Source organism: Psammomys obesus, unplaced genomic scaffold (assembly GCF_907164565.1).
Source record: "Psammomys obesus unplaced genomic scaffold, mPsaObe1.curated_primary_1811, whole genome shotgun sequence".
Lineage (NCBI taxonomy): Eukaryota > Metazoa > Chordata > Mammalia > Rodentia > Muridae > Psammomys > Psammomys obesus.
The window spans coordinates 7,035,415-7,107,503 of NW_026585504.1; the positions used below are offsets into that span (position 1 = coordinate 7,035,415).

Genomic DNA, 72,089 nt, shown 5'->3' on the forward strand with positions numbered 1-72,089 from the left:
CGGCTGTGTCGATGTGAAGAGACCTGTATACTTCAAGGTTCTTCCCTCTGGGCCCTGGATTAGGCACACACCCAAATGTCAAGTTCCAAGCCCAAACCAAATGCAAAGATTTATTCAGCAAGGCAAAGGGACAAGATGGCTGTAGCAGCAAATAGCTTTGCAAGTGTTCATTTTAAGGGGGAAAAAAGTGGGGAGGTCTGTATTAGAATGAGCTAGGATGTATTGGTGAGTTCTGATTGGGTGTGTTCATTAGGTCGGTCAAAATAATGAATTTTGATTGCTGGACCTTGATGTTTTGGTAGTTAGGCCTTGCTGGTCAGTCTAAGAAATGAGACAGCGGCCAAATAAGGGACTAGACTTTGGTAGCCAGCTTTAGGAATGTAATCTAACAGTTTAGCAAGGCGGGCAGAAAAAGGTAAAAGGTAAAACCTGTTGGTGCCATGTTTGCCATGCTCTGGCCTGTGAGAGCCCTTCACTGAGAGCCTCTCAGTGTGTGTTAAAGAAACTGAGGGAAGGCTGGAACATGGGGGGAGGGGGTGACAGGAGTGGGGACTGGTAGGCTCCACACCTTTGATGCCTTGTGATTGGTTGGATGCCTAGCCCCTCTTGATTAAAAGGCTTAGTGATTCCTTAGTGAGCAAGTGGAGCTCAATCCACTCACCCAGCTAATGAGTGGCAGAGATGGCATTTGAACCCACATTTCCAGAGCTCACTTGTCATGCATAAAGGACTCCCATTTAATGCTTCCTAGCCCATTCTACCCAAAGGTAACAGCTGTCTGGCCAGAAGGTCCACTGACAATCAATTAGGACCGATGCATCTCATTCAAGGTCAGAGCTTTTGGGGACAATGTGAAATTCACTTTTAATTCACAACTCCCTAGTTGTATCCATTTATGTAAAAACTTTCATGTTATTTAAACCCGAACCCCCCTTGGACTTCAATGGAAGCTTTGAATCCATGTGGAAGGTCAAAAGCATTTCTTTGAAAGTGTGTAGGGACCTGGTAGAAATCATATTAGCATATTCATTATCATCAGGGTTCTTTGAATGTGGCTTCTAGCCGTTCTCTGAAAGTGATTGGAGAACTATGGCTCTTTTTTGTTCAAAAAGCCCTGGACTGAAGCAAGGCTGCCCACTGGGTGCTGCAGCATATCTTCCAAAAAGCAGCCATGAATCTGTGCTCCATAAGGCCGTGGTAAAGTGTCACCCATGAGGAATCTCCACAGTGACCAAACCTTGTTGGAATCTGGAAGACGGACCTCTCTCCATCATTAAGACTGATTTGTGGCAGGGCCCGGAAAGCAGTGCTCAGCTGACAAAAGATGACCTCCTATGGAAGTTAAACCCTGTTCACAGGAGGACCCTGGGTGAGGCCAAGAATTAGGGGTACACCTGCAGGGACAAAGTAGTAAGCGCCAAGAGTAGTTAAGGGAACATGGTAACCCTAATGCCCAGGACTCTTAGACTATTGAATCCAATTCTTAGTGATGAGTGGAAGAGATCATTTGCTATGAAAAGTTTTCAGTGTCCCGGGAGACCTTCTATGCACACAGAAACATGCCCCCAAGCATCAAGGTTCCAAAACAGGAGGTACCATTGGGTCATCCCAGCTGACATCTTGGCAGCTCAGAACATGGTAAGAAGTAGCTAGGCTTTCCATTGGGAATGTAGAGCCAATAGATCCCAATGGCCAAGGGAACACTGGAGAAGAAAGATTGGAGTGGGAGACAAGGAGGACAGATGGGGAAAGGAGACAGCTTCTAGGTACTGATCTCTAACACAACCACAGAATTATTGGTTTCCTGCAGAGAGCATCATGCTTGAGGCCTTAGCAGGAGTCAGTTTTGGACGGGTAAGATGTGACATGGATATGACACACAAGTGAAGTTGTTAAGTGGGCAGCTGGGCGTGTGTCTGTGACTTACCCCAATGGTGTGGGAAGACCATGAAGGGTACCAGCTGGAGGTAAGCATTCCAGGGACTGAGCCAGGATTCTGGTGACACAAAACTAGGCCAGGCTCTGTCTTCTGGTCCTCCTTGCTCACAGGCAATGACCTACTACTGTTGATGCTGCTTCCCAGTTCTAGTTACGCTACAGTCAAAGGAGGGGGCTGACTCAACCCCACTCACGAATAAAGGCTAGGCAACCTCTCAGCTGGTCCTGGTCACACAGGTTAGTGTAAAGCTGCAGAGATTCATGGGTGGGGATTCTGAGCAAGCGTCTCAGAACATAGTTGAGTCCTTGGGAAATTACGAAGGATCTCTTGCTCAGCTACATTGATGGCCCTCACTGGATTAGGACTGGTTTTCACCTCCTCCTTTTCCTTGTGCTCCCCTGAGCTTTTTGGCTAACTCTTTCCCCAGGCCTCCATTCCGCTTTAAATGATGTGATCTGCAGGGTCGTCCAGCTTTCATGATGTGATCTGCAAGGTTGTCCAGCTTTCATGGTCTGGTGTGACTTTTCCTGGAACAACGGTGCACTGGGAATGACCAAGGGGATTCCAGACGCAAGGCTGGAATTGGGGAAGCGGCTTTAGTTCATAAATGCAGCAGGCCTAGGCAACATCAATCCAAAAAATGAGCTTCAGTTGAGTTAAGCACCGCATTTTACACCACTTCTGTCCCCTTGCCTGCTTCCTCGCCCCCACATAGCAACCCGGAGTGACATATTTTGATTGGCTATAATAAGCTTGTTTAGTAGAGTTTGCTAAATTCCTCCATATGCAGAAGGTTTTCCTCAAGCAGAACAATTAGCTACAGACCATTTATAGCGTAGAGGGGAGAAGTGAGGACCGAGGCTGCAGATCAAACATGGTGCTACACCCCAGGGTGTGGCCCAGCCGGTTGCAGGTGTTTCCCGTCAGCTTCTTAGACCCTTCTACTATTTTAATCTCAAATCCCTTCTAGGGTCTATCTTACCCAGATTTTCTATTACTGTGAGTAAACACCATGACCAGGAGGGTTTACTTCACCTTACAGCTCTTGGGAAGTCAGGGCAGAAACCCGGAGGCAGAGACCATGGAACAGTGCTGCTTAGCAGCTTGCTTCCAGTGGTTCAGTCAGCCTGGTTTCCTATAGATGCCGGGACCACCAGCCCAGGGTGGCCCCACCCACAATGGGCCAGGCTCTCCTACCTCAATCACTAATTATGAAAATGTCCTTCAGGCTTTCCTACAACCCTAACTCACGGAGACATTTTCTCAATTGATTTCCTCCTTTCAGGTGACTTCAGATTGTCAAGCCGACATGGGACTACCCAGCACAAGGTCAAAGAGCATCATCTGTCATCCCAGGTGGTACCCAGATACTCTGAGAATATAATGGTTCCAACATGCCTGGACAGGGCTTCTAACACAAGGGGCTGTCACTTACTCAGCATGAGTCTCCAAATGTTGGAGGGCAGAATTCCTTGGTGTGTATGTCTCAGTGTGTGTGTGTATTTGGATACATCCGTGTTCTAAGGGAACGTTAGCACATTTTTTGTCAGATTCTGTTTTTAAGAACCTTATAGTTTTTACATACATCGAAAGATAAGTCTGGCTTAGGGAGCTCAGTCATTACCAATGAAAAAAAGATAAAAGAATGTTAACAGAATGTTAAAAATTATATGTATGTATATATGTACGTATATTTATATCTCTTTTTAAAAGTCTTCTAAAGAGAGCAATAAAAACTATTAGGAGAAGGAAAACAAAAACCAACATAACATTTTCCTAACTATCACTCATTTAAGACCCAACAGAAGGTTTTTGCCATGTTTCCAGTTGGGGCTGTGGCAGTGAGGCCACAATAAAGATTGGGACAAGTGTGGATAATGTCGAAGTGTGTGTAATGCATAAGGAAATGAAAAAAAGCCTACTTGTTCCTGTAGGTCGTCAAATCCCCGAGTTTCTGCTACGCACAGTCTGCTTAGCTCCCAGAGCAGCTAGAGCAATGACGCAGACATCTTGCCGTCCTCCAGTTTCTAGGCTTCCTGGCGTCAAGCAAGCATGTCCAACAGGGGTGCCCCTGGGGCTTTACACCCAGAACAAGGGATTCAGGCCCTCATCCTTACTAGTTAGGACTTGAATTTATGTTCTTACACAGTTGCCTTGGCTTTGTAACTGTCCTTCAGAAAATGCGTTCAAAATGCTATATAGCTAAAGAGCATAATGCAGCTCTGGAGAACAATATGCAAACTGAGCACATATTTTGATTTTTCGGAAGTGTTGACCCTGGAGGAATTTGACTTCTTGTTGAGTGGCTCTTAAATACTTTTTTTTTTTTTTTTTACAGTATATTAAATTTTTTTAACTAATATTTTCAGGGGTTTTTTTTGTTTGTTTGTTTTGTGATATTCATCAGAAACATATTGTGATAAGATTGATGAATTTTGGCAGTTATAGCTCTCGTAAGTAGTCATTGGATAAACCCTCATATGCATGGAGCCATATAACATCTAACTGTATTCATGACTCCTACGACCATAGCAAGGGAATCATCTTCCTTTTTTTTAGTCTTAAGCTCAGGGGGTCCTGCAGAGACTGCTGCACCAACCCAGGACCATGCATGGAGAGGACCTACACCTCTTGCCCAGATGCAGCTGATAGGCAGCTCAGTCTCCATGTGGGTTTCCAAGTAAGGGGAGCAGAGGCTGTCTCTGACATGGACTCTGTCGCCTACTCTTTGATCACTTGGCCCTGTTGATGCAGCCTTGCCAGGCCACAGAGAAAGAGGATCCAGGCAGTCCTGATGAGGCTTGACAAGCTATGCGCAGATGGCAGAGGAGGAGACTGTCAGTGGACTAGGGGAAGGGGATGACGGGAAGAGGCAGAGAGGGTAGGACTGGGAGGAGTTGAGGGAGGGGTCTTCAATCAGGATATACAATGAATAAATTGTAAAAACATTTTTAAAAAATCCTTCACAGGTGTCCCCAGCTGCTTAGGTTTTGGTTGATTCCAGATGTTGTCAACTTGAAAACCAAGATGATCCATGACACCAAGTATAATACAAATCTTTTTTCTTAGCATCATAATCAGGGTAACATCCCCCAAACCATTTGGCTTGTGGCATCCAGCTGACTAGACACTCCCAAAAGGTCATCCTGATATAATTGATAGACTTTTGTTGATTATTTTATATTTTTATTTATTGTTGATGGCAAAAATATAGTCTACTTGAATTTTGTAACTATTTGTTTATAGTCTTAAACACATTTGGAATTCCTCTGGGGACCCCTTTAGAGTCACTTAGATATCAAAGGACTCAGATATTGTCCTCCTACCCCTGGAATTAGCTTTGCTAAGAGGAGGAGAATAGAGGGCCAGGGTAAAGGGTACGGCCAGTGTGCAGGCCCCACCAACCTAGTGGTAGGCGTGGGTAAAAAAGTTCCCTTGTCCATAGCACCATCATATTTCAGCTTGTGAGATGAGTACCAAGCACTTCTCGTTGCTCCTTGTTTGTCTGAGATGTTCACAGTGTGGGTACAGGCTCCAAGATGCCACATTAGACAAGAGAACTTATCCCCCTGTTGTGTGAGACTTGGGAAGTAGCTCTCCTTCCCTGTGGTGAAGGAGGCATTTGGTGGCTTTGCCGGTGTAGTCCGGAGCAGGAGCAATAGATTCCCGCAAGCCTTGTTTCCCCACGTGTTCCTACTCTGCAGCATTCATCACCTGGCATGCAGCTACCCACATGGGATCTGTGTCCTGTCCAAGGGAAGGAGCACTATTTTAGCCTGAGGATGTCCTGATATGCAAGCATCATGTATTTTAAATTTAGTCCATTTGATCAAAGTATTTCAGTCTCTATCTCTAATTCTTAGAGACTTACTTAGAAAAAGGAAAACCAAAATGAATTCTATCTGCACTGTGTCCTTTCTCTAATAAAGTTTTGTATGATTTGCTGTGAGTGCTGGCCCTCTGTCTGACCCTGTAGTAATAGGAATTACAAACCTAGGAACCACTTCTCTTAGAAGCTGGGATACCTCACATGAGTAGAAAAAGACTTTTATCCAGCTGGAGAAGGTACAAAGATAAGCAAGTATCTGTAACCCCTGATTTGGGGAAGTTCTGTAAAGCCAACAACTTTTTTTTTTTTTAATTGGGCTTTTTCAAAATTCTGTACTTAGGGAGGGCCTAAGTCACTGTCATGGGTTATTCTGGGCACAGGGTCATATTGCTCACAAGTTCGCTGGGTGTTCTGGCGAGTCAGAAAACAGAGTTGTCAGTCTGACATCGTTTCCAGAGCTCTCTGGCTGACATGAGTTTTCTAAAGGAACTGTTTCACCGATGCAGGAGCAGTGGCCTCAGGGATGGGTATCTTTTCTCTTTAAATGCCCAATAGTCCCCCTTTTCAGAAATGGCCTGAAACAGCCATTTATTGTTGTAATTGGGGTCCTGTTTACTTAATTAGGCTGGGAATCGATGTGGCTTGTCCCAATGGCCAGTTCTTCCTCCACTCCACTCCCCTCCCCCCATTTTGGGGAAGTTGCTAGTTTTGTTTCCCAGTGGGCTCTGTGGTTGCCCCGGGCAGCAACAATGTTTCCCTTTTGCATGTAGCAGGAGAGAGATAAATTTACCCACATCAGCAGCAGTAGCAGCGGGGAGGGGGAAAGTCTTTTGTCTATTTGAAGAGCCAGGGCTCTGCCCTGTATGCATTTTAGTTTTTATAACCCCCTTTCAATGGTAAGTTACATTCCTCTCACATACTTGTTTAGCAATGGTGTAGAGTCCCATGTAACTATAACTGCTATATTGTATCACATGTAGCCTGAGGTCCCTGGGGACTTCCTTTCTTGTAGGATGCACTTTGGCTAGAGTTGAGTCTCTGTAGACCTAATGGCTTCTTTGATCAAAAGGAAAGCAACTTATCACAAGAGTCTCATTGTCCCTAGGATCCTGGTTCACCCTGGATTCTTTTTCTGGTTTTTGTTTTGTTTTGTTTTTGTTTTTTTGGTTTTTTTTTTTTTTCAGAAAAAAACTATGTGCACTACCAGGCCAGGCTTCCCCATGGATTTTAAGGGCCAAAATATTGGATTTCCCCTTTGACCCTCTGATTCCTTTTTGCGTAGGCTTTCAAGCTTTGCTGAATACTCAGAAGGACAGCATTATTGGCCATATGCTTTAAATCTATATAATCTAAATGAATTCTAAACAAAACATCCCAAAGAGTTTTAAATAAGTCTTGGCTTTGATTTGGCTCAGTTTCCCCAAGTGGCTAAAGTTTAACAAAGTTATCAAAAACTAAAGCGATTATCTAGATTAGATAACCTACTCCACCTTGTTTTTTTGAGTCATGGTTTCTCTGTGTAGCCCTAGCTGTCCTGGAATTTGCTGTGTAGACCAGGCCATCCTTGAGCTCACAGAGATCTGCCTGCTTCTGCTTCCCAAGGGCTGGCAGTGTACTTGGGCATGAGCTTCCATGCCTGACTCTAAGCACAATTTTTAGAGTTATTAAACATACTATCCTCAAGTCCTGTCTTAGTGTGGGTGTCTATGCTGTCATGAAACACCATGACCAAAGCAACTTGGTGAGGAAAGGATTTTCTTGGCTTATGCTTCCATATCACTGCTCATGCTTGAAAAATGTCAGGACAGGAACACAAACAGGGCAGGAACCTGGAGGCAGGAGCTGTGGAGGGGTGCTGCTCACTGGCTTTCTCTTCTTGGTTTGCTCAGCCTGCTTTCTCATAGAACCAGCATCTCAAGCCCAGGGTGGCCACACCCACACTGGGCTGGGCCCTCCAACATCAATCACCAATTAAGAAAAGTCCATATAGGCTTACAGCCAATCTTACAGAGGTATTTTATTGACTGGGGTTCCTTCCTCTTCAGTAGCCCTAGCTTGTGTGAAGCTGACATAAAATTAGCCAGCATAATAGAGCCTTTGTCAGCTTGACACACAAACAAATCACTGTTAAGCCACAACTTTTCCTTTCCTGTTCATCTCCACGATCACACATGTAAATCCCCATTACACTGTAAATGTCCCACAGTCTTCAAAACTTAAACACTTAAAAATTCAGTATTCTTAAAATAGTCAGTCTTTTTTAAAATTCAAAATCTTTTTAAAAGTTCAAAGTCAACGGTGGGCTCCTTTAAAATCACAATCCATGATAAAACAAATTTAAAACACAGCCCCAGGGGAGGTACCAGACAGAAAACTTCAACCTGAAGAGACTAATCACACCCCAGGAAACAGAAGAAATAAATAATATCAGACCAGCAAATCAAAGGAAGCAAGGGAAAATCGACACACCACCACAACAAAATAATGGAGTCAACAAACACTGCTCGCTAATAGCTGCACATCAATGGACTCACTTCCCAATAAAAAGACACAGGTTAACTGAAAAACCTCTGGCTGCATCCAAGAAACACACAGACATACATCAGGGTACAAGGATGGAAAAACATGGTCAAAGCTGACACACCTAAGAAGCAAGTCCTTGTAGCCACTTTAATATCTGACAGAAAAAAAAAAAAGACTTTAAAACAAAACCAATCAGAAGAGATAGGGAAGGACACTGCATATCCATCAAAAAGAAAAATCTACCAAGATGACATTGCAATTCTTAACATCTGTGCACTAAACAGAAGAACACTTTCATAAAAGGAACATCACTGGAGCTTAAGTCACACTTGACACTCAAATACTGATAGGGGGTGACTTCAATATCACATTCTTGGTAATAACAGGTTATCCAGATGAAAAAAAAATTAATGGAGAAATCTGGCACTAACTGATGTCAAAAATCAAATGGACCAAATAGATATGTACACACCATTTCACCCAAATAGAAAAGAATATATCTTCTCAGCAGCTCATGTAACATTCTCCAAAACTGACCACATACATGGACACTAAGCAATTCTCAACAGACATAAGAACATTGAAATAACACCCTGCATTCTATCTGACCACCACAGATTAAAGCTGGATATCAGCAAAGAAACAACAGCTTACAAACTCATGGAAGCTGAACAACTCAATGCTGAAAGAGAAAATGGAGCAAGGCAGAAGTTAGTAAAGAAAACAATTTTTTTAATTAAAAACTTTCTAGAAATGAATGAAAATGAAAACCTAGTATACCCAAACTTATGGTACACAATGAAGGCAATTCTAAGTTCATATAGCATTAAATACCTACACACACACACACACACACACACACACACACACACACACACACACAAATGGAGAGATCTCATATTAGTGACTTATCAGCACACTTAAAGCCTCTAGAACAAAATGAAGAAATAACATCCAAAAAGAATAGATGTCAAGAATCAAACTCAGGGTTGAAATCAATAAAACAAATAAAAATTAATACAAAGAATAAATAAAATAAGGAGTTGGTTCTTTGGTAAAATAAATAAGATTGACAAACCCTTAGCCACTTAACTAAAAGGTGGAGAGAGAAGATCCCAGAAAAACAAAATTAAAAACAAAAAGGGAGACATAACAGCAAACATGAAGAAAACCAGAAAATCATAAGGAAATACTTTAAAAACCTATACTCCACCAAATTGGAAATTCTGAAAGAAATGGGAAGTTTTCTTGAGGTAGACCACCTATCAAAGTTAAATCAAGATCAAATAAGCAATTTAAATAGTTATAACCAGTAGTGAAATATAAGTAGTAATTAAATCTCCCAACCAAAAAAAGACCAGGGCCAGAATTCTATCAGATTTTCAAAATAGAGTTATTCCTGATAATCTTCAAATTATTCCACAAAATAGCAATAGAAAGAACAACCAAGGGCAAGACAGTTTTGGAGCAGAATTCTATCAGATTTTGAAGAGTTAATGCCAATACATCTTAAATTATTTTATAAAATAGAAGCAGAAGGAACATTGCCCAATTTATTTCACAAGGCTGAATACCCAAACCACATAAAGACCAAACAAAGAGAATTACAGACCTATTTTCCTTTTGAACATAGATGCAAAAATTCTCAATAAAATGCTTTGCAAACCGAATTCAAGAACACATCAGAAGGTCATCCACCATGATCAAGTAGGCTTTAACCCAGCAAAGCTAGGACGGTTCAATATACATATAATTCATACATGTAACTCACCATATAAACTAACTAAATGACAAACACCACATCATCTCATTAGGTGCAGAAAAATCCAAAAATCCTTTGACAAAATGCAACACTCCTTCATGATAAAAGTCTTGGAGATATTAGAGATATAAGGGACATGTCTAAACACAGTAAAGGCAGTTTACAGCAAGCCCATAGCCAATACCAACTTAAATGGAGAGAAACTCAAAGCTTTTCTACTAAAATCAGGAACAAAACAAGGCTGTCCACTCTCCCCATACCTATTCAATGTAGTAACTGAAGTCTTAGCTAGAGCAGAGTAAGGAGATCAGGGGATAAAAATAGGAAGGGAAGAAGTTAAAATATCTTTATTTGCAGAGGATAATAACATACATAAGTAACCCTAAAAATTACCCTAGGTAATTCCTAACTGATAACCACTTCTAGCAAAGTAACAGGATACAAAATTAACAGACAAAAATCAGAAGCTCTCCTATACACAAATGATAAATAGATTAAAAAAAATCATGGAAACAACACATTTCACTGTAACCTCAGAAACATAAAATATTTTGAGGTAAATCTAACCAATACCTGTATGATAAAACTTTAAGATATTGAAGAAGATATCAGAAGATGAAAAGATTTCTATGTTCATGGTATCTCTAGGATTAATATAGTGAAAAGGGCCCATCCTACTAAAAGCAATCTACAGATTCAATCCAATCCCCATCAAAATTCTAACAGTTCTTCACAAAACTTGAAAGGGCAATTTTCACCTCCATCTGGAAACTCAAAAAAACCAGGAGAGTTAAAACAATCCTGAATACTAAAATAACTTCTGTCCCCACTCTTAAATTGTACTACAGAGCTATAATAATAAAAACAGCATGGTATTGGCACAAAAATTGAAGACCAAGAAATGTTCATATACCTATAGACACCTGCTTTTTTTTTCCTTTTTATTTATTACAATGTGTTCACTTTGTATCCCAGCTGAGGCCCCCTCCCTCATCCCCTCCCAACCCTACCCTCCCTCCGTCTTCTTTTCCCATGCCCCTCTCTCAGGCCACTGATAGGGGAGGTCCTCTTCCCCTTCCATCTGACTCTAGCCTATCAGTTCTCATAAGGACTGGCTGCATTTCTTCTTCTGTGGCCTAGTAAGGCTGTTCCCCCCTCCCCACTCAGGGGAGGTGATCAAAGAGCCAGCCACTGAGTTCAAGTCAGAGACAGTCTCTGTTCCCCTTACTAGGGAACCCACTTGAACACTGAGATGCCATGGGCTACATCTGTTCAGGGTTTCTAGGTTATATCCATGCATGATCCTTGGTTGGAGTATCAGTCTCACAAAAGACCTCTGGACCCAGATTTTTTAGTTCTGTTGCTCTCCTTGTGGAGCTCCTGTCCCCTCCAGGTCTTTCTATCTCCTTCTTTCATAAGATTCCCTGCACTCTGCCCAGAGTTTGGCTATGAGTCTCAGCATCTGCTTCCATATTCTGCTGGGTAGAGTCTTTCAGAGGCCCTCTGAGGTAGGCTCCTGTCCTGTTCCCTGTTTTTTCCTTCTTCAGTGTTGACAGAAACTCTCATGTCAATATAGTTCTTGAATCTTCAACTGGTCACCTAGCCTTAGATGGTAATTAATAATTACCTTCCTCTACTGCTCATTCTATAAGTGGTATTCCCTCCACTTATAGCAAGCACCTTAGTGGTCTTGGCTCCTTTTCTGGAGGAGTGACTCATATCTCCATTCCTAAAGGATCTGTGTCCTTTCTTATCTTGCTTGGATCCAGTTACCTGACTCAGCTTCGCTGCTCCAACCTTGGAGTCCATGCTGAATCTTTGCATCTGGGACCTCTTGCCAGGAGCCAATACCTATAATAAGTTCCTCCTTCACACTGGTTTCTCCACCTGCCTTCCCCTCACCCACTATCACTCTGCCTGGAGGAAGTTCCGGCTGTTTTCTTTCCATTTTATTTCCTCGCTAGGCCGTCTCTTCTCACTTCCCCCCTTTCCTGTGGACCAACAGGGATTGAAGATCTAATCCAGTAAACCTATACAAGAAGGAAGAAGACCCATTTCTTCCTGGGAGACCCTGTGTCTTTAATAAGTTATCTTTCTGGTAGTATCCTTATTAGTTGGGTGATGGTGTTGGAAGAAAGGGAGAAACTTCCATCAAAGTTTCCCTTGCTGGCTGGATGATTTCACTCAGTTCCCTCCCCACATTAGTTGATTGAACACACTGGTGAGGGAATCTGGGGAGATCCAGGAGGGAGGGAGGAAGGTGGGCTTGCTTCACCATCAGTTCTGGGGACACACCTGATACCAAGGGTCTCCTTATTGTTCTGGTCTTTCTCCTATGCACCCAGGACACTCAGCATCTTTCATGTCAAATTATTTTTCATAGGGGAAAGGAATTTTAAAAATCAGTCAGTTAAGGCTGGAGTTGTAGCACAGTGATAGCATATTTGCTTAACATACATAAAGGCATTAGACCAATTCTTAGCGCTACAAAGAACTAAACCAAGCAAAAGCTTTCAAAACCAAAAACCAGACCATATGTCCACAAGTGAACAGCTGAGAATTCAGATACAGCAGAGTAAGGGACAGAGAGAAACCAAGGTTTCTTGCCCTATCAGGTCAGAGGAACAGGCTTCTTTGTCTCAGGGTCATTTTTTCTGGAGCTTGGTAATTATTAGATGATTCTGAACAACAGGAAATGCCCAGGTAACATTTATGAACCCAGGTAAGTAGAGACCAAGTTTTTTTAAGCACATACCCTGTCTTCATTGTATCTGGTTGTTTTTACAAGGCTCACTGTGCCTGCTTTTCTGGGACTCAGCCTCTATTTTCTCTAATTCTAGAAGTTGTTCTAGAGCAGTAGACTGGGTGACAGTGATGTCTGTTGAATGTGTTGGTCCCTCCAGGAAAAGGGAGTCTAAGGCTCTATATCAGAGACCAGCTCTGTGGGCAGAAGCTTGGTCCCTCCCTAATCTGGGGGGGGGGGTCCCAGAAACCCAGTGCCCAGCCAAACTGGTAAACCTTCTTTGACTGTGGGCTTGGGGGACGGGCAGAGATCTTAGCCACAATGACCACTTCCCTCATCGTGGCTCAAATTTCTGCCCAGGCCCTGCTAAGTGTGGGCAACCGGGATATATAAGGCAGCCCAGGCTGGGAAGAAACCCAGCCAGAGGCTCCTGGTCTCATGCAGAGCGTCGTCCAGGTTTGTCACCCAGCACACGTCAGGGCTGATGCTTCTTCACCATGGCTACCACACTTTGGAAAGCTCGGGGCCTGCGGCCTCTTCTGTCCACACTGCTGCTGGCATTTGCAGGTAAGCCTTGGCCATGGGCATCCTCGGAGCATGTGGAAGAGCACTCAGAGGTGGTAAAATCCCGTGTCAGACAGGAGGAAGTGTCCCAGGGTTCCTTCCTGGGCTGACAATATCTTTTCCATGCTGTAGACCTTTTAAAGAAAGGGGGGGCTAGAAGGACCTTAGGGAATCAGAGGAAGAACAGGTAACACAGAGGGGCGGGGGGCTAGGAGGCCTAGTGGTGAGGAAAGAGCCTGAGCTCTGTGAAGTCAGCTCTGGAATCAGTGGATGCTGGATCTACAAGCATGAGATGTATTTCACTTATAAATATAGAAAGGGGGAAGTGAAGAAGATGGAGGGAGGGAGGGAAAGGGAAAGAGAATACGAACCTGGAATAAATCCGAGTAATGAATCCTGGATCCAAAGTTGGATAAGCCTGCTAAACCGTCCTTAGTCACTGACAGGCTATGTGACATTGAGTGTGTACTAAACATCTCTGTGTCCCCGCTCTCCCAGGAAGTGGAGGCCATAACACTGTCCTCCTGTAGCTGGATTGTGCGTAAAACTGAACACCTGTACCTGGAAGTGTTCTATAACCACCAGGAGCCATGTATACATGAAGCAGAAGAAAACAGACCCGAAGGTGTCAGAGCCCATGGCCACCTGCGCTCTTCTCTACTATCCTTCTGTCTTTGTCATTGTGGGGCTTTGCTGGTCTTCCTCCTGCTACTTGACTTTGGAAGAAGGGCTCTTGTCACTGAGACCCTAAAGTACAACACAGTCTGAACACAATAGGGGCACAAGGGAATACAGCACAGCTTCAGCAAAACACTGCTCGGAATCTCCAAAAATTGTCTCCAGAAGGAGTCAACGTTATTACTTTTAGGGGAGAGGCCCTAGGTTAGAGGTTTTAGAGTAGTGAGAACTCTGTCACGGTCCTCGCTGCATGAGGCTGGAGGAGGGTACTCCCAGGACGGAGGTATGCCTTCTAACTATGGAATAGAGCAAAATTGAACCTGGTTGATCAAGTGTCACCGGGGTAGGGTGCTGAGTCGTTTCGGGCATATGCTGGGTCATATGGCAGATTTATTTTTAGCTTAGTGAGAATTCCCCGTGGGTTTTTCCCCCCACTGATTTTCTGAGGGACAACAACTGTTGGCAATTCTACCAACAGTGACTGAGGGTTCGCCTTTCCCCACACTCTCACCTGCCTTTGTTGTCAGCTGTGTTCTTGATCTTAGCCATTCTGACAGGGGAAGGTGTGATTGTAGCATCACTTGTCTTTCTCTAGTCACATGGCTGTGATTATCCCCCTCTTCAGTCTGAGGAGTGCTTCCAGGATAGCGTGGAGGGCTGCTTTCGTGGACATAAATTCTTTTAGCCCGTTTGTGTGATGGGAAGGCTTTCTTTCTCCTTCAACTATGGCAGACAGCTTTGCTGGGTCTAGTAGTCTAGACTGGCATTTGTGATCTCTTGAGGAGTATTTGAAGGTCACTCTTCAAGACTTTTAAATTTTCCATTGAGAAATTAGAGGCTAACATAATGGGGTTTCCTTCATCGATGAGTTGTGGTTTTTCTCTTTTTGCTTTTGTACCCTCTCTTTGTACAGTACGCTTAATGTTTTTAACTATAATATGTACAGGGAGTTTTCATTCTGATCTTGTCTGTTCTTTCTCTCTCCTTTTGGTTTTTCGAGACAGGGATTCTCTGTGTAGACCTGGCTGTCCGGGAATTTCTGTAGACCAGGCTGGCCTCGAACTCTGCCCCTGCCTCCCTGCTGGGGTTAAAGGCGTGCACCACCACCATCTGGTGAAGACTTGGTCTTTTTAATGTTGTCCCACAGTTTCTGAATGTTCCTTTTACGTGTTTTTAATATTTATAATGATATTTGCTTGAGTGGTACAATTCCTCTGCTTTACCTCCAAAACATGTCTTTTTATTTTCTACTTGTCACATCCTATTTGTAAGGCTTTCCCCTGAGTGTCTAATTGTGTTATTGATTATTTAGTTCTACCGTCATTGCAGCTTAAGTTCTCAACATTTCTCTTTACAGACTTCTGAATTTTGTTCCTCATTTCATTCAGCTACAGATATTTTCTTGTGCATTTATTTCCTCTTCCTTAAATTTCATGATTTATTTGATAGAGTTTTTGATTGTTCTTTAGGTTCTGTGTTCTGGGGGTCATCTAGGTAATTCACACTGGAGAACATTTCCGTGGGACTGGCAGGCTTGGGTAGGGACATACTTTCCTGTCCTTTATTATTTGGTGTGTGTGTGTGTTTGTGATATGTCCTGGTACGTGGACTTTTTTCTCTGGTTGGGTGTCTGATATAAGATTCTAGCTTGCATTAGATTGGGTCAGTGCAGGGAACAACTGAGTGGAGGCAGGCCAGGAATAGCTGGTGTATGGTCTGATCATTTGGAGTTAGGCCTGGGAACAAGGAGATGATAGGTGTGGGTCAGGGGAACTCCACAGACAATGGCTCTATGTGAAGGGAGTGTCCAGAGCCATGCCTTTAAGTGTAGACAAACTGCAGGGGCAGGGGCAGGTCAGAGGATGCCCTACGCAAACGGGTTATGTGAAGTGTGTGCCTGGAGCTAGCGGGGATTGTAGCTGGTACGTGTGTGTGAGAGAGGAAATGAGTACACAGTTCCTCCTGCATATCCAGAGCTAAGGCTGTGAGCATGGACACGGTGCAGGGGAAGGTGTAGGTCAGAGGAACCCAGCAGGAAAAAAACCGTTTGTGGAAAGCAATGTTGCAGTCTTGTAGCAAACCTTTTTCTTAAGCCTTCTAAAGACTTGCCTGCCTGAGGTAGCCAAGGAGTGATTGCAGCTGGATCATATAGTCAAGTTATTTGGCATATGCCCAAGCATTATTCTCTCTTCTCTCTCTCTCTCTCTCTCTCTCTCTCTCTCTCTCTCCTCAGTCCCAAAATATCATTACTGTGTCCTCTTCCATAGATGGTTTTTATTAATTCTTCAGTTCTTTTAGGTTTTTGTTCAAATTGTCCTGTTTTTTTTAAAGTTTTTTTTTTTTTAAGATTTACTTATTATGTATACAATGTTTTGTCTGCATGTACACCTGCACACCAGAAGAGGGCACCAGATCTCATTATAGATGGTCGTTAGCCACCATGTGGTTGCTGGGAATTGAACTCAGGACCTCTGGAAGAGCAAGCAGTGCTCTTAACCTCTGAGCCACCTCTCCAGCCCCCAAAATGGCCTGTTTTGACCGCCTTCTTAGAACGGCTCTTCATTTTTCTATCGGTCCGTTTTCCCAGGACATCCATTCCCCCAGAGAAGTCATATTTTGTTTGCTGCTTGCTTGTTGTGGTGGAGACAGAGGTGCTACATGTTACCCCGAGCGTGGGCGCAGGAAATGCACCTTGACTTAAGGGAGCCATTGCTCTCAGGCTCTGACAGATTAACCTCAGGAAAAAGGGAGATTCTCATTCTCCGTGGGACAGTCCACATTCTGTTGCACGTCGGTTCCCCCAACACTGAGAAGGTAGCCATAACTGCCTTTTGTTTGGTTTGTTTTGTTTCAGCTGGGAAGCCGTTCATCTCTCTGCAGGGCCCAGCCCAGAGAGAAACCCCTTCCACTCCAGTGTCCTTTGACTGTACTGCTGGCCCGTTCAGCTCCAGGAACGTCAGTGTCAGCTGGTTGAAAAACAGGGATGAGCACCCAGTCTTAGCGCCACACGTGGTGCCTGCCAACAATCACTCTTATAGTGTCACGAGCAAGGCCTGGGTGACACTGACCAAGCAAGACAGCTTGTCTCAGATCACCTGCGAAGTCGCCCATGCGGACCTCAGTGAGCCCCTGAAAATGACCATTAATCTTTCTCAAGTGCTCCGAGGTGAGTGTCAGTGAACGGGGTGGTTGGGGCTACACTGGAAGTGTGGAGCTTTTGCCGGCCTTGGGCGCGTGAACATGGATGAAAAGTACGGGTTTCGTGGGCTGCCCCGCTGGGCTTTGATCTTAGCTGCCCCCCTGTGGAGGCTGCAGAATGCTGCCCTTGTCTCTTAAATATTCCGTGCCCCAGATTCCCTAGAACTTTGGAATAAAATCACACCTGTTTTGTAAGTTTCCTCTGAAGATTAAACCTTCCAGAATGCCAAGAACTATGCCTAACACAGTGTAAGCTGTTTGCGAATGTTCGACCTTGCTGTTCTATTAGCATTCCTCTCTAAACGCATTTGTCCTATGTATATCACTGCTGTCACTTAAAAATCTCTAAGTACTTACTATCAGCCGGACCTGGTGGTACCAGGCATGTACTTTCAGCTTCTTAGGAAGCCGAGGCAGGAATATGACATGTTCCAGACCTGTGAGGATTAAGCCTGAGTTCAAGGCTAGCCTGAGCAACTTAGTGAAATAAAATAAGTGAAAGGGGGCTAGGAGTGTACTCCCGTGGTGGAGCGCTTATGTGTGTGGAAGGTCCCGAGTTCTGGGAAATCTTCAGTACTGACTGAAGTATTTTTCACTCAATAAATAATGAAGAGCTACTGTGCGCCAGGCACTGCTGTGGGTGCCATGACTTCAGAGTCTCTGTTCTTGCGGGGCAATTCACTTCGATAATTCCTATAAGCATACATCGCCGATATGGAATATTTAAAACTTGGGTCAGATTAGACGTCCGTGGGTCTCCAGCTGTGCTTCATGTCCCTATTTGTCTTATATGAAACATAGAAAAACTGTTTATTTAAAAAACAAGTGATCCCTCTCCACTCATGAACTGCGAGCAGCTGTCCAAGCACCGCACGAGATGAAGCCACTTGCCTTCCCAGCACGAAGCGTAGGTCCTCATGAGCCCCTGCCCCACAGCTGTGGAGCTCCTGACAGGGTGCTTTCTGAAGGAACGAGAGTGAGCTTTCTCTAAGGGTGCGGGCCTGGTAGGCCAAGCTGCAGGGTCCCACGGGCACATAGGCAGCAGATTAGCCTGGCTGGATTAGAGGACAAGAGAGAGGCTGAAGAGATGGCTTAGCGGAGGCAGAAGACTCAGAAATTGAAGATCATCCCTCCTGGGATAGGGAATTAGGGCGGTAGGAAGATTTCACCCGTGTCTACATCTTGCTCCCGTCCAGTTATCCCCACACTGAACATCACCACGGAGCCCCTGGAGATCCGTGTGCAGCAGAGAGTGAACTTGACTTGCCATGTGAACCACTTCTACCCTCAAAATTTGCACCTCGTCTGGGCTAAGAATGGGCACAAGATCCTGACCGTGGAGTTCCCCCGGGCCACCAGAAACTCGGACGGGACTTACTCTCTAACGCACACGTTACAGGAAGATGCCCTACTGCAGAAGAGTGAGTTTACCTGCTGGGTGGTCCAGGATGACCAGCCTCCGGTCAAGGAGATCATCACCCTGGAAGCTTCCAAAAAGGCCAAAGGTATGTGCCTCGGTTCCTTCCTGTCCTCAGGGCATTGCGGCCCAAGGGCTCGGGGAACCCCTTGGTGACAGGAGAGAAAGGAAGTCCTCCCTAGTGGGGTCGCTTATGCGTAGCCACCCCCGGCTGCACGCCCCCTCTTCCAGACACTTCTTCCAAGAAATGAGCCTTCTTTGCTGCACTTAGCGTAATGCAAGGTTTTTATTTTTATTTTTTCCTCTTGGTTGCAATAAATTGCTAAGGTTAAGGATCTCTGGGCTCCAAGTAATTTCTGGGAAGACAATTAATCAGGTCAGGGAATTCAGCTGGATGTTTCTAGACATCAACTTTGAAGAGGCCTGAATTATTTCCCTAGCTAGGAAAAAATAAAAAAGTCATATAAAGTGCATAGAACTACCCTTTGTCACTGGCCTCTCTCTCCCCCACCCCTCTCTCTCCCCTTATCTCTCTTCTCTCCCTCCCTGTCTCTCTCCCTCCCTCTCTCTCTACTTTTTTTCTCTGCACACATATTCTGATGGTAATTTCTTCTTCCATTTCTTCCCCATTTGTCTCTTTACCGATTTGTACTCTTTCTCCCACAAGAGGGCGCTGTGACCTTGCACTCCAGAGCTTCCTTGTTTCTGGGATCCCGCTATGCTACCAGATGTGTCGGGGACAGAATTATGCGCCCGTCACAGGCAAGCCAGGGACGAGGCGGCAGGCGGGCTTTTCCTCACAGTGCATGTGGGCTCTAAAGGGCGGAGATATGCCAGGCAGCCAAACAGCTCATTTCCGTAGCAAGCTTCCACCCTGATTTCTATCTAGCCCTGTGGCAGAAGCAGCTCTCTTCTGGTTGCTGTAAGAATTCTCAGGGTTAATGATCCCACTCGTCTTTAAATTTCATTGGGGCTTATTTGTGTTGCCCGGTAGAACTAAGAAAAATACCCGTTCAGTGAGATGTACAGCTCTGGGTGATAAACTCTAAATGGATGCTTTTTGTAGTGTTTTCTTTTACTATTACTGTGTGAATTGTATACACCGCTACTGCTTTCACATCACTGCGCTCCACACCCTTTCCCTCAGCTCCTCCTCCGTCCCCCATTCCCTTTCAACTTCATTATTGTCACATCTGTATATATGCTTATATAAGTACAGCCTGCTAATTAACTCACACTCTAGTTTTTCTTTTCTGTCCTACTTTCCTCCTGCACCTGCTCTTGGCATATCTGACCTCATGACAGCACCACACTGACAGCGCCAGACGCCACAGGGTCCGCCAGGGTGTCCTCTCTTGACATCAAGGCCCCTTTCTATTTGATATTAACATATCAAATAACACACACCTTTCCAAGCCTTCCGAACCCCTCTCCTCAGTACTGACTCCTGTGCACTCACATGCCGGTTCTGTTGGGTTAGCATCCTCAGAGCACTTCCTGCATTCCAATCAGCCGTGGAGCACTGACTCCATATCAGACATGGAGCACTCCCCGAATATCACCGCCTATCATCTCGAGCACTTAATGCATAGCAGTGTTCCCACCGACTGCTATCTCGCGCTTTGAGGGGTGACAGAGCAAAGATGTGAGTCACAGCCAGCCGCACTAGGCCTACAAGGCAGCTGTCAGATCGCAAACTAAACGTGGTGTTTCTGTCTGATTCTCTCTGTCACCCGAGAACACAGACCTGAGCATTGTCACAAAACGCTTCTCAAATCTTATTAGAAGGTATTTACTTTTCCCGAAGTGTCACATCTGTCTGAGCCATTCAGCTCCCACAATCAAGTACTTACCCTTCAGCGACGGCTGAGAGCCTGCGGCTTTGTTGTGAGTTCCTCTTCCTCTGCGTTGTCTCCCTCTCGGCTCTGGGAGGAAGGACAGGCTTGTGTGTGAATTCGGCCAGACTTTGCAGTTGAATGGATTAGTATCAAACTGCAGGATCGGTGTGGCCGATGCCTGTCTGTGTGACCCCAGCAACTCCCTTTTAAATGTGTTTCATCAACGAGAGTTGCTAAGTGTCCCCGTTCTTGGCTCCTGCATGGTATCTACACATCGGGACAGCTTCTACAACGATGACTCCAAGTTTACCTGGTGCCTGTCCCAGAGCTGGGCTGAAAGCCAGACGGTATGAAAAATCGCTGACAAATAAAGAACTAACCCAGAGATGTAGCACGCAATGAGGATATAGAAAGACACAAACAGATTTTTCTAAGTTGATTTTGTACTCTGCCGCTTTGCTGAAATTAATGACAATTTCCAGAAGCTCAGTTCCATCTTTGATACTTGGGGTTGGTTCCGGTGCTGGTTCTAGCCAACCAGTTCTTGTCTGCCCCATTATCTGACTGGACTATGCTTGGTTCTAGAAATTTCAGTTCCAGGTTTTAAATGAAAGGTCTTTGATCCATTCTGAATTGACCTTTCTATAAGGTAAAAGATAATAACCTCATTTAATTCTTCTACAGGTAGAAATCAAGTTTTGCCAGCGTCATTTATTTGACTAGGCTACCCTTTTCCTAATGCATAATTTTGCCACCTTTGTCAAAACTCAAGCAGACACAGCTGTTCTGCTTATAAGTTTTTTCCCTGAGTTTTGTGAGCGGGTTGTTGAGGTTTTTCTCTATTTCAGCTTGAGTTTTCTTTAACATTTATATATATATATATATATATATATATATATATATATATATATATATTACTGAATTTAGTTTTCAGTTTCTGAATTTTCTTCTTTGTTTTATTTAGCAGATTCAATTTTCTTGAGCGTCTTTCAGGCGTTTATTTTATATCCTTTAAATTCATTGAGCTGTTTGTGTCTTCTTTAAACCTCTTTGAATTCTTCGATGGTGTCTACAATTTTTCTTTTACTTTTTTATCCTGTGGTTGATCTGGGTAACTCTGAAAAATGTTTCTATAGGATTAATGACCGTTGGGGGCGGGGCGTACTGTCTTGGTCATTCATTCACTGTTGTGTTTTTGCAGTGAGACATGTGGATGTCTTGCCACGGTTGAATGCCTGGCGTATGATTCTTGCCTGCCTCATGCTGGGGTGGTGCAAGAAATGTGTGACCAAAGCTAGATTCCTGTCTAGAGAGGAGAATGGTTAGTCTGGGTTCTTGGTAGACTTCCTAGGACCATCCACTGTAAAAGCTGGACTTCCGGAGCTAGAAGTGTGCGGATGGGCTCGGAGGATGGGAAATCCAGGGGGTGACTCTTGCTCCCCAAACTAGACCTGGGAGTGTAGGAATGTCACTTGCAGAGCTGTGGGGCAGGAGCCACCAGTGTTTACTTTTTTGTTTTTCAAGGTAATAACAAGCCCTCGGGGGATCCTTCGAGGTTTTAATGTCTTGTGATGTGATTACCATGCCCCCCCCCCACATTTAACACCAGCTTCCTTACTTGTCAACTCTGAGAAATGAGACTCACCCCACATTGCTAATTAGGAGTCAGAGGCATGAAAAGTTAAGCTGCTAGGGCGCGCGTGCGTGTGTGTGTGTGTGTGTGTGTGTGTGTGTGTGTGTGTGTGTGTGTGCACGCTATACATGTAAGCTGCCAAATTTTCTGTGTGACATGCCTGTGGACATTAAGTTCTCTCCCTGTAGCAGGGACTGAAGGAAAGACTGGTTATAAGGTCAGAGGCCGAGGCCCTGAAACTAGACGATCTGGTTTTGAACTCCTGTCTCTGTCACTAACTATGGACTTGGACTTGGATGTGTTTCCCCATCCGTTGTTGCCTCCTTTTTCTAGTCTGTGAAATGAGGATTGTAAAAGCTATGTGCAGAGTTGTTGGGGAATTTGATGAATTCTGGAAGAGCTTGTTAGCACGGCGTTGTTTTTTGCTGTGGGCGTTTTCTATTTGGTGTTGGTCTCTTTGGTCTTATTGTTGGCCATCTGCAGAATCAATCAGAAGGAAATATTTAAATCTCCATGAAAGAGGAAGCGATGGGACTTTGCAAGAGGGATTCCAGGAAGTTGTTCTCACTGGAAACTGATGAGTGGCGGGGCTTCTCTCCTTGCAGGAAGGAAAGACAGCTCTCATCACCTTGAAGGCCCCCTGCACCGGTTTACACCTGGAACAAACATCCAATTGAAATACATGTCCTCTGCACTGTCGACGCGTCAGGTGACTGTGACCTGGCTGAAGAACAACCACAGCCTCCTCCAGACCCAGACCAGCGTCTTCTCCAGTGGGGACACCTACAATGTATCTAGCATCGTTTCCATCCCACTGGAGAGTGGCGACATATTATCTTCAGTCCTCTGCCGGGTTGAGCAGAATTTGTTAGTGGTTTTCCAGAAGGTCATCTACTTGAACCAGTACCTCTGTGGTAAGGCTTTTCTCTTTCTGGCCAAGGTAACGTTGAGATAGGCTATGGGCTTCTCTTGGTGTTGGTTTACTCACTGAGGAATGGCCTTACTTGGTAGTGATGCTAGAAACAGAATCTGTAAAGTACTCAACTCTGCTCAGACCAACTATGCAGAAGTGCCATTTGTTGTTATAACTATCTATATTAACACTCAGAACTCATATCCTTCTTCTGGAAAACAGGATATTTACCCTCTGGGATTTACTTTTAGCATTGCTAGTCTATAGAAAGACTATTTGATGGGCTTGTGAGCTTCTAAATTTTAGGGACTATGTTGCTCTTAGATCATTACTTCTATCTGGATTTGAGTCTAATTTCTCCTTGTTTGATGTTGAATTTCACAGGGTGCACCAAGGCTTGGCAGATCTGTAAAATCAGGGAAATCATGATGTCTCATATCTAGGAGTAAACTTAAAGGCCCCAAAATGACCAGTAATAAAATTAACTACCTAAAGCATACAAATAAATTTACAAAATAGTTTCCTCTTTATTTTTTGCATCTGCACAATAGGCGAAATGTGCTGCCATTCTGGAAGCAAAGATATCATTCTACATGGAAAATACTAAGCACGTTATTGGGGGAGGGTCTGCCTCACTTAATTTGTACTGATATCTTGAACTATTTGCTCATTCTTAAACACAACAGATCCAGACATGAAGGCAACCACTATTGTAAAGCTGATGACTGAGCAGTCTTTGTTCAACTCAGCATTTACATATTCATATTCAAGTTGCTTTATGTTTATCAGCCTCAGTATGCATGGATGTCAAATAGCAGAGGCCTCTGGGAGGCCTCTGTACCCAAGTATTCCTTGCATAATTCCCTGGAGCTAGGACAACCATGTGAGGGAGAAAAGTCATAGAACATAATTACAAACGAGCCAATTATTTTATCAAATTGGCTGCTGTTTCAAACCTTTCCTTGCTGAGAACACACATCTCTAGCTAGGTTTTCTGCTGTAGAAATGTCTTTTTTTTTTGGTCTGAAATCAGGACTTCAGGGGTCAAAGCCTTACTTCCTTCAAGTTGTAATACATAAGGACTTAACATTATCTTTTCTAGACCAAGTGCTGAAATCTGTCAACTGAGACGTTGGAGAGCTGATTTGACCTTAGAAAATGTCTTAATTTCAAAGTCTTACAGACAGAGCAAAACCAGCTACACAGGTCTGGTTGGCTTTGATGTCAGGGTAGGCCCTGAACCTAGATCACAGCCTTCAGCTTAGGGCTGTGACATTTCTACCACGCTGTTGCGTCACACGAAGACCACTGTAAAGGACCCTAGTGGGGTTCCCAACCCCTCCCTCAGGGCCTGCCACTGTGAACACATTCTTTTGTATGCCAAAAACTACAGCTGAACCCCTTTTAGAAGCCATCAGACCCTAATCTCAGAAGACTAACAGTATGCTTATGACTGCTGTATAGTGGTAAACATTCTGTCTCTGCTGTATTCCTAATATTTGCTACTTGAGACCTTGGACCAATTATTTAACTTCTCCAAACTGAAGAGATGTTTTTTTTTTTTTCCTATGTAAAAATCTTAGAATCCTGGTCTCTAACACCTAGCATCTGTGAATCTTCAAATCATGGAATCACCTAATCACAGAGTAAGCCAATCGATTTGTAGTTTGCTAAATGGGTTTTGATACCTCATTTTCTGTAGCTCAAAATGAAAAGAAGAAACGTCAGAGATGCCCCTTAACCCATCTGTCCATTCATCGATCCAAACTTGGGTTCTCACGTTCATCCCTCCATACGCTTTTCTGTCTGTGCACCTATCAACCAATACCTAAAGCCTTATTTGTGGCAGGTGGTGGGTTGGGCCCTAGCAGGTGACCACAGCCTCAGAGAAGATTCCCAGTAGGTTTCCTGCAGTGACCATTTGGTTTATCTGGATTTCTGTCAGTTCCTCCTGCAGTGAGAGTGTCCCAGTCTTCGACCCTCTCTGGTCTGGTGGCTGTCACTTGCCACGTGCAGAAATTCTATCCACGGGATGTGTTTCTCACCTGGCTGGAGGACTGCCATGTGCTCAAGAGCGTGGAGCAACTTACACCTCGGAGGAACGTGGACGGGTCCTACACCCTGGAAGTCCTCAAATTTGTAAACACATCAGGGCAGTGGCCTGATCAAGTACTCACTTGCAAGGTGGAACATGAGGCGCAGCCTCCCATCCATGCCAGCGTCATGCTGTCCTCAGTATCCTACACCACGTGCAAAACCATCGGGAGCCTAGGTAAGTTTGCTTCTTTTCTCAGGGGCCGATGGGGGTCACCTGGGTTATCTCACTGCATTACGGAAGACCTCAGGGAGATAAGGAGTTTCATAATCATTGAAGTCTTGTCCCAAATTAGGAGTTTCTTGAACAGGCAGAATGGTCTCTAGAGTGACCATGCAGAACGGTTCTTCCATTGCTGTTAGAAGAATGGTCTACCAAGTCAACCTCTTTGACAGTGCCCTAGAGAAAGTTCAGTGCTGATCCACTAGTGACCATGAGATATTTGTCTCCGGGACTATGGTTTAAAGCGGTCTCAGGTGTATGAGGGTTAGCTCGCCTGTACACTGTTTTATAAGACTTACTTGAACAGCCATATCTGGGGACTGCCTTATGCCCATTCCAATGATAATTATTTCTACTTCATTTTTAAGCAAACATATAACCTTTGTTCACCAGTCTACTTACCTATAATAGGGTTTAAGTCAGAGTTCTAGTTTATAGAATCGTTTTGAAAATTAAATGTTAATTGATATGTTGCCTACACTAAATGTCAGCTGTTACTATTATTTGTATTTATGTAAAATTGTTTTCACACTAATTTCCAATAATTACACTTGCGTAAATTTAGTCAACATAGTCAACTATCTCTCAGGGATTCCATTTCCTCATCTATAAGATGTTACTGATAATATCAATGTTCTAAGATTACAACAAAGGTTACTTTAAGTGACAACTAAACCTTGGAGACAAAGCAATCATTATATTCACTTTGGCACGTTGACTGATGAATGTCATATCTTTAAACAGTGTTTGTTGCAAAAAATTCAAGAAAAGCTTCATAAGTCTCTTATTTCTGAGAGCTAACTGTAGAGCAATGAGCCCAAGGATGGGATCAGAACTGGGAAATACTTGGACCTCCCTGGCTACCATCCTCAGATTGGTCTTCTCAACTCACCTGACCCTGTTTGTTGGCCCCTTTGCTCTGTGTTTTTTAGGTTCAGAGAAATCTATCCATATTTTTCTGGCTTTCCTTGTGTGCTTCAAGGTACTTGTGGTGGTGAGTTCCCTAGCCGTCTACATATACAGGCGATGGAGCCTGTGAAAGGTGAGTTTGAACATGGGCCTTGTCGCTTAGAGAGTGAGGTTACAGCCATGGTCGTGAGTAGCAAGAGGACTTCAGAGTAAACACGCAGAATTCACAGGCTACACCTTCAAAGATTCTCACAAATGTCATTGAGCCTCAAGAGGAGATTATGAATACTCTCATTTTCTCCAAATATCTCCCAACCTCTAAGAGTTGATGGTGTGAGGATGCAATAAATAGTCAAGACCTAAAACTCCAAATACTCTGCCCACCCATCGTTAAACTGTCCTCTGATGTCAACCAAAAGAACACATCCAAAAGAATAGAAATGCTGACTGGTGGGGAAAAATGAATGTGCATATGAAGAGCGGTCAGGACCCAAGAAGGGGTGTAGTAAATAGAGGCTTAATTTCTGAGCTTCCTTGTGAATTCAGGAAAAGGAGAGAACTGGCTACTTAGTGTGTATTCAACAAGCACTCGTGGAATTAATACGTGGATGAAGAAACAAACGAGCAAATGACTTCTGCTTCTGCATGGCCTGTAATACATTGCCCGTTACCCTCTCTAAGGAGCTCAAGTGGAGAGAAGACGCAAGGACCTGTTGGGGATCCAAGCCTCTTGCTCTTCACTCTTCCACCTTCAGCACAGATGCGCTCCCTCTGTACACTGTGAGAGATGGACTTGGGTTATTTAGGGATGTTTCTGGCCCAAGGTATGGAACTTCAAGTGAGCTCTTCTTACACCCAAAGGCAACTGAATGATGAGGAAAACAGATGTTCACTCTGTCTCTGATTGCAGTCAATCCTTAATTTTCCAGTTTCCACTACCAACTAGAATTTCTGCACGTATGATTTAAATTTAGCAGACACAAAACTTAAATTAGTGGACTGTTGAAAATGCATCTTTCTATCTGAAAATGGTTAAAAAATAGAAAATATCCCTGGGATCACTATAACATTTTGTAAAATATTAACATTTTTGCCAATATCTTCTACACATTTCTTTAAAAAATTGCCCTGAATTTGCTGGCTTTCTATCCCTGTCGCGATTTTGTACAGTTATGGTGTGCGCATGATCTTTAAACAGCATGTAGTATTTTCCACTTTTATTCTTTATAAAACCTATTCTATTGTAGACAACATTTTGAAACATTATTTCATTTTTATACTTAGTACACCCTGTGAATGTATTAATGTCGAAACGTAACTGTTTTCTCCATTTTGCATTGCTCTGTGGTCTTCTTGGTTATAATCTGCCATATGCTATTAATACATCTCCTGATGGACACTGAACCTTTGTTCAATGCTTTCACTCTTACAATTTTGTGAGGTTCTTTTCTTAGTCTCTTTGAGGACATGAGAGAATCTTTCTTGTTCCTCAAGCAGCTCACAAAGCTATAGTGTCGGCAACATTTATATGTTTTGTTACCTCAAAAATAAATTTTCAATTTTTGAACATTATGTTCTCAGTTTGTTACGAATGTGCACACACAAACACACACATTTTTCTTCCTGATCATGTGGTGTGTTTGTGCAATAGGTGACAGAGACCTTTTATTCCTGCGGGGCTAAGTTATCCAGTATACACTAATATTTGCTTTCCTCTACTACAAGCTAAGTGTCTATACTCTGGAGCTGTGTTGAGAAACACTTTATTCCATTAATCTTCTCATCTGCCTCTGTCAGGACTATGCTTTTATACTTTTTGTTTTATACTTTTGTTTCCCCTTCTAGGAAAATTGTTTTACTTTTTCTCATTCAAAAATGTGTTTCTTTTTCTTTGTGCTTTTACATATTTTTAAGAAGTTACTTACCACATGAACACTCTGGAAATGGTATCAAACATTCCCCTAAAAATATCAGCAGAACCAGTGTGGCTTCGATGTCATTATAAAATATTCTTTTCTATTAAAACCATCACATTTCAGGGACAGCCTAGACTACAGAACTAGTTTCAGGTCATCTAGGGCTGCAGAAAGAAATCCTGTCTCAAAAAAAAAAAAAAAGAAAAGAAAAGAAAAGAAAAAAGAGAAGAAAAGAGAAAGAAAGATAGAAAAAAGAAAGAAAGAAAGGAAGGAAGGAAGGAAGGAAGGAAGGAAGGAAGGAAGAAAGAAAGAAAGAAAGGAAGGAAAAAAATGGGCAAACACAAACATGAATATTTTTAGCTGGGCAGTGGTGGTGCATGCGTTTAATCCTAGCACTTAAGAGGCAAAAGCAGGAGGATCTCTGTGATTTCAAGGCCAGCCTGGTTTACAAAGCAAGTCCAGGAAAGCCAAGGTTACATAGAGAAACCCTGTCTTGAAAAACCAAAACCAAAACAAACAAAAAAAACCCTTACAGATAAAACTAAGTGACCTAATTAAACCTAACAAGGTGCATAAATCAGAGAGAAATGAGCTTTAATTATTGTGGGTACCTTTATCTACTTTCTGATTTCTATTTTTTTATTATTTGGGCATTTTAATTATTTTCACCACACTTTACCTGTATTTATCCACTCCCTCTTCCACTAAAGCCCGCTTGTGGTTTGAATGGAGTGGGGGGTGGGGGAGGTCCATCACTGTCTGGGCAGGTTTGGAGGCGTGGCCTTACTGAAGTAAGCTTACCACTGAGGCAGTCTCTGAGAGTTTAAGTCCCATAAGGCTTTCAGTTTGCTTTCTCTGCTTCCTTCTTGCATTTCAAGATGTGGACACTCAGATTCCTTTCTCTGATGCTATGCTTGCAGCTTGTGACCACGCCTCACTGCCATGATGGACTATCTGCAACCATAAGCCAAAATAAATTCTCTCTTATAGAAGCTGCATTTAATCACATCAGAAAATTAATGTGCTGGTTGGTTTTTCGTCAACCTGACCCAGGCTGGGTCATTTGGAAAGACATCAAATTGGCCTGCGGACAAGTCTGTGGGGCCATGTTTTCTTTGTTTCATTCTTTTACATTTTCGATTAATGTTTGATGTGGGTGGGCCCAGCTTGCCATCTCGGCACTACCCTGGGCCAGGTTGCCTTGGGCTGTCTAACAAATGCAGCTGATCAAGCCATGGGTAGCAAGCCAGCAAGCGCTTTCCTCCATGTCCCCTGCTTCAGTGCTTGCCTCCGGGTTCCTGCCTTGACAACCTGTCCTGGCATCCCTCAAAGCTGGGTCTTCACATGGAATTGTGATCCGAATAAACCCTTTCCTCCCCAAGTTGCTTTTGGTCATGGTGTTTTATCATAGCAATGTAAAGTAAACCGGGACAAGTCCCAGAGAGTGAGTATTGCTGTGAAGGACCTGGCCATGCACTTTGGGGGAATGTGGAAGAATGAACACTATAAGGAGAGCTTATTGGGGCATTCTTCCACATTCTAGTGGAGCCTAGACGTCAGTAGTGCTGGAAGCAATGTAGTCAGAGAAGGCCCAGCTGAAGAGGGTTCAGATGAGAATGAGGCTAGCAACTAGGCTACAGACCACTCCTGGGATAATTTGGCAAAGAATACGGCTGCCTTCCACCCGTGTCTTGAGCACATTGCCTGAAGCTAACTTTAAAAATACTGGACTGGGGCTGGAGAGAGAACTCAGTAGTTAAGACCTTGGCTGCTCTTCCAGAGAACCCAGGTTTGATTCCCAGCACACACATGAGTGCTTACAACCACCTGTGACTCCAGCTCTGGAGGACCCTATAACCTTCTTCTGGCCTCCATGGACACCTTTATGCAGGCACAACACTCATACACAATTTTAGAGTAATGGGTTAATTTCTTCGGCGATTTCAAGACTGTGTAATGTTGAATCTGTGGTGTGGTTGTTACTGATTCTGCTTATGTGCAGGTATACAATGAAAAGTGCAATAGGAAAGAAACGCAAACCCTGCAGCTTTGGAGAGGAAAAGAGCATTAGGAAACAATGTTACAGCCAAGGCAGGTCCGGGAAGAGAGGCTGTAATTCTAACTGCTAAGCAGCTCCATCAAGGAGCTACTTTATACTATGAGCTTTCTAGTTTTATGCCAGCTTGACACAGACTAGAGATATCTAAAGGGGTGGGGGACCTCAACCGAGAAAATGCCTCTATAAGATCCAGCCGGGGGGCATTGTCTTAGTGATTGATGGAGGGGAGGCGGGGAAAAGGGTATCCCACCAAAGGTGGAGGCATCCCTGGACTGGTGGTTCTGGGTTCTATAAGAAAGCAGGCTGAGCAAGCCATGGGAAGCAAGCCAGTGAGCAGCACTCCTCCATGGCCTCTGCATCAGCCCCTGCCTCCAGGTTCCTGCCCTGTGTGAGTTCCTGTTCTGACTGCCTTCAGTGACAAACAGTGATATGGAAATGTAAGCCAAATAAACCTTTTCCTCCCCAAGTTGCTTTGGTCATGGTGTTTCATTTTCATTATACCAATACAAATCCTAACTAGGCCATGTTACAATAAAGTAAAGGGTGCCTCTAGAGCAAGACCTACGGAGCCAAGCTTCAAACTTGTGAAAGAGAGCCTAAGGAGATCTCTGCTAGCTTTCCTAGCAAGCAACTGAGATTAGGGCCAGGGTTAGGGCTATATTTAGAGCATGCTTAGGTTTAGGTTATGGTCAGTGTTTGCCATATTGCTAGGGTCAGTGTCTTGCTTAGGCAGAGTTTCCTGGTTATTCCTGAGGTAACGTTTAGTTTTAGAGGTAGGGTTTTATGGCCAGAGCTTACTTTTGTTATGTATTAGGCTTAGAGTAATGGTCAGAGATATGTTTTATTAGGGTTAAGCTTCCGTCTGTTATTTACACCCTATAATGGTAGGGTTAGAGTTGGGATTGGTTGAGGTTATTGGTGTTGTTGGGGTTAGGAATGGTGCAATTAGAGGTAGATTTAAGGGTTAGCTTACTGTTAGTGTTAGGGTAAGTGTAGGAACCACGTTAGCTCTAGTCTTACAGCTAGCTTTAGCATTTGGATGAGGCCTAGAGTTGGTGATTGGTTTAACCTGAATGCTGTGGCTAGTTTTAGGATGAGAGCTGCCGTGACATAGTTTTATCTTTCTCATTATGGATAAGGTTAGTGATGGGTATAAGGTAGGTGCTAGATTTAGGGCGAAGGGTGGGTTAGGATTTGTTTCAGTGCTAGAGGGAGGGTCTTGATTAAGTTTAGATATGGGAGCATGGGAATTAAGGTCAGAGTTAGGTAGGGTTCAGCAGGGATGAAAGCGGGAAAGCAAAGAAGTGACTTACCATGCTAACATGGTTCCAGGGCAAAGAGAGTTCCTGGGTCAGGTCTGGGGCTAGGCTTGTCGGTGTTCAAATGGTGGCGGGCAGTGGGAAGTTGGTGTAAAAAGAAACAGCTTACTCTCAAAAGTGTCTGTGAACAAGGAGAGTTTGTGGAACGTATCTGGAGCAAGCTTCTCCAGCCCTAACCTTAATCTTAACCTACACTTGCTCGAAACCTGACCCTAACTCTAAACACCCACCACCCTATCTGGATTCCAGTTCTAACCTCAAGTCTAACCTTACCGTAAACAGAGTCCTAACCCTGGCACTCAACTATGTCTTGACGCAATCCCAAGACTATGCTAAGCCTATTCCAAACCTAAAGTCTAACTGTAATTCTATCGACCATAACCCCAGCCTCAACCCTGATCTAGCACCAACTCTGACCCTAACCTTGAGTGCAACCTTAGCTATATCCTTTCTCTAAAACTAACCCTATGTCTAGCTTAAAGTTAACCGTAGACATAGCTGCAACCCTGAGCATACCGTAATAACCATTGCTCCTCCGATCCTACTTACAACCTAACAATATCCATAAGCTTTATCCTTAACTATAACCCAAAGTCTTTCACTAAACGTGTCCCTAACGCTAGCCTTAAACATACATGTAACCAGAGCTCTAAACGTAAAACTAACACTAGCCACTAGCTTTAATTATAACCTTACACACCAAGAGTTCACATCTTCTCTAAACTCAAGCCTAAGCTGAGCCCCAGCACTAACCCACCTTGCTGGAGGAGAAACCCCGTGTACACCGAGTGCCCATGCTTCTGTGCGTGCTGCACTTCCAGTAGTTCGCTGTGCTCTGCTCTACCCCATCGGTATGTCCAGGTGTGCCCCTGGACTAGTGTGGCGGCCGCACATTCATGTATCGGTTGATGCATGTGTGTCGTTTGACTCATAAAACATTGAGTGCAGCGTGCCGTATTAGGATTTCCACGTCCACTGGGTGTGTGCTGCTGTGTCCGTCCCTCTGTGTACTGCTGTGTCCGTCCACCCACGTGCACGGCTGCTAGTGCGTTCACGCGCAGCGATGTGCCAGTGAATCTGTACGCACTGATGTCGGTTACATACGTGTGTGCAATAAATCTGTCCTAATAAATCCACAGTAAATCACTACTAATATGTGTTAGTGAAACCAAGTGTGCCTTTCTTTATCGGTGTCGCCTTTCCTTCCTACTTTATCTTTCTTTTAAGCATTTTTTTCTTTAATGTGTTTTTGAGATTGTAATTTTTCCCCTCCACTTTCTCCCTTCAAACATTGCCATATTCTTTTCACCTGCTTTTAACAGATACTTCTTTCTTTTCTTTCTTCCATTCTTCCTGAGTTTTCTTTTAGAGTTCTTTTCTTTCTTCATTTCTTCCTTCCATTTTTTGTCTCTCCATCATTGTGTCTTTCGGTTTATTTTATTTCTATTTTCCATTTGTCCTTTCTTCCTTTTTTCTTTTTGTCTTGTTTTTTTCTATCATTTTATTCATTTGTTCTTTCTTTCATCCTTTATTTTTTTACTTCCATTCTGCTTTCCCTTGGTTGTCTTTGTTTTGTATCTTTATTTCTTTACTTTCTACTTTCTGTCCTTCTTTTTTTATCCTTTGTTTATTCTTTATTTCATTTCTCTTTTTTGCTCTATTTTTCTTCATGTCTTCTTTCTTTTTGTCTTTCTATCTTCCTTTCCTTCTGTCAGTTTTCTTGTTTCTTTCATTCCTTTTTGTCTCTTTTTTTCCTGGATTTCCTGTCTTAATTTCCTTTCTACCTTTTTTCTTTATCTAACTCTGATTGGCCCAAGCATGGCAAACAGGGCACCAGCAGTTTCTTTCCCCTCTCCTGCTTGGCTAAACCATTAGATTACATTCCTAAAGCTATCCACCAAGGTCTGTCCCCTTATTGGCCACTTTATTATGCCCCAACTCATTTTTGAGGCTGATCACCAAGGTCCAGCAATCGAAAGTTCCCATTTGGCTACCCTAATTAACATACCCAATCCGAACTCACCAACCCATCCCAGCTCATTCTAACACAGACCTCTCCTTTTTTCCTCTAGAATCCCACGTGCTAAGCTACTTGCTGCCGTTTCTGCCCCTTCAGTCAACCACCTTGTCCCTTTGCCCTGCCTAACAAAGAATCTCTTTGCATTGGAATTGGGGTTTGGGTTTGGGCTGTGCCTGATCTGGGGTCTTGAGGGCAGCACCTTACAATACCTGGGTTCTTACATTTTTTTTCTGTTTTCCTTCCTTTTTTCCTTTTTACTTTCTGCCTTTCCTTTTTTCTGTCTTTCTTTTCTTTATATACTTTCTTCATATTTTCCTTTGGTCTTTCCTTTTTATTTCCTTATTTTTTTGTCTTGTCTTCCTCTTTATTTTTTTCTTGTCTTTTGTTCATTTTTTTTCTACTTTCATTTTTTCTTTCTATATTTCTGATGCTTTTCATCCTTTTTTTATTTTTTCTTTTCTGTTTTTCTTTTTCTGTGCTTCAATTTTTTCTGTCTTTTTCTTATTATATGTCTTTATTTTTTTTCTGACTTTCATTTTTTCTTTCAGCCTTCTTCAAGTCTTTCTTTTTCTTCTTTTTAATCTTTCCTTCTCTCTTTTCTTCTTTGAGATTTTTAAGAAGGCTTTATTTCTTTGCTTCTTTCAATTTTTTTCTTTCTTTCGTCTTCCCTCCTTTCTTTTTCTTTTTCTGTTACTTTCTTGCTTTCTTAATTTTTCTTTTACTTTCTTAATTTATTTTGTCCTTTCTTTGTCTTTATTTTCTTTTTTCTTTCTGTCTTTCTGCTTTTCTTTCTTTTTCATTTTTTCTTTTCTTCTCTTTTATTTTATGGTATTTGTTTTACCTTTTTCTGTTTTGCCTTTTTAAATTTTTACTTTATTTTTTCTGTTTTTATTTTCTTTTGTCTTTTGTTGTCATTTATTTTCTTCATTTTTTTCTTTCTTCCACTGTGTATCTTTTGCTTTTATTCCTTACTTTATTTTTTCAATTTCTTAGTATTTTGTTCATTTTTCTTCCTTCTTTTCATATCTTCTATCTTTTGTTCATTTATTCTTTTTCTATTTTCTTTCTTGTTTTGTTTTTCATGTTTGTCTATATTTCTTCCTTTCTGTCTTTCAATTCTCTTTTTTCTATCTTTCTGACTTTTACTCTCTGCCTTTTATTCTTTCTCTTCCTCTCTTCTGCCTTTCAGTCTTCATTTCTCCATTGCTTCTTTCTTCCGTTTTCTCTCTTGATTCAGTTTTAAATTTTTTAATTTTTCTTTTTCCTTTTTCTCTTTCTGCTTTCCATTTTTCTGTCTTTTCTTCATTTTTTGTTTCTTTTTTCTTTCATGTTTTCTTCAATTATTTTTACTTTCTTTCATTTTTATTTCCTATCTTCCTTTTTACATTCATTTTGTAATTTCTGTCTTCTTTATTTCTGTTTCTTAATTTTTCCTTCCAATTTTATTTTTCTTTTTTTCACTCTTTTTTCTGTCTTTACTAATTTCCCCTTTTTATTCTTCCTTTCTTTTTGTCCTTTTCTTTACAATTTTTTCTGTATTTTTTTGGGTCTTTCTGGCTTCCTGTCTTTTTTTTCTTTTGACTCTCATATTTATTTTCCTTCCTTTTTCATTTCTTTTTTCTTCTTTTAGCTTCCTTATTTTAACCATTTTCTTCTTCTTCTTCTTCTTCTTCTTCTTCTTCTTCTTCTTCTTCTTCTTTTCTTCCTTTATTTTGGATTTCCCTGCTTTGTTTCTTCTTTAAAAAAAAAAACAAAACCAAAAAACTTTGTCCTTCTTTCTTTGTCTTGTTTTCTTTTTTCATTTTATTTTCTTTTTTGTTCTCATTTATTTTGTTCTGTCTTTGTTCTTTTTTTGTTACCCTTTTTCTGTCCTTCTACTTTTCTTTCTTTTATTCTGTTTTTGTCTTTTTTCCTTGTCTTTTCTTTCTTCTTTTGTCTTAATTTATTTGCTTTCTTCTTTCTTCCCCATTTCATAATTTCAATGGTATTTCTCCCTTCATTTATATTTTCTCTCTTCCCTTTTTCCTTTTCTTTTTTACTTACTTTCTTCCTATCTTTTGGGGTTTTTTTGTTTGTTTGTTTTTTCCTCTCTGTTTCTTCATTTTTTGATTTGTTATCTTTTTATTTTTCTTCTCTTTTTTTCTGTTTTTTTTATTTTTTGTGATTCATTCTTTTTATTATCTTTGCTCTCTATCTTCTCCTTTTTCATTTTATTTCTTTTGTTGTTGTTTTTGGTTTTGTTTGTTTGTTTTGTTTTTTCCAGACAGGGTTTCTCTGTGTAGCCTTGGCCATCCTGGACTCACTTTGTAGACCAGGCTAGCCTGGAACTCACAGAGATCTGCCTGCCTCTGCCTCTCGAGTGCTGAAATTATTTTCTTTGTCTTTTGTTCCCTTTCTTTCTTTTGGTTTTTCTTTCTTCCTTTTTTTTTTCTGTATACTTTTCTTTGTCTTTCTGTCTTCATTTCAGTATTTCTTCTATTGTCCTATCTGTTTTTTTTTCTACCTCTCTTCCTTCCTTTTCTTCTGTCGGTTTTATTTTTCTGTGCTTGCTGTATGAGTGCTGCCCTACTTGGACATCATGAATTGGTACTTGTGTACTAATTCATCCAAGCACACTAGCCTCCCCCCACCTTTGTGTTGGCAACTGTCTGACCTTGGTGCACAGTTCTCTAGAAGTGCATTCTCACACACTTCTCCTCTGCTGCATCCTAGTGTAGCCTCCTCTGGTACAGTACGCATGTAAGAGTACATGCAGACGCCGAGTTACGTGAAATTCCACGTGCAGTGTAGGGCCAGCTCAGCCATCTACAGTGCTCTTCTACTACATCCCTGTGCTCTGCTGCATTAGTACACGCATATTCTCCCGTGCCGCTAAGTACACCCATCTGTGCTGCTGCGCTTGGCCTGGCCTGTGAGCATCTGTGTTATACGGATGTGTAGCTTTAGCTCATAGTCCATCGGCATCTGTGTTATTTTCTGCCTATGCTCCTGGTCTTTTGGCGCCACTGAAACTCATGGTCTAGAAGCACCAGTATATAATCTGCCTATCGCTTAGCTCCTGCTGCTTAAGCACCTGTGTTAAGCTCTTCCTGCAACTTGGGTCACTTTCATTTCCACGCTGAGATCACACGCTGTCTACTGTGTATTGTATGACACGCAATAGTATAGGATGTTCTTCTTCTTTCTTTATTTACTGACCAATAATTAACGCTTAAATAGTTTGGAGACTATAATCTGATGGTGTCTCTTTCACAGCAACAGAACAGCAACTAAGACAGAAGTTGGTACCAGGGACTGTATCATCAGGGATATCAGTAACACGGTTACTATTCCATAAATTGTAAAAATCCTTAGAGCACTTGCTAATACGCAGGACCATTATCAGTTTTCAGTTGTGATAGGAGTCCTAGAAAGAAAAAGGGGAGTAATAAAGCAACAATCGTATTTTTAAAGTATCACCATTATATGAACATATTTTAAACATTCAAATTTTGAGATATGAGTAATAATCTGTTTGTCAAATGGCATTAGTTTTAATGCTTGAGGATTAATTGTGCCAGCAGAGGGCAGTGGTATGAAAGAACGAAAAAAAATGAAGTTCATGAGATTTTTGAGCAGCCAGTAAAAAAAGTACTAGGGGGAAAAAAAACCCTACAGAGGAAAAAAGAAAGAAAGTACTAGGGACAAGGGGGTCAGCACGTTGGCTTGAACATTATGGCAGATTCAGCAGAACTGACAAATTAGAATGAGCACAGATAGAACTTATAGAGAAAGATTTAGTTTGTTGTCATATAGATTTCTGAGGGAGAGAAAAATAACTGCTTGGGTTTAAGTCTTGCAGTTCCTAAAATAAACAGCTTGAACACAATCCGCACTCAGTTACAATGTTCAATGGCTGAGAAACATCCAATAAGAGCTGTGTGATTGTAGTGGGTACAATCTCTTTGTGGGGGATGTTGAATTTGTATTTAAAATATAAACTCCTTGTCCTTTTGAAGAGTCATCCGAAAAAGCTTTAAAAGGGATCTCTATAGGATTTACTAGTTGTGTTTTTAGTTAATGCTCATGAGGTACCTTCTTCAAAAAGATGAGGTACTTTCAAAAAAGGAGATTTTAAGAGAATGATTACTTATAGATCCCGAGTAACATGCTAACACTATCTGCCAACTATTATCAGTGTGGAACAAATAATCATCCTGCATTTTATTTCTGTAGGCTCTTTACCAGTAAGTTGCTTGAGACCTGTTCTTCCCATCATTAGCAAGTCTATGCTTTCTTATAAATAATGAGTTACAGATAATTGTGACAGGCATAATTTCTATAATACGATATTACCTTGTTGATATATAATTCCCGTAGATGAGGAAGAGGAAGGGATGATAAGTAATTGATTAGGAAGTAAGAAATTAATTCTACAAGCTACCACTTAAACAGCAGCATTATTTAATTAACTAATAACCCACTATGCTTTAGTATTGTTTCTTATAACTGAGAATCTCTGTAAAGCAACTTAAAGAGAAGAGCCAAATCTGTAGTGGTGACAGGCAAATAAGGCCATGCCAAACTGATATGGCCACAACATTTTTGTAAGTAATCGAGGGAACATTGTTTGGGAAGTTCTAAGAAGAAAGAATGATGGAGAATTTGTTGTTGCATAATAATACCATGAGAAACTATAGAGTAGTTGCTTTTTTATTTTACTCAGAGCTATGTTTAAGTTTTGCTCTTCATTTAACATTGAAGTTAAGCACTCATTTAAGTATTCATTAGCTGAGCAGGAGAGGAAAACAAATGACTATATAACAAATTAAATTCTTCAAATGACCTTGAAAAACTTAATCAGCACCGGCTTAAGAGCTTTGTGTATATAATATTAACACACCCAGAGATCTTCTAGGTCTGTGTGCCAGTGATGCAGCCGGAAGGCAGGCATGCCCTAAGTGCACACCTTTAATCCCAATCAGTGAAGGTAAAATTAGTTTGTAGAGGAAAGCACCCATGTTTGAAAGTGATGTCTACTTGAGGAGGAGCCAATCGACAAATCAGAGAAAGACTTGACACATGAGTTAGAGAGAGAATATGCCCAACCCTCTTGAAACAGGAAAGAGAAGCTACTTAAGAACAGCAGAGAGAGACAAGACAAGACTGTACAGTGCAGTTGACTTCAGCTGAGTTCGTGCAGTTCAGTTAGTGGTGTTCAGAAGCAGAGCAATTCAGGAGAAGCCAAGAGAAGCCAGTTTGAATCAGTCAGCTAGGAGAGGAGTTTCAGGCACAACAGCTGAGTTGAACCAGCCAGCCAGAGTTCAGAAAGAACTAGGAAGGGTGAGCTTATTCAACAGTAAGTCTCAGAGGCTGAAAATATTCTAGGCCTAGATTAGATTATACAGAGGCCAGAAGCTTCCAGGACTAGGCCTAGATTAGCAAAGAGAGGCAGTAAGCCTTAAAGACAACAACCGAATCAGGCAAATAAAAGACACTTTTACAAGAGCCTCAACATTCCTAAGCCCAGCGTTTTCCCTGGGCAAAGGTAAGGGGCCTCTAGCACAAGCTAGGGTTCAGTAGGCAGGCACATAGGCAGGGCTGGACGGCCTCAGGGATCCTCAGGCAACCTCACTCTTTGCAAAGATGTGTCCCTAAGATCTTCCTTCTTATGCTTCTTTATAGTACATTTCTGCAGTCTATACTGTGAGATAATTGACGGGAATTGTATTCCCGTTTCATGCTCTCTTTTAACATTAGCTTCTATGCCTCTCCAATTTTTAACATCAATGGTTCTTTGTTCAGGAAACCAAGGACTAAATTTTACAGTCACTTTTACAAAGTTTCAGGGCTAGTGCTCTGAATAATTTGCTCCCCTGGATCTTAACAGATATCACAATAATTGTATATAATGCTTTATCTCAGAGGACTAAGAGGAACCTATGCTTATTTACTCTTTCAATTATGGTCGCAGCTCCTTTGGGGGAGAGGACAAAATTCCAACCCTCCACTTCTACTTTAAGAAAAATTTTTACCTTCTCCAAAGGTAAAGCCCCACACATTAGGTACTATTTTCAGGGGTTTCTGTGACCTCCACAGCCTCCAGCATGACAATCCATGGGAGATAAGAAGGCAGTTTAGGACAACATGACTCAGGAGTAGGTGTTGGCTCAAACTACTGGAGTCTGACTCTAAGTAGTTTATTTTAGGCACATTTAAGCACAGCACAGTTTGGTGAAAATTTATTCTGGTGCTAATTAACTCAACCCCACATTCACAACAAAGCATACATACATTTCTTTGAGGAACTAAATAAATGAAATGCATATCGGATGTGACTACACTGAAGCTGTAAAGTCCGTAAAGATGGGTTCTACAGATTGATGGAGAAAAGCGGATTTATGGTAAGGGTCTCAGAGGAGGATCTGGTACCAGAGAAGTCTCCAGCCACATGGAACAAATGTCTTCATCAAACCCCTCCCCTCAGGGCTCAGTGAAATATGTGAAAGAACAGATAGCTGCTCCATCTCCCAAGTTTGGTCTGTCTGTACCACAGAGCCTATTTCTAGGGTAGGAGACAGGTATCTTCTGTTTGGAGTATAGTGTCCAGAGCTTAATAACCATTTCATCTAGTTTTGAGCCACTCTTTTATTCCAAACTCTATTTACTACTGAGTTCTTTGTCTTTAGTCAAAATTTCTCAGAAAAATACCAGTATATATGTGAAGATTTATCATCATTTCATACCATCATATAATTCTCAGGGGTACAGTTGTATTTCTTTTTCTGGGCTCAAGTAGGACCACACATCTTATTTTGGTTACTATTGCATAACCCCATATGGAGTGATACAGTTCTGGGATAGACCCAGTCCTTAGTAGTCGGAACAGCACAAAGCTTTCTATTCCTCTCCATGGTCGCTGGCTTGTCTGCAACAAAGTTCTCACTCTCTGCTTTATTTCTACGTAATAATGACAAGCGTGGTTTACTTGCAAGAGGCATGAAAGATAAATTCATCAGCTGTTGGATATTTGAGGCAATGGGCTTGTGTTTCACTGAAGCAGGTTTATCTTGTCCCACATGACACAATCTGAGTTTTTTTTTATTTGCACCAATGTTGAACCTCATGACTATAATTGCCTCCCTGATTGTATATAATATCCACACTCTACTTTGTATAAATGTTCTCCACACTCTAAGCAAGGCATAAGATACATTCTTTTTTTCCCCCCTCATGAAAATATAAGCTATATTAAGACTGTCAAGACATCAGATTTCCACTTGACTTTTATCTGACAGCATCATTTGCCATGTAGCATGCTTTATTTAACCTTTTAGGCATCTTAAAACAATCACTGTATTTTGGACATAAACTTTGATTTTCCCTTCGACATTTGTATGAGCTATATTATCATCAGGCTGTCATAGTCACTTGTAATCTCACTTCTCCAAACTGCTGATAAAGTCTATATTGTTTAACTAAGCAATATTTTTTAAAAAAAGTCTCTGGCTCATTGAAAGGTGCACAGACATTTATATGCATCTAAAATAATTTTTTCTACAAAATTAAAACATTAATCTTGCATAAACATTGTAAAAATGTTATAAACATTTTGTTTATAAAGCATTTTTGATGTTTGTGACCAATGGCATTTTGAAACATGCCAAAATTTCCTTGACATTGGTTTACATTCACTTGTGGTTGGTATTTTAAATCCTGTCAAATGATTAATAATATATCATATCTAATGGTCTGTGTCTTTGCAATAGTATTCTTAACATTAAATCATGAAATATGATCAAATTAAAGGTTGTGTGGCCTTTGACCAGAGAGACCAGAGAATTAAAAATTAGGTTTTTTTGGGTATTGGTTTAAAGTCTAAAGCACAAGCCTGAACAAAGGCCAGACAGGTGGAAACAATGTCCAGCCACCTGGGGAGAGGAACCAGCTTTACTGAATTCTCTTCCTGCCTACTAGAGATACAGTTGCTAGGAAACTGGCCCTGATGGCCAGAACCACTTAAAGAGATACCATCTCCTGGCAACCATCCAGATAGCCAGGCCAGGACCGTTTATGGACTTGGTGCCTAAAGTAAACCAATCATTTCAAAAGTCAATTTCCCTTACCCAATCATGTAATGCCAAGGCATGCAACTGTCTGCTGGCGGTTTTGCCCTTTAAAAACCTTGTTCCCCTAGACTGTGCTGCTGTACTCCTCCTCTTCACCAGGGAGGTTGCTGCGACCTGGGCTCGAGCTTGTATTAAACAAACCTTCATGTGTTTTGCAATGGACTCAACTTCTGGTGGTCTTTTGGGGTCTCACGACCTGGGTACAACATTGACTAAAGCCCTGCTCAAGCCGGTCATTGTGAAAATTTTGTATTCATCAACTCAGAAATGTATATCCAACCTGGATCATTTTTAGTTGAATGAATACAAAAGTTAAACTAAAAAAAGCAAAACAAAACAAAAAAGAAGTATGTGAAAGGTGAGACAGAAAGATTGTAAGATTCCAAGAGCCACTGAATTGAGGAAGTTCAGCAGGCATATGAGCTTCCTGGAAGGTCAGTAGGTGGTTTTCAAGGTCTATACCATGATGCACCCCAGAATTGCTTCCAGCCTCTGACAACCCTTCTTTTCCGTGCTACTGCATCTTTCAAAAAATCTGGCATGGTTTGAACCCTCACTTTCTGGGGATTTACCCACTGTTTGAACACACCTCCTACAAGATCTTTATGAAGCTGCACTGCTGTTCAGGTGCATTAATTCCTGATTATAGAATTCCCGATTTGATTCAAACAATGTCAGAAGTTAAATTAATGGATAGAAAGTTTACGGCTGCAGTAACTACTTTCGTTGACCTCCAGATGCCTTGCCAGGAAACAGACTTGAGGCAGATTTGCGGCTTCAGATCACTCTGGAGATGGCATGTTGCTGTGAACTTCCCATGAACCTAAAATATAATGGGGCAACCAAGAAATGTCTAAATTAAGAACAAATCTTGGTGTCAATAAATGCAAACTTTTATTGTAAGTCCTTACACCTTGTCAGCTTATGGCATAAAATACTGTCATTCTAAATTTACTTTGTTTCTTGGAATGAAAGACAGCTAAAATTACTGTCCTGAACTCACTATAAAGAGATAGCTGGAAAATGTGTAGCCAGGTCAGTCCTAATTGAATAAACATATATCTTGTAACTTCTTGAATCCCGTTAACCTTTAGGCCTTGTCAACCTTTGTCATTCTGAACTCACAGTCCCAACCAATTAGCTCTAATTGTGCCTGACTCAAACAGAGGACAGGGATTACTACACTGAGCTGGTAAAGACTGGATAAAAATCCCTGAGCAAACAAGCCAGGAGTTCTCTGTCAGTTTAATTAAGGATACCTGTGGTTAAGCAATAAAGACTTTAGCTACAAAGTATCTTTGGCAGCAGAAATACCAGAAACCTCCACAGGTGGCTCAGTTGGTAAAACATCAGACCATAAACCTGGAGGTCTGGGGTTCAAACCCAAGTAGAACTATTCTTGAGCTCCTCATCTCAACCCCAAATAGATTAAGTTTAGGTAGGGGAAAAAGAAACAGGTATAGAAAAAGATACTGTCAGTTGACAGTCTGACTTGGCCCTAAATGAGAGAGAAAAAAATGGAGAAAGAATCATCAGGCTTCGTCACCAGTCTCTGATTGTCCCCCTTGTTTACCCAGCATCCACCTGACTCAGCCTTTCTTTCCTGGACCATGTCAAAGGGACCATGTCAAAGTTGTGTTGACATCACAGAAATTGTGGTGTAGCGTGTACAGGGCCCGCACAGGTTTAAGCTAGATGGGATCCCAGTGCTGAGAGGTGAAGTGGGCACAAGCTCCCATCCCTAAGCAAGATGCTGTCTCCAATTTACATCAACTTGCAAAGAAAAATCTAGTTTTCTACAATAAAGTCTCACTTGTATATTATCCTCACTTAAAGGTAGGCCCCATACACAGAAGTAGATGGCAACACAAAATGAATTCAGTGATTTTTCTTTTGTCTTGTATTACTTTTTTTTTTTTTGGGGGGGGGTCTGTTTGTGCTTTATAATGGTTTCTGATTTTGTGTTTTTATGGATTTTGTTTCTGTGTGTGTTTGTGTTTTTTTTGCACTTTCTCTTATTTTTTTTTAATTTTGGTTTGCTTGGGATTTTTTGTTTGTTTGTCTGTTTAATTATTTTCTAAAGAGAGAGAGAGAGAGAAAGAACATTATGAGGGTCGTGTCTGGCACATATCCTGCCTACATGCAAGCATCCTGCCTATGTGTAAACAGAGGCTCAATTAGCAAACAGATGTCCTTGGTTATCTTGAGCAAGCAAGCTTGTTGACAGAAGCAGAAACACACAGTTAGCATTGTGACCTTTATCTTGCATGAACAGCAGTTTTTGTTAAAATTGTGTGAGACTAGACAATTACAAGAAAAATCCTAGGCATTCTGGGAGGCCATCTGTTCTTAAGCAAGCTGGCTAATAGGGTCCCTTTCTCACTGGTACAGCCTTTTAAGGCTAAAGGTAAGTTTTGTTTTATAGATCTTTTAAGCACAGTAATTTAATCTTTAAACATAATGTCAGCCACCACAATATTTGATGTTTCTTACATAGGTATGAAAAAAGAACACTAAAAATGGCAGCTTGGAGATGGGTGTCTACCTTCCATCCATGTAGTCATGAAGATTGTCACCACAAACATTTACAAACAAGAACATTTTTTTTTTTTGGAATTTTTCAGTGTTTTTTTCCTGACAGTTATTTGTCTAGTTTATTTTATTGGAATTATGATCATAATAAGCTTAAGTAGATAGGAGAGACAGGGTGATTGATAACATACGGGTATGGATTCAGATATAATTTTTATCAACACAGTCTTTATTTAACTTTAGAGGCTTTCAATGGTTTGGGCCTATACACTCTGACGTCTTTCATCTTCTTGGTGCGTATAAAGCTTTGAATAAAATTATTTCAAAAAAATCACCTAGAAAATGTATGTAGCGAAATGAACACTGGAGCACACAGGTTTCATCCGGGTATATGTCTGAAGCATCTGGCCTGTGGAGCTTCTGGTGATCTTGGGGACCAGCTCAAAGGAACCTGTTCAGGGTTGACGTAAAATGGTCACTGGGGAAGTGCTGTTCTTTGTCAGGTGTTGCCTTTATCAAAAAAAGCATGTATAAGGTGGACCTCAGTTTGCTTGCTGCCATTTATTTAACAACATTTTAGCAAAGGAAAGCTTTCCACAGTCTGAGATTTATTGCCCAGGCAAGTACAAGGGAACTCTCTTAAGTGATTTGTTTTCTTGCCCGGAATACCTGAAATCATCTGAGTGGGAGAGGATGTGTATCTCTGACCTTGGGCAATTCCTGGTTTGTGTATTTATTTCCTAAGTAGGTCACTGTGTGTTGTCTTTTCTGGGAAACAGCCCCACCCCTCGTGGCATTTTCTTTCCTTGGGCTGCCCTCTGCTTTCCTCTCGCTCCCACTCCATCATCTGAGATTTCCCAAAGCACTCAAGTAACTTGCATTGTCCTGCTGTCCTCCTGATCATCCAGTCCCACTGTTTTGTTGTTGTTGTTTGTTTGTTTGTTTGTTTGTTGTACAAAGGACACAAGACCAGCTCTAGTTTGAATTATGGATTGTGACTTATTGTGCAAAGCAGAGCATCTCTCACTTCCCTCCCAGGCACAGCCCACCATAGTCTTCTTCTAGTATAAATACAATCAAGCTCCTTTCCTCACAGAAACGTTCTGTCTTTAAATAAGCAAGATATTCTGGTTGTTCTCTTTCAGCAGTTTTGACCTCCAAAGTCAAAGTTTCTGACCATTTCTGTTTATATTCAGAAACTTGGAATCCACAACAAAACGGTAAGGGCTTTTGGGGAGGAATCAATACAGACAACACTTACACACTACGATGACCACTATAAGGCTGTGGCCGAGGGGGAGTTTGATTTAGAAATTTCTGTGAGCGGACGCCAGCATGCCACTGCGTGCTGTTGTGGTAAGCTTGCAGGGTTAACTCCAAAGCTGCTCGCCAACAGTCTCAAGACAGCCATTGCTCATTGCCTTCAGCGGGAATAATTTACAGTTCAGTCTTACATGCAAGCACACTAAGTTAGTGTCACTCATCAGAGTTCTCTCACCAATAAAATTAGTCAAATCAGTCATGTTTGGAAATCCAATGACATTTTACATATTCAATATCGGCTCAGAAATGTTATGGTGAAACATGTGGCAACAGAGAACTGTGGTCAAATTTGATGTTCATTAATAACTGAAGCGCAGAACCTGACAGAGGTGAAGATTGCTGCTGATTTCTTTTTTTCTAATATTTGAAGACGTTTTTTAAAAGTAAATAAAGTGAGATAACAAGACACATAGAATTTTGATCACCCCTCCCCATGTGAGAGCACAGATCCCTTGTTTGCCTACACATCTTGAATAATTCACTTCCCACAGACTTCCTAGTCCAGTGCATTATAAAACAAACCCAGGCTGAGTTTCAATCATATTAGACTACAGACTGAATTTTTCATGAGGAATTATGCATCTTGGGTCCAACAGCTTTGGAAACCGGTTCAGTGAAGAAGTGTCAACTGGGGAGAAATCTCCAGTTTGGGGAGGCTGGAGAAATCCTGCTTGATGCACATGCACACCAACCATAACATTATTAGCAGCACTCTGCTGGAGCTCAGCTCTGACAGGGGAGCTCTGCTAGCTTTGCTCTTGTATTTTAAATAGTTGTGAAAGCACTGGGAGTGCTGTTCCTGGGTTAAACCTGACTTGCCTCTGGGAATCCTTTCTGCTCCATCCATTCAGTTGGGTTTCTCTGCCTCCTTCCTCTTGAAAACACTCACATACTGACACAGACACTGCAGAGGCTTTTTTGGGGAATAGTGTATTTCAGGGTTCTAACTTCCCAATGATGCTGCTGATTGTTACAGGTCTCAAGACCGTAGTAGGCCCTGAGACCTTAACACAACTGACTCCATGATAAAAATACCATTCAGGCTGCAAAACTGGGCATGTAGACAGTACCATCTGACAAAACTAAAACAAAAGCCTAATCCATCAAAATCTATATAAAAGCTTTTAAGCTTCTGCAGCTCTGCTCTGGCTAACTGTTCTTGTTAACTGAAGTATGTCAACTATTGTTTTTAAAAACACAATTCCAAACATTTGATTTTACCAATAAAGACTCAGGAGCCAGGTGCTAGAGTGAAAATCTACAAGCTCAGAGTGGCAGAGAAAGCACCCAGCTGACCTTCCTACTCCACCAACGTTCCAGAAGGAAAAAGCCTTTTCCCTTTGCTACACTATCTTAAATACCCTTCAACTCAATGTCCCTCCTTCCTGTGTTTTTTGTATGATCACTCCCTGTCAACTGGTTGCTTGCTGTGCCTCTTGGCCTATGGTTGACTTTATTTAGCTCTTGTTTACACAAGGCTCCTGAGTTAAAGGTGTTGCTAGGGGTGAGCCACACCATAACCACCTGTTTACAATAGACAGGAAGCTCTTGGCTAAAGATATATGCTAGGGCTGAGCCACACCACGACAAGAAACAAGTTTTTCCTGTTCACAAATCTTGGGGTCCACAATGTGATCAAACATCCTCCAATAGTCAACTTAGAATATGGTGTGTGTGTGTGTGTGTGTGTGTGTGTGTGTGTGTGTGTGTGTGCGCTTAAAAGCTCACCCTAAGAAAAGCTCCCTGGGATCCCAAACACCCTGGTTAATAAAGACTTTCTATTGGTTTAAACCCATGTCTGAGCAGTCTTCTCTGGTAAATACCCCACAACACTTACTATCTGACAAGAAAGTTACTCTTTGTATAGAAAGACACCAACATTGAGAAACTACAAAGTTATTTTAAAATTTGAACCATATTTTTATGTTGCCCCTTGACTTAGTAATTAACAAATAATGAAACATAATGGTTTTCAATGGATTGTGTATATGAATGGAAGAATGGCACAATTATCAGTCTTTCTCTTGAGTCATAGAGAATGCTGTGATTTTGGCCAGTCTGTGGTGGCTCACACCTTTAATCCCAGCATCCAGATGTCAGAGAAAGAGGATCTCTGTTTTCAAGGCCAGCTTGGTGTACAGAGTGAGTTCCAGGGCAGTCAGGTCTACATAGAAAAGAAAGATGCTGTTTTGACAAATGAGAGGGGGAGAAGAAGGGAAAGAGAAATAAACCAAGCATATCCGCATTAATATTTTACCATTAGGTTGCTAGCTGACCCTGACTTTTAGGTCACTGAGAAGTCTATATCAATTTTAAGACTCTCCTTTTCCATTAAAATGCTTATAATATTGAAAGTAAAAATGAAAAAAAGAAAGAAAGAAAAGTGTTCCCACTAGGAAGGAATGAAGAAAGAGAAGAAGAAAGGGTGGGAAGAAAGATGGACTCTTCAGTAGATGTTGTAGGATAAATCTCCTTTTCAATGTTCAATGAACAAGGTGCTGCTGACTTTTGAACAGAGAGTTCATCTCAAACATGAGGTAAGAAGGTTTCAAATTCAATCAACTTCTATATAAAGACCTCTCTAGAACTCAAGAGAAAGACCAGTAACTGCCGCATTCATTATACCATATCCACAGCCCATTGAAAACCATTGTACTTGATTATACACTAACTACTTAGGAAGACATATACTGGATGCTCCTTGCAATTTCCTAAATCAAACAATGTGGAATACATTAAATGGGGTCTGTTTCTTGTTGGCATGCATGCTACTAAGGACTGAGGTAGTGTAAACAAAGTAGACAACTGAGACAAAAAGTCTCAGTTTATTTTCTGCTGCCCTAACAGAATACATGAACCTGGGTAACTTATAAAGTACAATGATTTAACTAGGCTGGTGGTTCTAGAAGCAAAAGAATACAAGCATGGTGGCTACATGCAACAGAAAAGAGCCTCCTGCTACACGTTAACATGACGGAGGGCTTCAGATAGTGGGAGTGACAAGAACTTAGCAGCGGCACGTGCCTGAGGAGGAGATGAGAATGGTCCAGGTGACTTCTAACTATCTTCACAGGAACTGATCCAGTCTCAGGAGAAAGACCTGTGTCTTCCAACATGCTCACTTCCCAGTGCTACCGCCTTGGGAATCCAATCTCTGTGTGTGTGTGTGTGTGTGTGTGTGTGTGTGTGTGTGTGTGTGTGTGAAGCACATCCAGACAACAGCACAGAGTGACCCTCAGCCTGAATTCATTCTTAATCATTAGTGCAGCACAGATTAATAACAAAACTGTGAAGTGGAGGTTTCTGGTTTCTTTGAAGACTCAGTTTTGTCATGTGATGTTTTGCTGTGGGCTCTCTTGTGCAAGGGGTGTGACTCTGGCCAGCTGAGAACATCCCTGGGTGGACTTTGAGAAGAGGAGATGTACAGAGGCCCATGCACAGTGAGGCATCCCTTTTGGGATCGACATCACTGCACTGATCTTCATGCTTTGGCACTTGACTTCGCAGAGATAAATGTTCCAAAAAAACAAAAAAACAAAAAAAAAAAAACAAAAAAAAAAAACAAAAAAAAAAAAAACTTCTCTGGGCAATCCAACGGAGTCTTGTGGCTTTTGCCGACCTGTCCTGATCTTCCCAATCTTGCTGACTCGTGTTTACTGCTTGGTGTTGGCCTTTGAATTGGACTGTTGGTATCTGGACAATGAAGAGTGAATTCACCCCAAATACTACTTCCAAAAAGGCCTACGACCCCCTTTACCTAATAACCTTCTTTCTCCCCTACCTCTGGTCAGTGGATGAAAGGGAGGTAGAGGCTTTTAGGAATCCTAAATGAAGTAGGTTAGGTAAAAAACTAAGCCTACAAAACTGACATCTACATCCTACTAAAGAGACCCTTGCTCTTTGCACAGTCTATAGCCTACAACAAAGGAATCATTTGTTTTTTTATATTTACTTTTTTATATTTAACTTTTTTTTTTTTCATATTTACTAGGACTATTGCCCTGATTCCATTTGAGTCCATGGCTGCCTGTCTCTGCGGCATTTCTGAGTCAAGGAATAGCCAGTGAGATACTGAAACAACCTGGCATCATAGCTATAACAAACCTAACCGCTTCCCGCCAAACATCTCCCTAGCCCCGCCTCTTCTACCTCTTCTACAAACCGAAGCAAACGACAGAATGGTCACTTAAATTCAACCACATTGCCAATCAATTGAATATAGTCAGCATATCCAAGAGCTAGGTAAACAAGGGTGATATGCCCCATGCAATAGAGTGCATGTGCTAGGGCATGGCTAGATTGAAAAATATATATATACACACACATAATACATACATACATATTATTCTTAGAGGAAGCAACTAGACATGTTAGACTATACACAGGGAAGTTCGCTGTGCAAATCAGAAGAAGCCCTGTCTCAAACAAACAACATCAACAACAAAATCACTAACAAGCAGAGCAGAATAGCATCCACTGTGCATTAGGTCACACTACAAGCCCAGGGATGACAAGCTAGACACGTTACCTACATGCTTTATAGCTTCTGCTTTAGGAGCAGAGGTAACTACAGGCCTTTCGTAAACTGTGAGCTGAGAAAATACCCTACAGGGGCCTCATTCCATGAAGGAAATGCAGAGTCGTGGAGGAGGGAAGCAGGTAGTGACCTGGGAGAAGCTGATGGTGGACGGCCTTGAGGGGCAGCTGAAAGCCACAGCTCTCTGCCTTAGCCACACTTACTCTGCCCCCCCCCCCAGCAGACAGGCTCCCCGGCCCTTGCTGCAGAACTCTGAGGGGGAACATGGTTCTTAGTGCCAACTCTGCTGAGAAAATTCCAGCCATCCTGTCATCCACCTTCTGCTTCCTGTACCTAAGTCCTCTCTCTTCCGATCTCAACTGTCTTTTAGGAAGTTGACTATGGGAAGATATGCAGGCTCTCTTTCCCACACCTAACCACCTGGGTTCTGAGAGGAGGAAGCAGCCCTTAGCCACCTAGCCCGGAGGTCAATGAGCCCACAACGGGCTGCAGTTGTATGCTTGTTCTGTGGAGGGCTAGGGCGAACTCCACAATCAGCACCCTTAGTAGGGGAGACAAGAGGCCCTGGTCACCAAATCCCATCCTGACCACCTCCCACTAACCACCGTGGGTAGAATACCACAGGTGTTCAATTACCCTCATTGACTGAGCACGGGCCGAGAGGATGGTGCAACCTAAGAGGCCAACAGTAGGCAGACCACCAGCCCAAGGAGGCCTCCAAACGAGCAACATCATTCAGAAAACCCCAGTCAGCACACCACTGACAGCAGGAGGACGTTACGTGGATGTCTAGAGGTTTCGTCACAGCACCGTGAGGTCCAGCCCTTCCTCCTTATCTTCTTACTGACAGGAAAAGCATTCTCTTCCTTCTAGCAGGGTGGTGAGAGCCACCAGCTGCAGCAGCTCTCAGCACTTTCCTCTCTGGCCGGCACCCAGCAGCCCAGGTGCAGGGGACCCGACAGCTTCTCACCCGCTGACTCACTCCTGTTCACTTGGGAAACCTAAGGTCATCTGGCTTTTCCCCAAGCACTGTCTTCCCTGGCTCCTTGACCCCTTGTGTCATCACTTACCTTGACACAGCTTGCCACGAGCCCGGATCCTCTATACCTACCTCTACCTGAAAATGGGCCTGTGCTACTTTTTCAATCAATATTTTTACATTATTATCCTGTACTTCTCTGGTGAAACTTTCAAGTGAAGACAAGTTTTACCTAAGAAATGGAAAAAAGAAGAGGAGGAGGAAGAAAAAGAGGAGGAGGAGAACATTCCTAAGCATGTGTGGCCGGGGTTTTGCTTGGTGTTTACCTTGCCTGCAAAAGACGCCAGCACTGGACTTTTAATTTAACATCTGACCATGGTCTAGAAATTCTTGCTAAAATGCCTAGTTGGAGCCGGGGAGGTGACTTAGCCGGCAAATGCTTGTCACCAAACCTGATGACCTGCCCTCCCTCCCGAAGTCCCCAGAATTTACCTGATAGAAGGGAATAAGCAAGAGTCCTGCAAGTTGTCTTCTGAACTCCACACGTGTGCCATGCCATGCGTTCACAAGCACACGCTAGACATACACAATACAAAATAAAGAAAACGTAATCTGAAAATATCTTTTAGATTATTACTTATTTTTATCAGATATGTTTGAGTGTTTGCCTGCATGTGTGCACGCCTGTCACATTCATGCTTCGTGCCTGCAGACGTCGGAAAGAAGGTGTCAGATCCCTTGGAAATAGAATTATGGATGGTTGTGAGCTACCATGTGGGTGCTGGGAATTGAACCCTGGTCCTCTGTAAGAGAAACAGGTGTTCTTAATCACTGAGCCATCTCTCCAGCCCCTAATTTAAAAAAAAAAAAATGCTTAGGACAAAATCATACCACAGGACAAAAATATGTTAACAGTGGCTGTCTTGGCGGAGGTGTGCTCCACAGGCCTATAATCTAGTCCTTGGGAGGGTGAGGTAGGAAAAGCTGAGCATGAGTTCAGCTCCGGCTAGATGACGAGACCTCAAAATAGTCAACATAAGTGGCATTGGTAGTGATTTTCTTCCAACGTGTCTTTCCTCTTCTCCAAGTGGGCCTTTTGTGGCTGTGATAACCAGGCTCTCTAGAAACCTGCCCCTGCTGAGTGGAGATAGATAGTTTATTAGCTGGGAACTCAGTTCCGTAATGGCAGAAAGCGGGAAAGCTAGAGATTCACAGTCAACCGTCAGGGATCAGGACTCAGAAGAAGCTCGGAGAAGAAGGTGGTGGGCCATAAAGCTGACTGAACACATCATGCTTCAGTCTCCTTATCAGGGAACCCGAAGGACCCTTCCCTTCACCTCCACCCTCCAGAGGGCCCTACCATCATTGACTGACGCCACTTAGATCTAGAGAGAGCAGAACGAAGTACATTTACCTATTTCAGACACGTGAGGAGTCAGTGTCCACAGTGCCTCTAGCTTCCCGGGTTTGCGGTCTATGAAGAGCCAGATGAAGAAGAGGTGGTCACAGACATTTTAGGCAGAGAATGGAGCAAAGGGAGGGCCCAGGGCAACGGAGAAGCCGGCCTGTTTGCAACACATCTTGTTGGGCCTCAGGGCTGAATGGGTTAGATGAGAGATGAACGGAGGCGCCTGCGCCCAGCAGTGGACACAGTCACCTTGCATTTCCTCGAGGACAGGAGCCCTTCGGCTGTGCAAAAATGCTTCAGGTTTTCCCTTTATGATATACGGCAAAGAGAAATGAGTCCGGGTGGAGAAGGGCTGAGCCAGGATGGAGAAGGCTTGAGCCAACAGAGTTATCAGGAGGCTGGGCCAAGGAAAGTGAGAAGCACCTGTGCCCTGAGGTGTGGGCGGGTCTTGCTGGGGCCCCCCCCGCCCACATTAGCATACTAAGTGGTGGGTTTTGTTGTGGCATTTCATACATGTGTGTAGTTATCCTTATTCATCCCCACCCCCCTCCTCCACAGCCCCGGGGCTCTCAAAGAGGCAGAATAAAAGCAGTTGGTACAGACCTTTCCTTCCATGTGGTCAGGAATAAGCCATCGCTCTTCGAACAAAACAAAACAGGGGAAACAAAACAAGACCTGGTGAGCTAGAGACAAATCCCTGGGGGTGGGGATGGGGGTGTCAGGAGACACAGACCGCTGACAATGACCATTAAAAAAACAAAAACAAAGGCTGGAGAGATGGCTCAAAGGTTGAGAGCATGGGCTGCTCTTCAGTGGACCTGGGTTCGATTCTCAGCACCCACAAGGCAGCTCAGAACTGTCTGTAACTCCAGTTCCTGCAGATCTGACACCTTCACACAGACATAAACAAAAGCAAACCACCAATGCACATAAATAAAAATAAAGAAAACATTAAAAAAGCAAAGATAAAATCAGCGTTCACATTGAACTTATTCAGAAAGAAGTACCTTTGGTTCACCAGGCTCTGATTTTTTTTTAATGAAATCACTGAACTGCAAAATGAAAACCAAATTAAATCTTAAGAGAAGGGCAAGTGCAAGCCCTGGCCATTCTGTCCTCATGTGCATACTGAAGTTTGCCTGGCCACCCTCCTGCCATACAGGGTCAGGATCTCTTCAAGGACTCTCTGCTGAGCCTCAAGAGCAGGACTGCCTGTCCTAATATGTCCCTAGGGCTTTGTGAGATGACATTCTAATCTTGGCTTGGCAGATATGCAAACCAAAAATCAAAACAAAACAAAACAAAAAAACAAAACCACCACCAACACTCAAAGTATGCACGTCAGGATGGAAAACACACTTTTAAAAGGTCGGGAAATACCACCCTGTGAAGGGAGAGGTTGACAAAGTGAAGGTGGCAAATCTTTTCTCGTCTATGCTTCAGTTTCCAAATCTCCTCAGTAGTCCTGAATCGCTTCTAAAATAGAGGAAGAGGGTCAATGAATCGCCCAGTGGGTAAAGGTGCGTGCTGCCGGGCCTGACAACCTGAGCCTAAATCCACGGACCCACAGGGAGGAGGAGCAATTCCTGCAAGTTGTTCTCTGACCTCCACGTGCTGAGTGTGACATGCACACGTACACACACACACACACACACACACACACACACACACACACAGATGCAATAGAACAATTTAATTTACATTTAGCGTTAGGGGACAAGTGAACATGTTTAAGAGAAATCAGTTTGGTAAAGGAAGTGAAGTGGGCGTTTTGTTACATGGTCTGCTTCCCTGCATATACGTTAGCAAAAATGGCAGTCATGTACACAGTTGTTGCAAAATCAAAGAAAAGCCACTTTTCAACATCCCTAGATGTCCTAAGCCAGTGTCACAACAGTGATGTGGTTATCGTGTGTCACAGAATAAAGTGACACAGCAAGGCAAGACAAGACAAGACAAAACAAAACGAAACGAAATACCGGATTAACTAATCGCAGCCACCAGAACACCACACTGGCTCATTGACTCTGGCCTAGGAAAAGATGCTCAATAGTCACTTCTGGGGCTGTGGCTAGAGCCAGTAACTTGCCCCTATGCACCCACCAAAAGTAAGTGAAGCAAAAGGCACTGGGAAAGATGCGGGGCCTCTGGAACTCTCAGCCACTGGTGGAGGGAATTCAAATTGGCAAGGCCACCAAAGAGAACCGAAGTCCAGTGAACAGCTGACCCAACAATTCTATTCCTAACCAAGAAAAAATGAAAACCTAAGTCCACATGAAAACTTCTATATGACTGTTCCCGGCAACTAGCTTGGCATGAAATTGCCACCAGTGTTGAATGTATATTGCATATTTCAACAATAGAAAGAAGCGAAATATTAACAAGTCTAGAAAGGAAGAAGCCAAAGAAGTCAGAAACCAGAGACAACATGCAATTCTGCTTAAAGAAGTTACAGAAAAGCCTAGTTGAATTGTGGTGACAAAAATGAATCATGTCTGTATGGGGTGGGCTGGAGAGGGATTGGACTGGAGTGTTGCTTTCACAAACTGGGCGTTTACTGAAAAATTCTCAAGCTGTGCACACACTCAAATGGATGTTTTGCTACATGAAACCTATACTTCAACAAAAGAGTCGGGTATTTTGTTGTTGTTGATTTGGTTTGGTTTTGGTTCTTTGAAACAGGGCTTCACCTCAAGTGCAGTTTGCTTTGACTTCACTGTGTGGCCAAGTTGGCCTCACACTCACACCAGTGAGACTGTATCAACACCTCAGGGGCTAACCTTGCAGGCATGAGTCACCGCGTCTAGCTTAAAACTGACTTTAAAAGAAAGCGTGACAGCTAGGGGTGACATCCGTTAGAGCCCCCCCAAATACATACGTAAGCACTTACACATGCAAAAGAAAGGGTTAACTGGGGTATAAGTTACCATCTTCTTGGGGGCCAAGAGAGATTTGGGTATGAAGAGGTATAAAAGGGGAGCTGGTCTTTCCCAACAGATTCTAGGGTTTTTGTTTGCATTTTAGAAAAAAAAAACAACTTAGATAAAAGAAGGTAAGGAAGCAGCTAGAACTTCAACGATCAGGACGAGGGCCAAGGGAAGATGACATTCATGTCCATGGCTTTTAATTCTTCAAGCAAGGGGAGCTGAAAAGAAAGTGGCTCTTTGTCATCACTACCCCTTCTAACAGCACAGAAATTGTGTCCAAACACAAGGCTATAAACTCCGACAAGAAAACATTTAAGCGTAAGGTTTGCGCTTTTGGTTTGTAAATAGAGGGTTGTGACCCTTTTAGAACCAACTTCTTGGGGAACAGGGAGAACTCTCACCCACCTTAGCTGCCACTATGACCCAGTCTGCTGCCCACTGAACCAAAGATGAAGCTCAGCTCTCCAGTCCCACCTCACTTTTTTTTAATGCGTTATCTAATCTTACATCTTACTCTCTAAAATATGAATCATACCAAGTTTCATATCAGCCATCTTTTTATAGACACAGATACGGCACATTTTAAAATATATGTTTCGCTTTTAGAACACCGACTAGCACATACAGGCAACTATTTGTGGAAGCAACTCGTTGACACGAAGCTGGAACACAGACGGTACGTTTTTCTTATAACCTCTACCCCCCCCATCTTTATCTAGTTCAGGTTTGCATTGCTAAGCGCCCCGCTAATTAACTCGCTTGAACTGTGGGCATGCTGCCACTAGGTGGTAGAGCTGACCCTCCTGTCTGAGGTGGAAACAAGGAGGGCTCCAGGCCTTGGCTGCCGCATAGCTGACAAGGGAGCCTTCTGAATGACGGGCCCAAAGTGGAACATGGAACCTGTTTGCCAACACCTGTAGGACACCAGGATCTAATGAAGACGAGAGTGTGCATCAGAAGAAAACCTTCACTGGAAATGTTTTTAGAGACATTTCCAACCCAGGATTCTGAATGCAGATACTTTTCAGCAAAGTGGTGGTTTATGAGCTCCAGGGAGCCTGGGTTTGCTCGCCATTCTTCTTGTTTTGTTTGTTTTGCGACAGGGTTTCTCAGTGTAGCCTCGGCTGTTCTGGAGTTCACTCTGTAGGCCATGCTGGCCTTGAACTCAGAGATACCCCTACCTCCGCCTTTCAAGTGCTAGGATTAAAAGCATGCTCCATCACTGACTCCCAGGCTTGCTCTCCATTCTCAAACCAATCCAACCAAAGAAACACCGAGCGCAGCTCTTCACTCCTGTTTTACTATAAAAGCCTGATATCTTTTGCCACGGGTCTGGGGCAAAGTGCAGGACAGTAGAGCAGCCCACAGAATTTGAGAATTTACCAAGCATTCCCACATACCTGCCACCCACTCTGCCAACACGTACCCACTTGTCTCCCTCTGGCATTTTCTATTACTCCCTCTCCACCCTCAGCCCCCTAAAACTGCTCCAGTAAAACCTGTGGGCCCAGAAGGAACCAAGGGACGGTGTCAGAGTGTGCAGGCACAGAGTTCTTTCTCCTCCCTGCGCCAGCTCTCCTGCCTCTTGCTAAAATCGAGCTTTGGCAGGAGCTCCGCTGAGCCAGGCTGCCTGCTCACCCTGATGTCTGCTCACGGTCAGCACTCTTATCATCACCCAGGTGAGGTGCAGTGTCCTGCCCTGTCGTCCGAGAGAATCCTGTCAGGCGAGTGTACCCAGAGCCTTCCTGACCCCTGATGTTTCCTGCTGGTCCTGTTCCACCCTCTGCTGCCCACCAAGCTGTAGATTCTCCCCAGCCCACGCAGTATCCGGAACCCAGCCCAGGTCCACAGCACATTCTGTTAGAGCAACACTCTCTAGCTCTGGCTGCCCTTCGATGCAGGGTAAATTTTATTCCCTGGTTAAGTTTTCTTGGAGAAACTTTCATTTGTTGTGACATTTGCTGACTTTAACCTATACTTTTCAGAACTGTGACTTTGTGTGAGGGCTAGAGAAGCCTTCCCAATGCCGTGAACGGAATGCTCAGGCAGGAGGGAAGATGCTTGGAGGAAGGGAGTCCTAGGGGAGCCCTAGTACCCCCTACTTTGGGCTGGGTTCTGGGATAGGAAGGAGATGAAGACCCAGAGGCATTTTGAAGTCTGTGGCTCGGCGGGGAGCCAGGGACGCTTTAAGCGTAGAGAGATGGAAATGATGGGAACCACGTGCTGAACTCTGTGCAAATACAGGCACGCACAGAGGAGTTCAGAGGAACATCTATAAGTTTCCTTTGTTCCACATCTCAGCACAGAGGGGCCCACAGGCCTGGAAGCGTGTTATTAGGAGAGGGCACATGTCCTCTAGTGGGAACCACAGAACTCAGGGTCAGTGATCTGAGGCCTATCAGCATTTTTCTGAGACACCACAGACCCAGTGCCCTTCCACACTATAGCTCCATGACCCCTAATACAAGGCTAGATTACATTTACCTGAGATTAAGTAACATATAAAAATGAGGAAAGTTCTGTTTTTCTTAAGACTTACTTAGTTTTATTGATGTGATTTTATTTCTGTGTATGGGACAGTTGTGGGGGGTGTGGGGAGTGGGTGAGTAAATGCACATGTGGGTGCAGTACTCACGGAGGCCAGAAGAGGGCGACAGAGTCCCTACATCCTGAGTTACAGGAAGTTGAGAACTGGCTGTGGGTGGTAGGAACTGAACCTGGTTCGTCTAGAACGTTTAAGTGCTGATCTGCCTCTCCAGCCCTGAGGACAGTCCTAGAATGAGCATGTGGCCTATGGAATGGGCTCATGACAAAGGAAATGATGATAACCAGAGCTTCTAAGTATGTGGCGGGTGTCTCCTGATTCTTAGGCTACTCAGAGCAACCGGGGCTGGATCATGTTGCGGCAGAACCTGCAAAGTCTGAACAGGGAAAGCTCTGAGTTATGGTTTAACACGTGCACATCTCTGAGAGACGGAGAGCACGGGGATATCCCCATCCTCCCCAAAGCTGTTTGGCTGATGGGAAATGAAACTCAAACTTTGGGGTCCAACCATTCTGCACCTAGAACCAGATCTCTTTTAATTAAGCCTCAAATTGAGCTACTGCTTTGGTACTTAAAATGTCTAACTTTCTTCAGTTGAAGAAAAGCCATGTCGGCATAGCAACCGTCTCATCACCTTCTTGCTGATACTGTCCATCAGTGTTTGGCTCCAAGTCAACTCCTTGAAGCATTGGCCATGGCCCTGCCACCCAGCAACCATCCCTCCAGAAGTATCTTCAGTGTGGCAGCCATTATCACACGTGGCTACGGAGAACTTGAAGTGTGGCCCCACTGAAATAGAAAGCATAAAATGCACATGAGGTTTTATGTGTAAAGCATTATGTAGAATGTAAGATATCTCATTGATAACTTTTCTGCTTTTATATGATTCTATAATCAAATGATCGTTAAGATATATCAGATTAAATAAAAAGAATGAGCATGAGTAAAAAAAATGTGTAGAAATTACAAAAAAACACAACCTGGTTTTAGGAACTGTGGCGTCACTAGCCTTGAAAAATTATCAACACAGGGTTATGTAAAAACGGAAATTGATTTAATTTTGTAGAACATGGCTGATAGAACTTTATTTATAAAATGGAAATGGAAGCCCAGGATGTTTCTAGTTTCTAGTTTTAAAAATAAGGAGAAAGTTTAGTGAGGTGGCTCCTGCTGGTAAGCTCAGCACTCGGGGGAGGGCAGAGCAGGGTGACCGCTGCAAGTTCAGGGCCAACCTAACCTATATAGTGAGTTCTAGGTCCACCAGGGCTCTACAACACGAGCTTTCTCAAATGATAATACTTAATAATAAAAAGAACTAGGCAAAATACACTTTAAGATATTTTATTTTATCTGGTGCTTTTTGTATAGGAGAGTTAAAGATGTTTCTGGCTTAAATTCTTCCACTGCTTCCTGTCTGCGGCAACCTGAGAACCTATGTAACTTCTAAGCCTAGTTTATAATCCTGTGATGAGGCGAGTATGATAAAATCTGCTGTTCCGTGCGTGGTGTCGTAAGGATAGAACGAGGGTGCAGTACCTCCTCCACTGGGGCTGGTACCTCTTGCCCTATTTAAACTGGCTTTTTGAGGGTGGGTATCATAGCTTGTTACAGCTGCCAGAGCCCAGGTTCTAACCCTTCAACTCCAGTGACGCCACCAGCACCCAGCCCACGGGAGCAGTGAGTGCGGATTGATAATGGAGAGCTCTGTCAGCCAGAAATCAGGGGGCTCTACCCTTCCCTGTGGGGAGGAGTCACAGCTCTGAGTCTGCCTCAGTAAGCAAGTGTTTGCTGCCCTTGGGTCCAATGTGTAGAACTGAATGTGATGAGCCACAGGGTCCTCTGGCTTAGGGAGGAATCGTGAGAGATCATGCAGAAGTGAAACAGGGGCCAAGCTTTGAGTCACGAGTCAAGCCAGACAGGCTGTTTGTGCCTTCGTAGCAGGGCTGCTTCTCTGTCCTGTCATTCAGCCTCCTCTCGACCACCGCGCATCTAGCTCCGAGCATGATACACAAACAGGACTGGAGGTCTAGTGGCAGGAAGACCCCTCCGAGTCCTACGACATGTCATTTGGATAACATTGCCTTTCTCAAATGCCCACAAGTCTCTAGAGGACTGAAGCGCCCCCTCCTTGAAGGCAGAGGAAAGGTGGAGAGACACTTAGTTGGAAGGTGTACCTGAGACAAGAGAGCCAAGCTTGGCACAGCAGGCACCTATCAGCACATGCCCTGGAGGCAAAGAGCCAAGCCAGCCTTACCATGGCCCTCATGGTAGAGGGTGAAGTGGCCAGCTTTGTGCTTGCATGTCTGGGAAAAACGTATGGCTACCTTCTGACAGACTTCCTTGATTAGCTTACCTTTTACCTGGAAAACTCAGACCCAGCTTCCAAGAAGATCCAACGCTACATGGAACACAGAGAAGCAGGTGGCTCAGGTTCTTTCAACTCAGCATTTAGAGTCCCTGGGGACCTGGCTCATGGACAACTCCAGATTGCTCTCTTACCTGATGTGACAGAGTCCTGTCTCATCAAAGAGCTGTCTGCATGTCCTCCATTCCTCCCTAGTTTCACCCCAGCAAGATTCAGACTGTCTGTCCCAACTGAATGACAGGTACAGTGTTCTCATACCTGCCTAGTTAGCTGCTGCTTGCGAGCTCTGAAACGAGCCAAGAAAGCTGAATGCTCGATGGATGGAGGATCACCAGCAGTCCACACATTAGATAATCCCATAATCCTCCACTACTTGTGCCTCACATTGCCATCACCTTTACTGCTGAGTTCTCCTCATGAGATTTCCTAAAAGCTCTAGCTTTGGGGCCTGGGGCTCCTGCCCTTACTTTCTCCCCTTGAAGACAGCTCAATGGCTCTCGGGCACATCCCATTCACTGCAGCCCAGGGCCACAAAGCAGTGTTCTGGAATTAGGTATGAGAAACACCAATTCTTAGATGCCCTTAGGAAGCTACCCTAATATTAACCAATATAGTACTGGTTAACGCATTCATCCCCAGACTCTGAGACAGTAAAGAATCCCGTTTTCCTTTTTAGGTCCTTCTAGAAGCCTGGGACAGTATCAATCAGAGTTTGGCTGTAATACATGCCAACACTTCCGTGGCTGACCCAGCCGCCAGGTTCCCTGAGCACAAATGGAACAAAAGCAGCCAGCAGTCAGCGAGGGCACAGGAAACCTTCCCACTCTTTGCATCTCTCTCAGGGGGTCATCAGCCCCAACATCTTCAGCAACTGTTATTCTGAGATTGCCTCTCGTGGCTTTTTTTTTTTTTTTTTTTTTTATTCCCTAGCTTATGTCATTGTTAAAAAAACAAAATGCTCTGAGGATTTTAGGTTAACCTCTTCTAACTTGCATAACCTCAAATTTTGGTTTAAAACCGCAAACAACTGCCGACGGATGGCACAGAATTCCTTGTCCAGCTGTATTGTTACGTATTTATAAGCCAAGTACCTAATGATGCCTGAACCAAGATCAGCCCAAGGGCATTTCGTTAATCACCCAGTACACCTTTGGCTATGCATCGTGGGGATGCCGAGGCAATGAAGAACAGGCAATGCAGAACACCAGTCCTGTTCTCTCCAGAAATGAAAAAGGCAAATGCTTTGCTTTCTGGAGGACAGTTCAAAGAATGTGGCCTGTCCTGATTCTTAAAGTAGGCCAAGGGTAAAAAAAAAAAAAAATAGAAAGTGCTATACACTCAGAGAGGCAGATGTATTACCAGCATGAAAAGGCTGTAGACATAATAATCAGAAAGGCTTGTCCATTAGCAGTGATTGTGTCTTGGGCCCAAGTTTAGCTGCATCAAAAATGCATCCACCAGATGTGTTCGTCGCCTGATCAAAACATCCATCATTTGACTATTATAAATATACTCAGTCTCAGTTATCAATATAGTGTCATACCCTTTGGAGTAATGAAGTCTTAGATCTGGAAACAATTTTCTTGCTGCCACCATTATCATGGCCAGTCCCTCGGAGGGCTGCTTGTCATTCCTCCATATCATGAAGAACTGCTGTAGGAATAGAGATGGAGAAACACGAATGCTTAGCCTACTTAGCCTACGGCTATAGCTAATATTCCAAGATTTCCTGTAGATGCCAGGAATCACATTCTGAGACAATGAAATGCCATTATTTTCTATACTGTTTCTGGTCTTGGGGAGCTTTGATCATTTCCAAAGCACTGTTCCTGGAGCCCCGTTTTTATTCCCATATTCAAAATCCTGTATCATTGAGGAAGTTAGAAACTCTCAGAACTAGAACAGCTCAATGGATCCACCTATGCATTGTAGGCTGTTGGGAGAGAGGAAGGGCCAGAAAAACAAACAGAAGACAGTATAGGTCAGAAGACTGAATAACGAGCCACAGTCCTGGGAGCGGCTATTTATGATCATTATCCTCCTCGTTTTAGATTTTCAGTGTGGTGATTCGGTTGTGCTTGTTTTTAAACTATTTTATTTGGGGTTCCTTAAAGTCTCTCCCTTTCAACCCCCCAACCCTTTAACCCTAGATAATACAGAGAAGGTTAGTGGGGAGAGGGGGCACCCACCCCTTTGCTTCTCTTGGCTGTTTAGGGTTGATTTAGGGTCGATGGGTTCTTTTAGGGATATACCAATTCCTTGTCAACAGCAGATGCAGCAAGCAGTCTCCTGCAAGCCGCTGCGTTGAAGTGTCTCTCTCTGTCTGTCTCCAAGCCACCACGCCATCCATCTCTGGTCTCTCTGAACTGCCACCGCCACACCTTCTCTTCCTGGGTTCTCATTTATGTTCCCACAGGCCATTACATGTCACATGAGACAGTTACCAGCTGTGGACAAACTAAAGCCCAAACTAAAACCCACACTTGGGATTAACACAAAAACATATTTACATAGCACAACTGAGTGGTTTTTTTTTTTTTTTAAAGATTTATTTATTTATTATATACACAGTGTTCTGCCTGCAGGCCATAAGAGGGCACCAGATCTCATTATAGATGGTTATGAGACACCATGTGGTTGCTGGGAATTGAACTCAGGACCTCTGGAAGAGCAGCCAATGCTCTTAACCTCTGAGCCATCTCTCCATCCCCATAACTGAGTTTTTTAAAAAGCCAAAACCTCCATTCCTAGCCAAGCAGCGTGACTTTTAATGCAATCTCTTTAGACTGCCTTGCTTCCACTGCTCTGGGACCCAGAGGGTCTGTGAGTACGCAGGGATGACCTGGCATGGGCAGCTTGCAATGGAATCCCTGGTAAGGTAGATGGAAGTGAAGGAGCTGAAATAATACAACAGCTCATAAAGGGAGTCCAAAGACTCTCAGTAGCCGCAGCATGGCTTCTGTACCCACACACCTTAATTAACACTGCTCCTGTTGGTATTCCTACAGCCACCTTAATTTTCATTTTGAAAAAGTCAGCTTGGGTTTGAGTGAACCCTTGTACCCATGTAGCTTAGACACTGTCCATACTCATTCTATGCCCTCTGATTCTATCCAGGCCAGGCTGATCGCTAAGGGTGCTCAGGTATCTTTGTCAGCCTCATTCACATCTATTCTCTAGTATTCTAAGAGGATGGTGGGCTTGCTGGTTTGCTTGTTTATTTGTTTTAAAACAGAAAAATATATCTGGCTATTTTCATGAAAGACTATCATCTCAATGGCAATGACAGTAATCTCCCAGCAATGAGAAAGTGATGTCTTTGGTGTCAGGGGGCATCTGTCATGTCAGAGAGCCTATGGATTTTATCCGATCAAAGGATGTCATTTTCTGGTTTATCAGTAAAGTCTCAACTCCCCAGTAAATGTATAGAGCCCCTTAATAAGGTATGCTATTGAGTTCTGGGTGAGCACCGCCTCAGAAAGGTTAACGCATCCAGAAGCCTTTACTGTGGGCCTCATAAGAGCCTTCTAGCCCAGCCCAGGCAGCCAGGGCCATGCAGAGCTGTGGTTCTGTCTTGTCTTGGGAGTCTGTTTCATTCTTACCTAGATCAGAGAGGACCTGGAGAAAGTCCTCAATTGCTTCAGACATCTCAAGGAAGGAACACATCTCTGCTAATGCCCTGATGTCTGAAATAGGTCTTTAGCTGTAAGATCCAGATGTAGATCCAGATCCAGGCCCATGACCCTGGAAGATTGGCCTCCATGGAAAAGTGCACTCCAAAAGCACTGTGCCTGAAGAGGAAGGTGCAATGGGGGACTTCCCCCATGGAGGCCTGTGTCTGAGGAGAGGGCTGTTCTGCCCTAGAAGACACAATGAGGACCAAGAGGAATCAGGTGAAAGGTGCTGCCCTGGGCTTTTACAGCACCTGGCCAGATGAGCCAGGTCCTAGACCCATGGCTCTGACTGGTCACACACTCTGAGATAGAATCCATCGGACAAACATGTTTAATCTCTACCTCTTGGATCCTTGGGACTCAAAGAGTTACTGAATTGCCTCCCAGAGGAGCCTCCAGACTTCCTTGTAACCACTTACAGTGATCTCCCCACAAAGTAGAGGTGCGCACAAATGTGTCCACTCCATTGCTCTCACAGTCCAAGAGGCATATTTTGATGTGGTTGCCAACTGGGCATGGGGAAGCAATCTCCTGAGGTCACAAAGTGTCAGTGTCAACCACTAGCCTAGATTTGACCTCAGATTTTGGTTCTTGTGGTCTGAGTCTTAGATTCAACACATATAAGCTTAACTTCTAGCTCAAACCAGATGCTCAGATAGCACATGCCCCACCACTTCAACCACTGCAGATGTCATCAGAATGACTGTGTGGACTCCAGCGGACCCCATGAGGTCACCAGTTCACTAGGGAGTCATGGTGGAGAGTGCACAGCAGCAGGGCCTCACTGAGGCAGTTAGGACCTCACAGTGTTAGGAAGCAGGGCTCGATGGGTTCATATTTGAGTTCCCAGACTCCTCCAGTGGGAGTAAATTATAATAACCTCTACCAAGCACTTCCTACAAGTGAGGCCTTGTATGGAATATGTTAAGTCTCTGGCCCCGTTTATCCCTAACAATGTGCTCCACAGGATCAAGGTTTTTATCCTTACTGCACAGAGAGAGACTCACTCTAAGCATGGATGCCATTTTCCAAGCATATCCATCCAGTCAAACTCGCTGCCTCCTTGCTGATGTGTCTCAGAGCTGTTTAGCAGTTACTGAGAAATATACAACTTCACTTGCTGCCTACACTGCTGCGTTATAACCTCACAGGTTTACCAAGTTCGCGCACTCAAATTCATTAATTGTTCTTATGTTATCTTCATCCTTTTCCAAAGCAGACTGTCAAAGCTTGTTACCCTGCCTGGTTTTCTGGTGGTGTTGAATAATGCTACTTCAGTGAACCAACCCAGACATCTTCAAATTATCCTCAGCTGCCTCGACCTGCACAGCTTTGGAGGTTTACCTCACTGGAGAGAATGAAGGAACAACAGATACGGGTATGAAAAAGCTGGGACTGGGCGGGTTGTGTTCTCTGATACAACTGCTGCAGCAGCCTCCCAGAAACTCGGGACATTTGTTATATACAGCAGGAGCGAAGAGGAGAAAGGTTAGCTAACCACGGCAGGGATTGCTGTAGGGGAGCAGTCTCAGGATGGGGGGTGGGCTGAGCATCAGGCTTCATTCATCTACAAGGAGGCAGCTGCAGACGATCCTTTCTATATACACTGTTAACATCCATACTTGGTCTGAAAGACCGTGCCATTCTTCTGAGTCTGACCCAGGAAAGATCTTGCCATTCCCGTGGGTCTAGGATACTGGGGTCTTTGCCATGGCCACACTCATGTCAATAACACACATTCACTGAGGACTTCATCTGCCCCCCCCCAGCTTCCCCTTCCTTGACCCCTTACCCACATCCAAGTAGTCACTGAATCTATCCTGATTCTATCTGAAACATACCTCAGTTGCACCCCCTTGGTTCTTCCCACCTGTACTGCCTTTTGTCAAGGCCTTGACATTTCCCTCTAGGCTATCTCACAGACTTTTGCCTTGACTGTCAGTCCTTTCTCTACTGCTGTGGGGAGAAAGGAACTGACTGCAAGCTCAAGTCTGACTATGCCATCGGGATTGCCCAATATGCAATGTCCTCTCTGGTCTGCCCACTCTCCCCGTCTACCCACATCCTTTCCTGCAGAGACCTGCCTGCCTGACGTCCTTTTTTGCTGACACTACCTAAGCTTCCTTGTGTGCCACTTCCTTTAAGTTCTGCAGCAACTTCTCGGGGATGTGTCCCTAATGCAACCACACCCGGTTGGTTAGGCACCTGGCCTTCCTCTTCCTGTCGTGTGCACTGTCGTTACACTGTGTATAGAATTCTATGATAGCTGTTGTTTTTGTCTATCTTTCCACAAAACCTGTGAACCTCTTGAGACTAGAGACCATGTCTTACTCCACTTTAGATTTCCAGTGTTCAAGTCGGTACTCTTTAAGTAGGAGAAAGGAAGGAAGGAAGGAAGGAAGGAAGGAAGGAAGGAAGGAAGGAAGGAAGGAAGGAAGACAATGCACACCTCTTCAGAGGGTCACTGTCTGCAAAGTCCCCATGCTGCAGATGAGCCAGGTTGTCTAGCTCAGCTTCATTCTAAAATCCATCCTCCTTTCTCCCCTATCTTCTTTTAAAAAAGAAGATTTGTTTATTTTTGTTTTATGTGCATTGGTGTTTTGCTTGCATATGTGCCTGTGTGAAGGCATCAGATCCTCAGGAGCTGGAAGTACAGATGGTTGTGAGCCACCATGTAGGTGCTAGGAATTGAACTCAGGTCCTTTGGAAGAGCAGCCAGTGTTCTTAACTGCTGAGCCATCTCTCCAGCCCCTTCTTCTTAACTCTGAGCTGCCAGTTAGGAGAGAGGTGGATGTCAGTATTGTCCAACTCCAAATCTGGTCAACTGATCTCTCAGAACCATGGCTTTCAGGAACTATAAATGGGCGGGTCCTTCTCTGCACCATTACACAACTCAGCTTTCTTGAATAATTCAGACTATGTTTGCAACTAAATTAGTGCAGCTTTGAAATAAATTAGTAAATTAGTTCAGCTTTGAAATAAATCAATAATGGCAAGGGCTGGCTGACTTCAAACTTCAATACTTTCAGCCTGTTCAGCTGGTAAATTTGTATCACCGGCTCTTATTTGACTCTGTCCACATGAGCTGGGCTCAGTTCGGAGGCTCTCCTGATAGGTTGGTAGTTTCTAACAAAGTGAAAAAATGGCATTTTTGCCCCATCCTCTTAGAAATGGCTACTTAATTACCTAATTTAGGTTAGGGGGCAAACTGGGTTTAGGTCCTACTGTAGAGAGCAAAACGATAAGTGTTTTGCTATACATAGGATTTACTATCATAATCCAGCACAGGCCTTAATAAACAAATGATCATGATATCAGTTGCCAGAAACAGCAGTTCCAGAATCATTTTTCAAACACAACATCATTGCTTATGAAGATATCCCAAACATTTGCTCTGCCAACCAGCTAAACTACCTACTAAAATAAATATTAGTGAAAGAAATACAAAACAGAATTCTTTAAAAGCTCCATAATGAAAATACCCCAAGGAGTGACCTCATCACCAAGAGTTTCCATCAACACAGTCACCCACCGCAGTTGCTTAAGTGGGAAGCAAATCTTTGTGTAAACGGTCAGAAATCCCCAACGGTTACTTCATGAAGTGCTCTACATGACGCCAGCCACGTTCTTAAATGATGCCCAAAGCGAGTCTTGTTTTTCACATTCTCACAGGACAGTTCAATGTGGAATATGCTCATTTAAATGTTTAATCTGAGTCAATAACCAGGCAAAGGTTCTTGATACATAAGCCTGATGACCCAGGTTCAACCCATGTAAAGGAGAAAGGGAAGAACCCACCCCACAAGGCTGTCCTCTGACGTCTGCCCATGTGGCACGCGCACACCGATAAACATACGTCATACATTGACAACAACAACAACGACAAATTAAATGAGTGATATGGAAAAATGGGATGTGTAATTAGACATTGTCTTTGAGTACAGTCTTACAATATGATTTAGTTACCAAGGAGGGATCCGAGCTGAGAATAGAGGGTTCTTACGAAGAACGCTCAGTAGTATAGTGTATGTAGCGAGCATGGCGGGAGATAAATCTCGAAAGTGGAGGAAGGTATGAGGACTTTGAACTTCTCGCCCAGGGGATTCATCGCACGCTACAGCAATTTCAGGCATCTGGTCAGCCTTTGTAAGCACTCCATGTAAACTTAAAATTAGTGCATATTTTATAGTGTCTTTTGTACATATTCAACAGATAGTCATCGAATCATTTCATTTAGAGCGTATTTAAATTTTAAAATCCTTCCCGGTTCGCTCTATACATAACTGAAAAAACAAGTTGGAATCTCTATGGATGGAGCTGTCGTTGAAAGATTTTGTTGTGACACTTCAGTGTTGCCTTATTTACATCTGTTTTATTAGGGACTTTAAATGCCAGTGTTTCTCCGGTAAATTAAGCATCCATCATCACATGCTTAATTCACAATACTGCTTCCTATCTTAGCTCTCAGTCTGATTAAGGCTGTTATAGTCATTATAAAAGGTACAGTTGTTAGTATTCACCTTTGCCTTTCAGCAGCGAATTCTCTTTTTCTAAGTATCTGCTTTTCCACTTTATCTCATTATTTTTTGGTCATGCTGGGATGAACTCAGGTCCTTTCATTTGCTAATTAAGTGCCTTACCTCTGGCCTCCACTTCTCAAGAGCTGGGATTGCAGGGGTGAGACACCATACCTGTCTTATGTAGTGATGGGCATTGAACTGAGGACCTCCTGAGTGTCAGGCAGCATTCTGCCAATTGACATATATCTAGCTTTTTTTTTTTTTTGAGATTACTTGCAATATATTTCCATTAGTGTTCTTATCCCATGTTCTCCCTTGACTACTTCAGAAGCTATACCCTCTGCTTCTGTTCTTTTTTAATGGTTACACTGTATAGTAAATAGCTTTTTTGTTTGTTTGTTTGTTTGTTTGCTTGCTTGTTTGTTTTTCCTTACTCTCCAAACAAGGATCCTACAATTTTAGCTTAGCTTCCAGGTAACTTCTGAATATTTTTCATGCTTGGGTTCACTAATACTTTAGTTCTGAACCTCCCTCAATCCCATCAAATAATTATTAATGACATCATTGTTGTTGTTATTTGTTCAGATAATAAGTTCTAAATTCATCTACAATGTTTCTGTTTGGTTTTGTTTTATTTTAAGATTTATTTATTTATGTATGTATATGAATACTCTATTTGCACATATGCCTGAATGACAGAAGAGGGCATCAGAACCCATTATGGATGGTTGTGAGCCACCATGTTATTGCTAGGAATTGAACTCAGGACTTCTGGAAGAGCAGCCAGTGCTCTTAACTACTAAACCATCTCTCCAGCCCTCATCTATAATCTTAACCATTTATTTGCCCATAATTACTTTTTACACCTTAGACCTTCTCTACTGAATTGTTTTTCATTTTCCTTAAACTCTCTTCAGCAAGACACCATTTGTTTTGGATCTAGGACCCAGAGAAATCAACTAGGACTGAGCAGGAAGCTCTCGTCTGCTGAAAGAGGCCCTGCAGGCTACTGGGAGAGAAAAGACAGAGATCTTTGGAACTGCCGCACGTTATCATTCCAACCTACCAGGAAAGATGTAGTCGGTAGTTCAATAGCGGTGAGGCTTACGGAAGAAACCAACCACAGTCTTGATTGAAATTGAGGTGTACTCCAAGGGAGGAAATTTCATGACTACTATACTATACTATATATTGTACTATGCTATAGTATCCTATACTACATGTTCATACTATAAACATGTGACTAGGGATGTCATAGGCCCAAGGAGTAAAACTTTTGGTATTATTTTGTTATTCGTATTGTCAAAAAGCCTTCTAAATACTTACGGTTTTATCCATAGATTTGTGTTGATCTCAATGCCGGGCAGAGAAGGTTCTTTTACAGTGGGTAGTGGCTAACAAAGAGACATGCTTTTTTTTAAGTGCTGAGAGTAAGTAGCGGTGAATGCTCAGCAGTAGACAGAACATCTGTATCAACCCCTCTACCCAAGACACAGGAGACATCACAGAAGACAGGCAGAGAGGACAGAAGAACCAGGGGATTGGGAAGAGGGCTGTGAAATGCCAACCTCTGGACATGCCACAGCTGCTGCACACGTGAACGAGATCAAGCCAGTTATAAATTCCAGCACGGAGGTAGAGGGGCTCCGTAGTCCCACCCCCAGTTGAGCCTCTAGTAATTCTTGGTGACAGCCAAGGGAGAGAGGTTCGCTTTCTTTGAGCAGTACCTAGAGGCAGGTTGCCTGCGCCCCCGTGGATAATCCTACAGCTATGTGCACACAGGCAGCGCAGACTGGGCTCAATAGAGTTTTCTAAGTAACAGAGGACTTGAAACTTGAAGAGAGCTATGTTGGGAACGGAAGGGCAGGAATTGGGGGATGAGTGTGTACATTCATCCATTGTACACATCTACTAAAATGTCAAAGAATAGAAATTTTTAAAGGAGGAAAAAAAAAAAAAAAAGAAAGAAAGTAAAATAAAATTCCCCTGGGCAACGCGTATCAGCTGTATGCCCTTTCAGTTTGACTCTGCATCTTGAAGACACTGTCCCTCGGAGTATGGCTCCCACGGTGGCTGTTGGGAAGTCTAGCACTGTAATTTCTTCCTAATAGTTCTACTCTTTGTCCTCTGACTGAACATATTCTCTTTTTAAAATTTATTCATTTTTATGCACGTTTGGTGTTTGGCATACATATAGATCTGTATGAGGGAGTATCTGGTATTTAAGCTACTGACCGGACAGTTGTGAGCTGCCATGTGGGTGCTGGGAATTGAACCAGGGTCCTCTGGAAAAGTAGCCACTGCTCTTCACCACTGAGCCGTGTCTAGTCCCCAAGATTATTCTCTTAAGAAGAAAGAGATAGAAAGGGGGAGAAGAAGGGAGGAGGGAGGGGGTGAGGAGGATGGGCTACTTAGTTTCCTAGTTCCACTACAGCTTACTTGTAGGGTATTTTTGTATCCTCCCTAGCATACACTGTACTTCCTCTATTTATTTCTGGAAATTTCTCAGCCATCTCTTTAAACATTGCTTTTTTCCCCAATTCCTTTTATTATCTTGTCCAAACCTCCAATTAAGTCAATGTTAGTTTGGTTTTTCATCCTCCCTGTCATTTAACCTGTTTTTAAATTCTCATTTACTTTTACAAAACTCCAATTTACTTCCACTCATGTTAAATTTCTTCAGAACTGTCTTTAATTAATTAATTCAGCTATTTAACCCAGTAGTTATTTTATGTAGTTTAACAATTCCATTTTTTTCACTTTTAGGATGTCGTACCACTTTTTTTCACCCTACCTGCTTTTACTTCTCACTCCTCCATTTATATCTCCAAACATCTTCTACATGGTTCCATTCTGGAGTGACAGCCTTTCTAACTAAGCCTGTGACTTTAGACCAACGATGTGTCTTTGTTCCTCTGTACCCTCATCTCTCAAATGGAGATAATAATTGTATCTTCCTCATAGACATATAAGTATTAAACAGATGAGTTTATACAGTACAATGTCTCTGTCAGGGTATGAAAATTAGCCTGAGTTTTTCAATCGGGGGGAAATTGTTATATACAAGAAACTCAGTTACAAAAATTATTAACAGTGCTACATTTTAAAAAAAGAGACAGAGAGTGTGACAGTAAAGTCAGGGTGCATGAAAAGCTGCTGCTTTGTCCAGAGGCTCTTCTAAGCTTCCTCTGCTCTGCTGTCATGGGTTGGTTTCCTATCCATCAGCTGGCTGCTATCCCTTCAGCAATGTATCCCTTGATCCCATAACTTCAACTTTCCACTGCAAGAAGAGTCTGTAGGTGCTGTTTTAAAGCCTACAGTTCTAAAGTTTATTTGGGATTCCTTAATGCCTCTACCTCCCTTCCAGCTCCCCCCACCCCACTGACCCTAGATAGGAGAGAGAGAAGGTTAGAAGGGACAGGGGATGTAGACCTCTTTAGACTTAGTTCTGACTGGTTGGAGTGGTCAGATTCTTTGGGAAAATACCAATCTCAGTCGTTAGGATACCCAGCAGTCCAGCAGAACCAGCAGCCTTCTTCTTTCTCTGTCTGTCTCCTCAAACTCTTCTCTCTCTCTCTCATAGTTATACCCTCT

The 72,089-nt window shown here is 43.0% G+C and overlaps 1 protein-coding gene and 1 long non-coding RNA gene across 2 annotated transcripts in view; both read left to right on the top strand.

The window, feature by feature from the left end:
• The window catches only part of LOC129681965 (uncharacterized), a 15,549-nt gene extending 9,714 nt beyond the window's left edge, over positions 1-5,835 (top strand). Inside the window, exon 4 of the long non-coding RNA XR_008720901.1 lies at positions 1,113-5,835. This is a non-coding gene — a long non-coding RNA (uncharacterized LOC129681965). The remainder of the gene's footprint in view (positions 1-1,112) is intronic.
• Positions 5,836-13,293: 7,458 nt separating this feature from the next.
• Positions 13,294-45,653, top strand: LOC129675198 (signal-regulatory protein beta-1-like). Its single transcript, XM_055605206.1, has 8 exons — positions 13,294-13,363; positions 16,893-17,204; positions 18,433-18,741; positions 22,730-23,038; positions 24,983-25,309; positions 26,287-26,348; positions 26,945-27,043; positions 45,414-45,653. The coding sequence occupies exons 1-8, from the start codon at positions 13,294-13,296 to the stop codon at positions 45,651-45,653; spliced, it is 1,728 nt and encodes a 575-aa protein (XP_055461181.1).
• The last annotated feature ends 26,436 nt before the right edge of the window (positions 45,654-72,089 follow it).

Coding starts and splice junctions, on each gene's coding strand:
- LOC129675198 (XM_055605206.1), top strand. CDS start 13,294: ATGGCTACCACACTTTGGAAAGCTCGGGGCCTGCGGCCTCTTCTGTCC. Junction 13,364..16,892: donor ACTGCTGCTGGCATTTGCAG/GTAAGCCTTGGC, acceptor GTTTTGTTTCAG/CTGGGAAGCCGTTCATCTCT. Junction 26,349..26,944: donor GCTTCAAGGTACTTGTGGTG/GTGAGTTCCCTA, acceptor ACCCTCTCTAAG/GAGCTCAAGTGGAGAGAAGA.